Source organism: Dermacentor andersoni, chromosome 1, assembly GCF_023375885.2.
Source record: "Dermacentor andersoni chromosome 1, qqDerAnde1_hic_scaffold, whole genome shotgun sequence".
NCBI lineage: Eukaryota > Metazoa > Arthropoda > Arachnida > Ixodida > Ixodidae > Dermacentor > Dermacentor andersoni.
In genome coordinates, this window is record NC_092814.1 from 194,837,197 (window position 1) to 194,890,038 (window position 52,842).

Sequence of the window (52,842 nt, forward strand, 5' to 3'; positions counted from 1 at the left end):
AGGCGGTAACTTCTCGTTCATATCTTTTAGGGTCTTGATTCTGGAGGCAAGCTGTCTCTATCGCCGTTCAGAATTTCTTTCTAGAATCCTTCTGCACGCATCAAGGCCTACGACCTCATCGTTGTCGCTGTGGTTAGAAGTGATTAATCAGGAGTGGGGAGGTATAGGCTGGTGAAATATCTCAGTGTCCTGTGTGTACGGCGAGAAGACCGCCCCGGTGCACCGTCATCCCTATATTTATTGAAGACGGTGAGGGTAGTGGCGGCCATTGGCGGCACAGCGTCCTCGCCCCGCCGGTGATCAGAGCCCGTTCTCTTCTTGGCTCGCGACTAGTGCTATCCGAGGTCAGCAGCGGTCAGCAGCGGTAACATCGTGGTAGGGAGATGGGTGGCGATGAAGATTGTTGTTCATTCCTTTTCAACGTTGCGCATTCCCAATGACAGGATTGGTTACAAAAATGAGAAAATAAATGAGTATCCATATAGATGACGGCACAATACTGTGGGATTGGCTGGCAGGGATGGTCCTCAGAAGTCGACGTAGCAGGGGTATTAGGCAGGTGCGCGATGTTGGGCGTGATACAACGGGTTCTTAACTTGTTCGAAGCGGTGACATTCTGTAATAATGGCGTCAATAGTTGAAACGTTGCCGAAAACCAGCCAGTTTAAGGCGTCGTCTGCTATATACCTTCTAATATGTGGGCCGCTTTGCATGTTTCAGACATCTTGTCATCAGCTTTGCAGCAAAGAGCCAAGACGTCTTGTATGTATGAGACGTACTGACTCTGTAGGGCTCTGAGCACGCGTCGTTAGGGCTTTCTTTTGCTGCGACCGTGCGCCCGAAGGAGCCGCTGAACATTCCGCTAAGTTTTTCTTTGAATATGTTCTAGCTCGTTAATTAATCTTCGTGGGTTCGATACCACACGCGAGGCGTACCGGTCACGTAAAAGGCGACGTTAGGGAGCGTGATCGTTGAATTCCACCTGTTAATAGTGCTGACGCGTTCATAGAGATTGATCCACTCGTCGACGTCAGCGCCGTCCAAGCCGAAGAACAGACCAGGGTCGCGAGCGTGGGCAAGCGTCACGTGACTGGAGCAGTCTGACGAGTCGCAGCCGACAATGATGGGGTCTTATCTCCGGGAGGCACGGTAGTGAGCTCGATGTAGTGACCGCTACGGAGCTCCGTGGCAAGGACGGGGATCGCAAACCTCCACCAAAATATAACGAAGAAGAAGAAAAGCCGTTTTTGTAGCAATCTAATTCTCTTCTTTCTTAAAGATGTGTGAATACATGCTACTATATATCTAGGAACACCACGGGATGTTAGCCTTTTTATCAATACAGTGTGCTCCATGGTATCGTATGGTTTAGCAGTATCGAGGGTCATTAAGGCAGCGCATTGCTTATGACGTCGAGCGAGTTGTATTCGGTTTTTTGAGTCGATGTGGGCATGCCAGATGGAGCAGCCGGTCCTGAAACCAATCTGACAGGGACTAAGAATTTAATTGTCATTAACAAATTTCATGATACTAAGGTGAAGGAGCCTCTCAATTAGTTTTACTACGTTTGACGTAAGCGCAACGGGCCTAATGTCCTCCAATCCACACCCTTCCTCTTGTTTCTTAAGCATCATTATTACTTTGGCAAGCTCCCATTGAAACGGTATCCAAGCATATTTAATTGAATAATTTACCAGGTCTAAAAGAACGTTATGCGATTCCTGTAACAATATTTTTAACGTTGCATTTGGGACTCCATCAGGACCAGGGGCTGTATTCGGCAAGCATAGTGCAGTCTGATTTAGCTCAGATAGTGAAATTGATGTGAAGCCACCCGAAGAGTATATTGCAAAACGAATAGCCAGAAGCCAGGCTGGAAATCGCTTTTCTAAACCTCTGGCAATCTCTTCTACGGAGGCGCTCATTTCTTGCAGGGTCAAAACGATCGAGTCTAATGTTAAGGGCGTTGGTAACACCTTCCTAGCACGAAGAAATGCGAATAGAGCACGCTTGCTTTTTTGTTTTGATTTTATTTTGATAATTAATCGTAATGCCTAATATCATATTCATCTTTGGCTCGATTAACAGTATGCCTAAATACACCAGCGTGAAACCGATAATTTTTCCGATTTGTCGGGCATTGATTATGGAGAAGCATTTTACAAAAATCTTTTCTTTTTTTTATAGTCAAGCGTACGATCATCATTCCACCGACAAGCGGTGCCTTTAGCCGAAGGGATTACAAATTCAGCTTGCTTCCGGGAACCCTCTAGAAGCGAACAAATTGTTGAAGCGATTTCTTTATCGTTTGCATTGGCTAGTTTCGAATTCGGCTGAACGCAAGGAAGTATTAAATTTATTGTGGCTAACAAATGTGCATGCCCGGTATTCTAAAGATGTTATTGGACAAACGACTTCGAATGACACAGTAAGATCATCACTGTTGGTTGCTGAGTGAACCGCTAACCACGACGAGACATTGATGCCAGCGCCACAATATGTTAAATCTAACAGCGAACGAAAGTGACCTCTAGCAAATGCTACATGTCCTGTGCTCTGACAACAAAGGTGAATTTCAAAGCCCACTCCCATAGTCGCTTGCCACACAAATGTGCTTTTAGCCCCCACGACACGTGGTGCGAATGAAAGTCCCCTGCAAACACAATATATTTTCTACAAGCAGCCATAGCCCTATCGGTTGACGCGTACTTTGCATACCGGTGGGGAAATAAGCATTTATCATTGAGAATGGATGATATCCTGGGAGACATAAATCTATTACCAAGATTCCACAGTCGGATTACATGATATGAAAAGAAAATGTTTGCCATGTGGCACATTTTACTGGAAACAAGTATCAATATCCTCCACTTCGCGAGTGCAGATCTTAATCGGAAAGACCGAGAACCTTTCAAATGAAATTTTTTCCCTGGTGAAGGCCAAGTTTCTTGGAGAAGTATGACATGTGGGTTAAGTTAATTAGATAGGTAAGATAATTCTGTTAAAGCTGAGAATATAGAGCGACAGTTCCACTGCAGTACTTTCACCTGGTCAATTGCGTTGATGGCACAGCAGAAGCCGCATTTAAATACTTTCTTTAATCATAGGCGATGGTTGACTCTTCTTTAATTTTGTTTTCATAATCTGAGAAATTGGGGATCCCATGCGTTTGCGAGCTCGAGAGTGAAGTTCCGCATCTGTGACATTAACGGTGTCTGAATAAGAGGACTCATCCTCGCCTGGTTGGACTAGCGGAGTAGTGTCGGTCGACTGATCTATAGATGTAGAAGGCGTCACTACCTCGTTCCTAGGCATTCGAGGTGTGGTGTTAAATGCTGATGACTGCATCGGTGCTTTACTGGTCTGCATTATTTGTATAATCTGACTTGAAATGATTTGCGCCAAGCATTCTGATAGGCTGGATATCAAATTATCTATAGCTTTAGCCATTGCGTTTTCTTCAGCAGAGTCAATTGCTTTCGAGAAATTAAGATCCATGCTTGGAGTGTTGCGCCCTGTAACACATCTCTGTCTTTAACAAATTCAGTTGCATCTCTTCGAGAGCAGCGACGGCGGTCGATTATTTCAAGAATTTGTATTTCTTGAGCCCGGGCTGAGCAGTTCGAATAGTTTGCTGGGTGTGTTCCCCCACAGAGACAGCGCTATTGAGATTGTGCGGAGCATTCACTTGAGGGATGACCATCTCCACAGGTGCGGCAACGCAAGCTCGACTTACATCCCCCCCTGCTCTGTGTCCAAATCTCCCACAATTCTGACATTGAATTGGACGTGACGCGAGTGCTACTACGCGGAATACAAGAGGCCGCACCTTTATTTCTGACGGACATGATGTGCCCGCAAACGGGGCAATTACTGATTCAATCGGAATCCTCTCGTTATTTAGAAGGCGATTGCAGCAGTAAATAACAATGACGTCTGCTGCGGAGAGCTTGTCCAGAGTTTCAGTTAGACTTAAGCGGGAGTCTAAGCCCCGCACGAGGCCATTGGTGCACGCTAGGGGAGGCGGGATAAAAGCACTCACCGGGGGGGGGGGGGGGGGTGGAAGCGAATGAAGTGCATTTCAATAGGTCTTCAACACAGGTCCGGTCTGGTGACCAACACACTATATCTCGCCATCCGAACGCTCGCACCTCACTGATGGTCTGGAAGTGGTTGGACATGGTAAGAGTGATAGAACCTCCATTGGTATACGCACGAGCACAACAGGCATGTTGCTGATGCCGCTGCGAAAAAGTAAATCTAGAGGCAGTTCATTAAGTGGCAGGGACGCTGACCAGGCGCGCCTGGCCAGGAGAATCGGTCGACATCCAACCAAGACGCCTGATGCAAGTAAATCAGGGACTAGAGTAAGGTTAGTGAGAAACCTGAAATCACCCGATACTTAGCCAAAACACCACTGCAGGTCAACGAAGCTCAAGAGGCACCGAACGAGAGGAAGCAGCCTGTTGGAAGAACCGCTGTCTGCAGCCCACCGCCATTGATCGTTTTTAGCATTGTTGTTGCCTCATAGCATGGCTCGTACACACGAGGGGGATTAGCCACACTGGATTGAATGAAACGTATACCCAACAGCATAGCAAAAGTGGTAAAGGCGAACATTCAGAACGAAGCATTGGCAACTAACCGATAGCACAGATTTTGAGAGGACCTGTATATAAATTAAATAAATAAATAAATAATAAAAATAAACTAAAAAACTATTAAAAAATGTCTCACTGTCGGTACCCTAGCAGCGTAACCTTCCGGATGCTTCAATGAACTTGTGCAGAGCGGTAATCATCGAACCATGGCTTGTGCCTAACTGACAGGCACCAAAAGACAAAATGTTTGGTGTTGTAAATGCTAAACCCAGTCTACTAGTTGGAAATATGAGGAACATTCTGCGGAGTGAGGAGAAGCGGCGGCAAAAAAATAAAGAAATGGTCAATAGTTTCTGGTTCATTACACAAGGAGTAGAGTTCAGTTACGGATAAACCAGATATATGAAGGTAAAAATTTAGGCGGGGAACAATAAAGCAGAAGCTTGATAACGTCATCTCCCATTGGCGTGAAAGGCATTTGCTCGTGTTCCACCGAAATTTTAGATGTCGAAAATCATATGCGGAAAGTATGGATGATTCATTACAATTCATCGATAAAAGGCGTTTATATCTAGCTCCTCTTATAAAAGAGAAACCAGGAAGAACATTTAAGATCTGGCGATTTAGCAATGACGATGCGAGCGAGTCAGCTGGTTCATTAAAAAAAAATTCCATTATGTCTGGGGACCGAGACAAAGCGGACTTCAGACACATTGTCTGAGACAAGAGTCAGAAATATACTCAACAGGTGTGACCTATTATTAAAGGTTAAATTTGTACAGACCGAAACCGCGTCTGTAACAACTATTACTTTAGATTTCTGTGAACCCAATTTTCGGATGGCCAGAATAATTGCCAGAAATTCAGCAAGGAGTGTTGGAGTGTAATCAGCACGACGGAGAACAAAAGCTCAGTTAAGCTGATTTGAAAAGATGCCAACACCGGCCTTCTCTAAATTTTGTGTTGTGTCCATAGAAATAACCTAGTGAGACAGAAATTGACCAAGATGATCGGGAACGAAATCTTCAGGTATGCGCGCAGGAAGAAGTTTTGCGTACTTTGGAAGAATGTCAGGAAAATCAGTTTTACCTTGAACGAATTAGATTTTGGAGAAATCAGGCTCGGTAGACGAACTTGAAGTTTTGATAACAGCCCCTGAACAAAAACAACTTGTGGCTGTCGCTAACGCCGCCAACCTATTCTGAAATATGATTCGGGAGGATTGATGAAAACGTCGAAGCTCTGCGCGTGTTGTCGCTTATTTTCTTCTTCCTTTTTCGCACCTGTGCCGGTTATCAGGGGCAGATACCCACTATGAGAATCAACAAAATCGCGCGGTATATGCAGACATGTTCCTCGTTTTATTGCAATCCCACATCTACATTCTTGTTTTCTCACAGGCACAACCCGCTCCTCCCTCCCCCAACACACGCTTCTTTATTTGTATCTGCCGTTTCTTCCGTATTTTTCTCTTTCTCTTCGCCCGCGTGCCGTTTCTTCTTTGTCTTCAGCGCCTTTGCACGTGCAGATCGCCGGTAACGATCGACCGCTCGCGTCTGTCTCGCGTGCTGCGCTAAGCCACCGGTCAGCTCAGCCCGTTCGTCACCCCTATGCGCCGTCTGTAGCAAAGGGCAAGCGTAGGGCTCAGCGGCTTGTGAGGCCGCACCCTCAGCACCTCTCACGGCGGCCGTTACGGTCATCGAGAGCTTCGTGTGCCACCTGCGTCGGCTGCCACTGCTGCTGTGCGCCGCCGACATGACGACGGAACGAGCAGGAGGAACGGTAAATTTCGAACGTTTTGCTATGCCCTAGGCACTTTTCGTATAAGCAAATGTGGTCGTCCTGCTGATGATCGTCTCACGTGCAGTGTGGTCCACTGGCTATTAAAAGGCATTCTAATCTGTGGCTGTCAATGTGCTGGCGCTCTAGCTTCAAGCTGCGGCTGAAGCTGTGTCAATGCACTGGTGATGTGTGTAGAAAGGCGCCGGCGCAACAAATCAGAAGTCATCTGCTAGAAAGCCAGGCGACAGTGCACTTATAAGACAGAAAAATTCGCACGTACGTGCTTTGTGCTGATGTGTTTCATTTAACAGTGGATCTCACTGTACATGTATTCAGATTCGGGTGTCGGCTACCCACAATGCGGTAGTGTGTAATTGCCGAAGCACTACAGCAATCACTGACAAATATATTGCGGCAGAACCCGTCTTGCGATGACCGTCGATGGTAATGCATGGATTAGCATTGAATCAATATAGCAACACATCTTATATAGCGACACAGCCTAAACGAGTTATGTGCGAGGCGTGTACTGCAGCGGGATTTCTTTTTCACGTTTCCTTAATAGGGTGCCTCGATTGCAGCGCCGCCTTGGTATTGAGGCGCCCTATTCCCTATGAAAATTCGCCCCCATTCAGCGCCACCGCCGCGAATCCTGCGCGTGGCCTCCGAAGTGCATGGCGAGAAACGCGTCATGCGGCAACCGGGCTCCTCTCTCGCGCTTTTTTCTTAGCACGTTGCGCCATCTAGTGGCGCTGCCGAGAAGTCCGCGCATGGTTTCCGAAACGACAAGCGTGGCGCGCCGGTGCCTGCGAACGCTGAAAATCGTCTTTCTTTTTTTTTTTTTTCACGGCGCGACGGCGCATGCGTCCTGCCCTAGCGGATTAGTCGCGAAACGTTTTGGAAAGGATGCGCGCGCGGCTGCGCTGCCTGATATCGGGATAAAGACCCCCGAAAAAAATAAGCGCACTGACGCGCACTGCAGCATACACTCGTGCTGTGTACCGCGTTGGTACTCCACTGGTATATAGCTCTACATTGGTGCGGCGCCGAAAATGTGCGTAGCGCAAGACTGCAACTCCACTTGAAAACAGGAACCGGCCAGGGCTTCTTTCGGACTGCACAGTGAACCCCGTAGTTGCCGCCCTGCATTGATGGCTAGCAATATTTATACATAAACCCCTGCATTACACTTGGGTGACACTTCAAATACATCACGTTGCTGACGACGCCTTCTTGCAGCGTCGGCCCTCTCTTGCTGGTGGTGGCTGCGCGTACACTGGGTCGATGCGAGATCGACAAGGCGCTAACGCCAACGATTGGCCGACAGGACAGTGTGTTGCTGAAACAACTTTATCATAATAGGCCGACAATGACGCAATTGAAGGGAGTGAGTTGTCGTAGCGCGACTGGTTTTCTTGTCGACAGCACTGACAAAGTCAATGTGCCGCGACCATGAGGCGTTCGACCGAACCCGACGTGATCGGCCGTCGGACGGACAACGCGATAGCGGCAGCGCCTTCGCTTGTATATATAATATATCGCGCTCAAAATGAGTCGAAACATGCCTTCGTTGTTGAAATGCACAAGCTTTAGTCCTCTCAAGACGCGTGCACATGAGGTTTGAGGCAATGTAGATCCTGTTTAGCAAAGGTTGGTTTAGGCCTGGCCCCGTCAAGTTCGTGCAGCTGCTACTGGTGGGCCTGAACTTAAAAATAAGCAGTTACGATTTAAACTGCTCTTATAGTTCAGTTGTGGCCATATGGTAATTTGTATCAACTGTATACCTTCAATTCGCACGGCGCGTACACAATAAGCGGTAAGCAGTGACACAGCGCTGTGGCAGCATCTTCAGGTACGTCACTGTTCCCGGGGGCTGCCGGTCGCATTCGCTACGTATATGGATGATTCTGTACGTGTTATTATGCTGACACATTTCTAGAAGCACTGTTTACCTCTGCATCAAACGGTAAACAAGAGACAGTGATTCAGTACAGCAGCGTAAACAATTAACCGCCTCGCTCAGTTACCAACGGTAACAGCGACGGCATCCGCGTTCTTATGCCGAGCACAGTTTTTAGGCTTGAGCGTCGGCGTCCCTCGGCGTAGCCGCGCGAACGCGCTCGTGCCACTGCATGCGCGTTCGTCGTCGTCTTCTGTACCACACCTGGCTCGTCGGCGTAATCGCGCGAACGCGCTCGTGCCATTACTCGCGCGCTCGTCCTCTTCTTCCACAGCTAGCTCCGATACCGCTCATCATGCCAGGGTTCCCATACTGCCCCTCCCTCTGCGAAGACGCTGACAGCACTGGCCCACTGCCAGTCGGTGCGGTGATTTCGGTCTCAAATTATTTGCCTCAATATATCGCGAAATGAAAACGCGTATCGAGCTGCGCTCAAATTTCGTATTATTGAGTATCGTAGTCGTCGTTAAAGGTCCCTGATACCTCTTGGCATTTAGCGTTGTTCCATCCAGCTATTTTCTTTTGACGGGTTTCGGTGTTAACTTCAACTGAACTAAAAAGTAACTCTTTACGAAAAAGGGGCCTGTATACCACAGCTATAAAGTTTTTTCTCTAATAATACTTTATGGCACGCGCAAACTGTAAGTATGATGAACTTAAAGAAAAGCGAGAATGGCAATAACAGCCCTGAATATATGTCTAGATCACAGTTGCCGTTGTTTAAGTGGCTGGATCGCTCATATTGATTCGTCTCAGCGAGGAACAACGCGGCTCATATGCACAGATATGTATGTTTTGCTACGTTTTGACATCTCATATCAGGGATGCGCCATTTCCATAATATCCGAAGCTAACAACGATCTGTGGCTTTATATGTAGGTGTAAACAAATGCACCGCTTTGGCAAATCCGACGCAAAAGGCTGCGCTTGAAGACTTCTTCTTGAATATGCAAAATGTCTAATGAATGTGTAAAATGAATACAAAAAGCGAGGTGAAAGAGCAGACATCAGCGACAACAAGCTCGATCCAAGGCAGCCGCGTCGGCAGACGGAACTCGGCGTGCTTTTACCGGCCGCACTGTTACACTGTTAGCACAACAGCGCTCACTCAGTAGTCGTTGAGTGCTACATGACTTCCAGGAACGACATGCTGTCACGATCCATGAAACGCACAACTGGCGCATAAACAACATGGACGCAGGTGCACAAATCAACCGGCGAAAGCCCCGGCACCCTTCCAAAACGTTTTCAGCGGCGTGCGGCAGACAGCACAGGAACGCGAAAAAAAAAAAAAAAAAATCCCTTCCTCGTACACTCGGTGGCACATATACTCGGTGACCCAAGTTGGCGAGATGTTTATTGAACAGCGGCACTTAACCAGTGCATTCATGGCGCAGCTCGCTAAAGCGTTGGCGTTAAAGGCGATCATGGAAAAGCGGCACATGCGCCGCGTATTTGTGACGCGGCCTGCTGAAGGATCCGGTTGCTGTCCTTGCGGAAGCCTTGTGACGTGGGTTCGATCCCACTCAACGTCGGCTAAATTTAAAGTATCTTTCTCGTCATAGTAGAGCGGCACATTCCCAGTGGCACATGCCTATAGTTAAGTTCGCGTCAAAGGCGTTCGTTGAAGAGCGGCACACACCTACTGGCACATACGCAGTGGTTCACGTTGGCATGAAAGAGTTCCATTGAAGACCAGTACAGACAGAGTGACACATACCCAGTGCTCCAACTCGGCGTCCCACACCTGCAGTGACGGTGTGAAAGAGGTTCGTTGTAGAGCAGCACGTATACGCGCACACAGCCACATATACTGAGGGACACGAGTTTGTCCAACGGTTGGTTTCGAATCCCGTTCCTCCAGAAAAGCAGCCCAATGCGCTGCCCGTTCGACCACGGACTACCCAGTGAGCCAAGTTGTCGGGAAAGCGGTTAGATACAAACATACGTGGATAGAAACATACAAACATAATACATAGCCCCCGAAAGTGCGTGAAGTACCCTAAGAATGCTAACGCATTAAAGAAAATGTGGCATAAACCATCGAAGCTGATCGTTAATGACAGCGACAGCTCTCTTGTACGACCTGCCGCATATCCCCTTGCAATCCGTAAATCACGAGACCTTATGTGCACATCAGCAGATACATGAAGTAGCAGTCTCACTATCAACCAAAATGCCAAATGATATATAAATATATATTCAGTTGTCATCACAGCACCCCTGTTGAAACTCTATAGCAACCCTCGCAATCCATATATGTCGTCTGGAACTTCGATGCAATGGCTCTACCTCAAGTGACATTTTAAAGATTTACGCAATCTTTAAAGATCGCCTATTGCAGATAACTTAATCCTAGTCCTCGCGCTGGATTTATTCAATGAAGCGGACATTACTTGCACGAGAAATTGAAACACATATTTAACTACCCAAAATTCACTAATTGACTTCTTAATTGGTTACTTTGCGGCACATATGACAATTAACTAATTGTATCACGTGAGTTTGCAAGGCGTATCCACTTGGAATGTATTTCCAGAATAGGACACCAGTTTGGAGATACGCGCCATCAAACTCGCCTTAAAAATGCACTGTTGTTACACTTGTTCAAGAAAAGGCTGTTTTATGCATTGAAGCACAAAAGTAACTAGAACGCCCATGTATTTCTTCCCGCACTTTGAGAAATAATCTCTCGAAACTGGTGTAATCCTTGAAATTCATCTCAAATGAATACGTCTTGCAAACTCAGCGGCTACAATTCGTAGATTGCAATATGTGCCGTAAAGTAATTAATCAGGAAATTAATTAGTGAATTTTAGGTAATTGGTTGAATATGCGTTTCGATTACTCATGCTAGTAATGTCCGCATCTTCAAATAATGCAGCTCAAGGACAATAATTATATGCAATCAGCCTCGGGCGATTTTTAAAAAGTTACGTAAAACCAGATTCCTTCGTGTTTACCATGTTTATCGGGACTCCGGTAAAACTTAAAAATGATCACCCTCTATTTAAGGCTATACATACCCATTGCGTCACCTGGGCACATCTATTCAGGGGTATTGGCAAAGAATGGACTTGTACCAATATCACATACGCAGTGCTGAAGTACATGCCCAGTTACCCACGTTGTCTGCTATATATAGGCCAGCCAGCAGCAAGTTGTCCATTCGGGCACATACCCTTGTCTGCTCGGCAAGACAGCAGCCACCGCATAGCTAGTAGCCTAAGTTGACTCTACTCCCCTCATAAATTGGCAGACGCATACAAACCGCAAAGTGGGGGGTAGAGCCAAAGAAAGCTATCGCTTTAAAATTTTCAGAAAAGTTGGGAGGAGTCCTTGTACATCTGTCGATCGTATATGGACAATGCGATACGCGCTTAATAGAAAAAAGGGGTCATTGCTTACGTCATTTACTTTGAAGACCGATTTCCTCGCGACCATCGACGTAATTTTACTGATACGGACTTTAAAATACTTGGATGCAATATAGAAAGTCAAGGGTAAAGGAAAACATAACCGCCTTTCGCACCAGCTCCGCCACATGGGCCCCGTTTGTGCGGACCAAGGAGTTTAAAGAAAAACTTTAACCTTCTTTAACCTTCTTGGTGCGGACATAGCGCCAATGTATGTCGGTCTTAGTAGAATATAGCAGCTGGCCCGTAACCGCTCTTGCCCTGTTTAAATGATTACATCTGGGGGCTCAGCAGCTTATTGCGGCGCGAGTATACTACATGACGGTGCTCTCTCCGTTCTTTGCAGCGGCTGTCGGCGCACAGGAGACGCTCGAAGTTCAGCCCGCGGATCCGGTCATCGGGTGCCGCCACGGTGCACGAGTGCCGGCACTGTCGGCAGCGCTTCCGCTGCGCCAGCCGGCTCATGGCGCACGAGGTGTACGCGCACAGCTACGCGGGTGCGGCTAGGGGCAGCAAGCTGCCTTGCCCCATCTGTTCGAGGCTGTGCCGGTCGCAGGCCACCATGTCTGCGCACCTCGGCACCCACCTGGGCGAGCTCATGTGCAGAAAGTGCGGCGCGGAGTTTGCCAGCGTCGGCGCAGCCGTGTTGCACGACATGCGCCACTCGCACTCGGACAGCCTGATGTGCGGCCTTTGCAGGCAGATGTTCCGAGGGAAGGCCGAGCTCAAAGAACACAGGCAGTCGGCGCACACCGTGGTGCTTCGGGCGAATCCGCCGCCCGAGTCGGTCACCGGGTAGTTCGAAAGGAAAGGCTGGGCAGTGAACCAGTTGGCCTACAGGACGCACGGCCAGGAGCCGTATTTGCGCGCCACATTTTATTTCAACGATTCGTTTTAGGAGCACACAAAAAATTGTCGACGTGGTGCCGTGCTTCGTAAGCCAGTACATGGCGTAAAGCCGAAAGACCCAAGCCCGAAAGTGGAAACATAGCGTATTGCGTTGGGTGACTTCATGTACCGAAAACATAAAGAATGGCTAATGAGAACATTTGTCTTTCTCTCTCTATCTCTGCTGACTATGCTATAATGCAGACTTCGTGAAAGCTCGAAGCCTATTAGTAATTTTATCCAAGAGATGTGGCCAGATGCAGTTGAAGATTTACCTAAAGCGTAAAACACATAGGCGACAATTTCAAGCGAAGGTATTCTTTTACAAACCAACAAGCCCGGCTAGCCACTATTCTGAAGCGAAGATAGTTGAGCCTAGATATGAAGCTATAACATGCATAAAAGGGTGACGAATGTAACGGCCACTCTGGGTGTCAACCTGGCGATTAGCTGACGGGCACCTCGGCAAAGCTTGAAAACTTATACAAAATCGGAACATTGAGCACGCGCAATGATCCTATGATGCGCCTAAAGGAGCAGCCGAGTTTAATGCTGCTAGTGTTCCTGTACGCGGCACCGAGAGGTCTAGCCACTGTCAGTAAATGGTACACTCTTTATGGCTCTGACCACTGTATCATTGTAGCGCCATCCGACCAGGTCGAGGAATGGTCCAGATCAAACTGCACGTGAAGGTGACGAAAACAGACGGCGGGTTCGTAGTGTGCGCACGAGCAGAACACGGCTATAGCACATCGCTTTCAGAAAACCGAAAGAGTCGAGAGTTTCGTTCTGGTTTTGCTACAGCGTCTCGGAGATGGCGCCAGAGCGAAGGGAGTTGTGATTTGGGCACCTCTGGACTCCTTGAAGCCCTTGGGTTCAGCGAGAGCTATGGGAAAGTAAACATGCCCACAGTAGAGATTAGTAAGAGTCGATTGGAATATTGATGGAAGGAAAGTAGGGAAACGACAAACAACGGAGGCGTACAAAAACAAAGTTCACAATAGGGGTTCAGAAAGTTTGAATATGGGAATACATCGTGTTTTTTTTTTTAACAATGTACATTAGGCAACATAATAAGAGCTTGGTAAGCCACTAAAGGCTTATGCCTTAAAATAAGATTTGGTTGCAGTTGCCCGAATGGCTTTTGTGTGCGCTGACTTGATCCCGCGGCATTAGCAGACACCGCCGACGCGGCTGAAGGAGCCAGCCGTTGCCGATCATGTACTCCATTACACGTGTCTACCTTCGAGATCAAACCAGCGCAGGCAAAAAATAACTTGTGCCCTTAACTAGATGGACACGGCCCGAAGATTGACTGTAGGTAATGCAGAAAGTTCGGCTAGTTGGAAACGATATTAGCGTATATGTGGGATTACAGTTGATACTATGGACCATTCTAATCATACGTCGCGCCGAGTGGCCGATCCCGGCGTTAACGGAAGGCGACAGCCTCTGTGGACACGTCGAGTTCGGCATCGTGTCAGTTTTTATTGGCTCACAGAACTGCTACAGCCTCTGATTGGCTCAAAACATCAACAAGGCGGAATTCAACAATTGAATTCTAGGGTTTTAGGTGCCAAAACCACGATTTGATTATGAGGCACGCCGCCGACTCAGGATTAATTTTGACCACTAGGTGACCTTTACCGGGCCCTCGATGCACGGGACACGGGCGTTTTTTTTTTCATTTTGTCACCATCGAAATGCTGCCGCCGCGGCCGGGGTTCGATCCCGCGACATCGGGCTTAGCAGCGCAACACCATAGCCGCAAAGCAATCGCGGTGGGTTCGCGGAATTGAACAATATGATGGAATTAAGTGTGAGCCATTGACAAAGTATGACAAAGATTGAAGATGAAATGTAATGGTATTAGTTCTGGTTAGGGCCAAAAGCCTTGACTGCGCTCATATGTGTAGCGGAAGAAGTAGGGGAAATAACTGTTAAGAGAGCGCATTCAGAATGCAGGGGATGAAGTCTCCTTCCCGCAGAAAGTGCAAGAGCGAAAATGAAATGGTTCGTTAGAAAATATGGCCCCAGCGTGCCTCCTGTCCTATTTCACTCTTTTTCTTTTTATAAACGCTGGGAATAAAACCAGAGGTTGGCGTTTTGGCATCACACGCAGAACATTGGCCGATCAGCGCCGGTGGTTATTATTAGACGATACTATACTGACAAAGATGATAAATGGGTACAGCTGTTAGTACTGTGCATTTCTGTATGTGTTGTCCCCTCTTGTACCGTCATTTCACCGGGAATACTACCGGCTCCACGCTGGAGAGTTGTTAGCATATTTGAGCTCGACAGAGGCTCTTACGTTTACAAGAATGTAAGACCAACATGCTTTGGTTCAACTAAAGCGGGAAGTTTAGGTATAAACAGTATAGTATCCTCCTCCACTGTGATTGGTGACTTGCAAGTCTTGCGGACCGTCCATTTGCAAGTGCCGACTCACTTTTACTTCAATCAATTAATCTGGACGCCTCGTCGTGAGGATTTCACCTTGGCAAGATCGTCCATTGCAGTGGTCCTGATTATTATTATTATTATTATTTTAAATGCGAAAGTGTCAAACGGCCCATTGAGCGAAACAGCCGGTGCCTGTCGTCTGTGGCAGTGAGACAGCAGGCAAATTCCCGTTGGCTGCGACGCCACCTCACGAGCGCGCCTCGACGGAGCAGAGCGGGCGAAAGGGAACGCCTGCTATCGCAATAGTGCGCCAGGTGTTGAGTGAAGGGAGAGGGTATCGCCGCGACGCCACGTCACCCTCGCTCTCGGAAGCCTGTGTTTTCCGCGCGTTCCTTGTCCGTGCAAACTCTTGTCTGTGTTCTAACTGCGTCTCGGTAAGGCCAAATCAAAACGTGCCAAGCATCTCAACGTGCTCGCTTGCTCGCGAGGAGTTCATAACTCGAAGGACCGCTCAGCAGCGTTCGATGAAATTTGAAATTGACGTTCAATCAGCTGCCTGCTGCGGTTCCGAGCTCCTGCTGTTGCAGCGCACTGGCTGCCCGCTGCTGGGTGGGCACCCGGAGGACGTCGCCTCGAGGGGCGCGGCTTTGCGCTCGCTGCAGCCTCCCTGTTTCGGTTTCGCGCGCTCTGATAGCCGAATTTCGTCGTGCCACAGTTCCTCGGGCAATCTCATTTTTTTCAGACCCAATAGTTGAGATGGCTTGTATGGAGAGCTCGCCTAAGTTTGCCAATTACGATGAGCCCGCTTAAACTATAAGTTTAAAAGTTAATTATTGTATTTTTTAAAAATTAGCGCCTAATTACCACTTGTCGTCCGTCACCCCGAGGTCCGCACCGCTGACCAGCTGTCGCCGGAGGAGTCGTTCTTTTATTTCAAAGCGGCTATATTTAAGTAGTACTTAAAGCCTTCGCAGAAATACCAAGAATACATATAAGACGATGAGCAAAACGAGAACGAGGTGAAAGCAGGAGCCAACGTTTCGACAAGTGGACTTGTCTTCTTCAAGGCGACGTATGTTTTCCTCGCCACACTATATATAGGTGGGGTTCTTCTAAAGGGAAAAGGGTGTAAGGCGGGTGGGTGCGGCAACGAGGGAAGGTGTGGTAGCGTGTCGAATTGAGAATAAAGGAATGCTGTGCACAAGGCCAGCCCCCCGTCTGTCAACCACGTGTCAACGCACGCGTGTTAGCCAGCGTGTCAACGGCGTCTGAAACGCCTGCTGAAAAAAAAAAAAAAAAGGATACGCCAAGGAACCAAACTAAGTGTTGTTGCCTATAGCTTGAAATTTAGTATAGTGAATAGATTCTAAAGCTCCCTTTGAAACGTTTATGCCTATTGGTTACATATACGTGCACGTATGGTCGTTCTCAAAAACTAGTCGTGTAGTTTCGTGCTCATTGTATTTTGGGATGCAGCGTTCCCCTTCATTGTTTGTTCCTTTCTGTACAGTGTAGTTAGCCGCAGCTGAATAGTCCTCGCAAGCATTAATCTTACATACCATTATTTGATTTGCAATGCGGTTCTGTTTTTTAAAACCTAATTATGCTTTTAGAATAGAAGCGACTTTATTATTTGTTGGCTATGGAAAGGCCGCTGGTAAACTAAACCCCAATAACTATTTTTGGGGGGTGGTAAATGTCACTACCGGTGCCAGTACTACCAATTACTGAGATCTTAGTAAACCGTTACTACATGCGCTAGTCTTATGTATGACCTTCTTTGAGTAATTAATGTTACTACCCAAAGCGAATATTAGCTTTTGGTTAGCAACTGACGCAAGGTTTTCTTTTCCAGGACCATTGCGTAACGCCGTAATTAACCGACATGTGCACATTAAACATTGCACGCACGTCAAAAATAACTACCTGACACCCCCCCCCCCCCCCTTCATCTTTAGGAAACATGAAGTCGCTGCCACTCTCACATTTTTCCGAAGACAACGGGCAAACACTCTATGGGCTTCGTATATATGAAGAAAACTAGTATTTAGTAATTATTTTGAAAGCTCATAATTCAGCCGAAAATGTTAAGCTTTCACCACAAATTACCCATAACATGCACCTTCATTTCCACCAAGTGTGACCTCAGTGCCACGTCCAAAAGTATGATTCTTCAAAAAAAAAAAAAAAGAAAGAAAGAAAGAAAGCTGAGGACTCCAGTTCAGACTTGGAATTGCAAACATCGCATCGCATTCGTCAATTTCAGGTTGTCAGTCTGAGTTGCCAAAAAATTCGCTTTTTTTCGCACGACCTCTTGTCCCCATACTTTTCATCACGAGTATACAGTTCCACATTGGGAATGATAATAGATAAAGGTCGTATAACGTTTTCGAGTACTTACTTAATTTTTTTTTTGTAAAGGCCGTAATTTAGTCACGTGCGTTTAACTCCGCATGCACATCAGCCACAATTTTGTACCCACTTTCTCCAAATTTAATCCCGGTGGCAGTTATAGCCCTACCAGGACAGAGGAGTAATTTCTACACGATTCGTAAAACACACTTACAGCGCTCTAGAATGCTCGTATAAGTAATTTAGTGCAAAGGCCTCAATTAAACCACACAAAAAGCAAACGAGGTGCTATCATGGTAGCACCGAGACATGAAAATGGGGAGAAAAGAAGTATTTATGATTATTTGCAAAGCTCACGATTAAGTCAGATGCGCTAAAATTTCGCCCCACCATTACCCGTAATTAAACTTTCGGTTCACATAGAGAAATTTGAAGACCTGAGCAATGGCAACTAATTTCTTCTTAAGATAGACGCAGTGAGGGCTCCACGAGAGGTTGCTGTCAATGATGACGCCCAGAAAGCGATGCGTTTCAACATAGGATACAGCTTGACCGTTGATTGAAACAGGATACAGTGACACTTGTTTGCGCGTAAAGCCAACCAATGCGCACTTTTCGGTAGACACACCGAGATCTTGTTTTCGGAGATAAGACGCCGTCATGGTTGCCGACCGCTGAAACCTGGCACGTACCTGAGGGCGAGTCACCGCAGAGGCCCAGATGCAAATGTCGTCGGCGTATATTGAGACATGAACTGTCCGGGGTAAGTACTCCGCTAGTCCTACCAGGACGAGGTTGAACAAAATAGGGCTCAACACTTCCCCCTGCGGCACACCACGGCAGATGTAATATTCTGAAGTTGGGCCGTCTTCGGTCTGTAAGAAAAAGCACCTCTCAGTCAACTAGTCCCGAATCCATCGATACATCCGGCCACCCAAGTCCCACAGCCTCAAGTAAGTTCAGTATGGCCTCATGGGCGACGTTGTCGTAAGCTCCTTTTATATCTAGGAAAAGTGCCACTGATAGGCGCTTGAGGCTTTTTTGATTTTGGACCCAGGTTGCGATGTCAATGACGTCGTCAATGGACGAGCGACCTCGACCAAAGCCCTTCATGGCGTTCGGATAGATGTTGAATCGCTCTAGGTACCATTCCAAGCGAGCAAGAATCATTCTTTCCATCACTTTGCCGACGCAGCTCGAAAGCGCAGTCGGACGATATGATGAGAGCTCAAGCGGAGACTTTCCAGGTTTCAGCATGGGGATCAAGCGGCTCGATTTCCATTGTTTAGGAATGGCGCCGTTCTGCCAAGACGCATTGTAGCAGTTGAGCAGCTGGTCACGTGCGTCATGTCCAAGTTGGCATAGGGCAGCATACGTGATGCCATCAGATCCTTCTGACGAAGAACGCCTGCAGGTCGCCAACGCAGCATCGAGCTCTTCGAGTGAAAATAATACGTTCATTTCTGGTACACGCGCCTCAGGGATGTCATTCAGCGCCGCGTCAGTAATGTTGGCCATGGACCCAGCAACCCGTGCACACGGCGCTTAGCCTCAAGCGTCCAATGGTTTACAGACATAGAAACACATGGAAGCGACCATATACCGACATACACAAAGATTAGAGGAGTTCAGCAATCAACTGTACGAAAGACAGTAGACGAGCGTTGCTTCAGCCACTTGAAGTTCCGAGCGGAGTTGGTAGAGGGCCAGAGCAGCAAAGGGCTTCCTTTGATGCGGAGATGAGCGAAGATTTCTAACCGTTCTCCATATGTGCGAGAGCGATTTTCGGGGATCAAACGTCTTACAGAAAGTTTTTCATCGCTTATCTTCCAATTTATCCATACGACGCTGGACTCTCTTTTGTATGCGTCGTGAAGCCCTCAGATCAAAGACGGACTTCGTGCGCCGATACCCCCTCTCCGCCTGTCAGCGTGCCGCACGTAGCCTCTCCAGTTCCATGTCCAAGTATGTTCGCCTTGCTCACCTTGTAAGAGAGCAGATGGATGTTTTCAATGTTTCTGCGATTGCATCTTCGATAGTGTGTGAAAAGCCTTCCCGACATGCGCCATCTATATCTTTCTTAAACTTTGACCAATCAACTGTGCGAAAGACAGTAGAGGAGCGTTGCTGAACTCCTCTAATCTTTATGTATGTTGGAATATGGTCGCTTCCATGTGTTTCTATGTCTGTAAACCATTGGACGCTCGAGGCTAAGCGCCGTGACACCAAAGTTAAGTCCAAGCAGCTACTATAGGTCGTGCCTCGCAGAAATGTAGGACTGCCGTCATTCACACAGCACAAATCATGGTCCGCAGCAAAGGAGGCAAGACTCCTGCCTCTGGAGTCAATTTTCGTGCTTCCCCATAGCTGGTGATGCGCGTTAAAGTCACCTGTGATAACCCAGGGGCCATTGTTCATAAGTAATATTTTCGTAAGTCGTTCGCCGTCAAAGTGACCCGCTGGGGATATGTAGGCTCCAATTAGTGTAAATGACACATCCTTCTTTTGGGCATTCAGGAAGACATATTGGTTGTCGTCATGAGGCTCTACCGCGTTAGCGACATATGTAAGGTCCATGCGGATGTAGATGTATACTTTCGTGCTCGCACCGCATGTGGACGAGGCGAAAGATTCTTAACCGGGCAGTCTGAGTGGAGTTGATGTATTTGGTTCGCAAATGACCAGTATGGGGAAGCGATTTCTAAAAATGAATTGGCGAAAGTCTGCTATACGGGTCCTTAGAGTCCTGGCATTCCACTGAAAGATCGACGCACTTTTAACTTCAGTGCAGAAGGGGACTATTGGTCGAGCCATGATGCTTAAACGATGCTAGCAAGCACTGTATTTAGTGCATCCAGCATTTGCAGAGCACTTCGAGCTGCTGGTGTTTGCAGCGTGTTCAGTATGATGGGCATTGTATTAATTAGTGATTGCAGCATATCAGCCACCTGCCTGTCTTGGTCGCACAAATCACCGATAGTAGACGTCGGGGGTTGCCAGCAAATATTTGCTGTGATTCTGTTGGGGAAGGCTGTCGTTTCGGTAGAGCCGGCCAAGATTCGGCAGATGTGGTCTTCTCAGTGGCCTCGTTCTTCGCGGTCCTTTCCACAGTGTCTGGCCTGGGCGGTAGAGGAGGAGGTGGTGTTGTAGGAAGTGGCATGCGCGTCGCAGAGGCAACAGCCTTCCTTGAGGAGCGCCGGCGCCGGGAACGTCGCTTCCTGATTTTATCTACGGCTTCGCGATGAGATGGATGATATCTAGCCATCTCTTCCAAGATGGCCATTTCCTTCTTAAGGTGTGGGCATTTCTTCGATGAAGCTTCATGTGACCCTCCGCAGTTTGAACACTTCATTACAGTCCCGCCACGTTCATATGCAGCATGGGGCTCGGCGCAGCGGGGGGCATGCTGCCTGATTTTCGCAGATGCTGCGCACGTGTCCCAGCTTAATGTATTTGCGGCACTGAAAAGGTTTCGCAATGAAAGACCGCCCACGAAGATATGCACACGCGTCCAACACCTTTGGCGAGGTCGGATGCTGCCAGGGAACTTCGCCTACTAGCACGCAAAAAGTCACAAGATCTCTGGAGTTCAAGTGCCTTCAATTGCCGATTACATAAACTGGACCCCACACTACGGCTACAACAGCCATCTAGCCTTTCTCGCGGTAAAACAACCTTGTTGTGCCGCTTGTGGATGGGAGTGGCGTTCACGAACGCATACTCCTATCGTTTGGGAATGGCCGAGAGCCCTGTAAGGTCGCTCTGATTGTTCGTGTGCTTAAGTGTCACGAATCGGGCCACGTGCGGTGTGTATAGAGAGGGGGTTCACTCCCCCCCCCCCATGTCAGCGGGGCAACCGTTTCTGTATTATGTGGGGTCACGGACCGCGCGGTTTTCGGTGACGCGTCGCGGCAGAGGCCAGGCGGGCGAGTGCCGATTCCGGGAAGTCGGTATTGTGCGCAAGGGGTTGGCAGTCTGCCGACGGTCGCACGAGTCTGCACAGTCCTGCCTGGAAAGAGACCGCTGTACGCGGTATCGTGGGTCTGCCGCCCGAGTGCCTGACTAATTGGAGGCGCCGGCGAGGTTAAGAAGGGCTTAACAAACTTGACCCCGTGCCGCATATACGGAGAAGGAATCTATTCTTCTACGCGTCCGGAACGAAATCGCCAGCCGTGTTGTTGGGTGCGACTGCCTGTGGGGTGTCGAAGGTCAGCTTACAGTGCACGCTGTAGGGGTGCGGTGTACACGTGAAGAGTGCATTCGGACGGCGGCGTCTTGTAAACACGCACTCGGAGAACTTTGTCTTGTAGACAATAAGTTTGAAGGACAAGGAGGGCCATCCGTCTCCCACACGACCAAACTTTGAGTACAGCGGCACTACGTGGTGTCGATGCCCCTGCTTCCGAGACATTTGCGGCCTAGACGCCGTTGGGATTTGAGGCGGTCTAGCGATAACTTGTTCGGGCCTGGCGTGTTTTGCTGAGCCCGTCACTAACTACGTAGAAACGAGAGGGCAACGGAGTTTTGGGGAAAAAGGAAAAGAGCTTTGTTTTCCAATATGTTTATTTTTAAGAGTAAGCCCATCCCTCTGGGTTGTGGCTTAACAAACGGTTGACTCTGATTGGCAACTGAACCTGTGGGACGGGCCAACGGCCCTACCGCCTTTTTTTTCTTTGTATATTTGGGCTATAAAAATCGGGACGACATGCTGTCCCTCAGACTTGGCTGAAATCAGGATTGCTGATAGATCAGTGAGCCTCCGTACTATGTACGTTAAAACGAGTCTGGGCTCTAACAGTCGTTGAGACAGTCGATGAGTGAGACTTTGTTTCTCAATTGTTCATGTTTGTAATGTATTTGTTTTACCTGCCATGTATATAGAAAAGTTCAACTATAAATATTTCTTGTACATCTGATCTGCATCGTTTCCTGCCTGCGTTTGATCAACAACTGCCGATCATCGTCCGAGAAGCATCAAGTTCCAGCGGTGAAGCGAGGACAGAGAACGAACGAAACATTACTGGCGCAGCGCGACAGGATCGGCAAGCCCCACAACGAGCAACGAGCAGCGAGCCAGGCGCAAGGCATCGGAAGGCCACCAGCCAATTCCGCAAGGGTTGCAATTCATCTGGACGAGGACGTCAGGCGGCGCCCCCAGCAGCAACGGGTGAGCGGGATTCCTTGCGTTTTGTCTAGGTTGGCATGGCTGTTGTTCAGTGAGGTTAATGGTGTTCACGCGCAGAACAGCAAATTTGATTGAGGCTGACGTAAACATTGATACGGCATCTGAACAAAGAGAGGGTCAGAGACGGCAGGAACTACAACGCGCCGGAGAGACCGAGTCTGAGACGTCGGATACTGAAATGGATAGTGAGACGCAAGGCGCTTCGCAGGCTCCGAGCACGACAGATCCAGAGGCCATGGCGGTGAGACGCCTGGAGCTGGAGCTAGAAAAGGTGCGCCTACAGCTAGAGTGCGAGCGCATTGCTCTACGGAGAGTGGAGCTTGAGCAGTCGGGCAGGCCGCCTTCGGTGTCGGAAGGAAGTGATCTCCGCCGTGCCAGCACCGATGGAATATCACAATGTGCTAAAGTGCTTAAGGCATACCGGTTGCCGTGTGACGCTGACGTTCCGATATGGTTTGATGAGGTTGAAAAGTTGTTTTTATCTTTTCAAGTACCGGAACACAGCCGTGTACATTTGATCATGCCTGCGCTGGCCGAGCGGGTCCGTTATCTGTTGCGTGGCCTCAATGACGAGGAATGTACAGATTATGAGACTGTAAAGAAGGCGGTATTAGATGAACTTAAGCTCACGCCAGCTAAATACTTGGAGAGGTTTGAAAAGGCATCTAAACGAAAGGAGGAAACTTGGGCTCAGTTCGCGTCCCGCACTAGAACCTACTTGGCCTATTACCTTCAATCTCGAAATGCAAACACAAAAGAAGCTATGACGGAGCTTATGGTCGCTGACCGTATGAAAGCCAGTATAGGCTCAGAAGCCCTTGAATATGTTCTTTTGCGGGAGGGCGAAGATTGGTTTAAGCCAGTGGAGGTGGCGAAAGTGCTCGAGACTTTCGAGCAAGCTAAAGGGAAAGGACGAGCAACTAAGCCAGCCGCAACAGCCTCATTGCCGCAGCACGCAAAACTAGCTGGCCCGCAGAGGACAAATTTAAAATGCCACGTGTGTCATATACAGGGTCACCTAGCCAGAGACTGCCCAAAAGCTTCAGATAAAGAACCGCAGGGGAAGGCGCCGACTGTGCAAAAACAAAGGGTACAGAAGGTTGCTGTTGTAAGTGAAGAACCTCCACCAGAGCAAGAAAGGGTGCTAAGTGCTAGAGTACAAGTCTTAGCTCAAAATGCTAGTTCAGGGAGATCAAAGCTGGACATTATCCCTATCATGTGCGGGGATATAGCAACGGAAGCTGTGTTGGACACAGGTAGTGAGATAACGGTCGTCCGTAAAAGTATGTTGCCCGTCGTTTTACAGGAGTCATCAAGAACAATAAGACTCGAGTCGGCATTCGGAAACAGCGTTCGAGCTAACCTAGCTACGCTGCCCGTAGGCATGCATCGCCTGGGGGCTTCGATACAACCGCAGAGCATCGATCTGGTGTGCGCGGTTACAGACGAACTTGCAGAGGGGGTTGACTGCCTGCTGTCAAAGGAAGATTGGGAACTACTACAGGCGCAGGAAAAAGAGGAGTTTGGACGAGAAAATATTCCGCGGGTAGCCAATTCCGTTGGGGTCCGATCAGTCGAAATGGTCGATAACACTGAACCAGACTGCGGTCTAAGTTGCGAAGAAACGACAGATGAAATCCCTAAATTGCAAGAGAATAGTTTCATACCAGATGTCACTGGGGTGCCCAGTCAGCGGGAGGAATTTCGAGCGGCTCAGCTTGCCGACGAAAGCCTAAAAAGGGCCTGGAATGATGCGGGAAACGACAAAGCTGGCATGTTCGTGTCAGACAGACTTTTGTACCATTGGGATTCTCCAGCAGGAGTCAAAGTCAGACAACTGGTCCTACCAGAAGAAAGACGCAATGAGGTAGTCACGCTCCGATCCCTGACAGCGAGGGACACATGCGAGGCTTTACTGGAAATTTTCAGTCGTACTGGAGTGCCGGAAACGATCTGTTCAGACCAAGGTACTAACATTAAATCGCAACTGACACGGTTAATGTTAGAAAAACTGGGCTGTTCACCCAGGTTCTCCACTGCCGAACACCCTGAGAGTAACGGAGTAGTTGAGAGATGGAACAGAGTCCTCAAAAATATGCTGTATCATGTAATGGAGCGGGACCGAAGAAACTGGGACAAGCTCATCCCATTTGTTCTTTGGGCGTATCGCTTGCAAATAAATGACAGAAAGATTTCGGTAGTGGACGCTTACCGACTCAGGCCGTACTACGCTAGAGGGAATCATGCGAGGGTAGTGTTCGAGGAAGACGGAGAATTTGGCCAGGTGGAATACGCGCCGCAAGCTGTATGCACTTCAGCGAGCGAGCACGCAATAACTGAAGACAAGCTAGCTCATTTGGTGTCTGATGCGCGCACGGAAATCGAGGCGGTATTTGAGAAACATCGCTGCGTCTTTGACGGAAAGCCTGGGAGGGTGCAAGTAGGGCGGCACCGCATCGAGCTGGAGGAAGGATGTAAACCAAAGAGGACGTCTCCTTACAGAGTTCCTCAACTATTAAAGGAAGAGTTGCGAAGTCTGTTGAGGCTTTCCGGGTATTATCGGGACTATGTCTCAAACTACGCTGACGTGGCGAGCCCGCTTACAGCTTTGACAAGGCGAAGGGTTTCTAATTCAATTCCAGGGTCGGAAGATGCGCAGTGTGCGTTCGAAAGTCAAAAATTAGCTCTCTGTCAGGCTGTCGCCATGAACACTCCTGAGCCTCATCAGCCGTACTGGCTATTCACTGATGCGTCTGCGACGGCGGCCGGTGCCTGTTTAGCTCAAATGTCAGCGGACGGAAAAGAAAAGCCAATCGCTTTTGCTAGCCATCGCTTTAACCCGACACAGGCGCGCTGGTCGACTATAGAGAGAGAAGCCTTTGTTATTATTTGGGCACTCAAGAAATTCGACTACTGGCTTTTCGGAGCAGTGGTGAATGTTGTCTCTGATCATAACCCATTGTCATATTTGACAACCAGCACCCCGCAGGGGGCCAAGTTAGCAAGATGGGCGCTTTCACTACAGCGCTACAATGTAACGGTGCGTCACCGGAAAGGAACATATAACGCCAATGCTGATGCATTATCAAGGCTCTCGAATCGTTAATGGGAGCCAATCGAGTAAAGAGCAGAAAAGAAAGGATAGACAAAAACAGCCATGCCAGCTGGGACAGGCGTGAATGTTCCCGTTCACCCGAAGGACGTGTGCGCGGGACAGTTCAGCCTTGATGGAACTTTTTGTGGTTGTTGTCGTCCATGTGTGTGAGGGTTATAAGACTGTGGACATACTATATATGTATATAACCTGCATATGTCACTTTTCTGCTGTTGTGCCGTGCAGTGCGTTGGAGTGTTACTATACATACATGAGTATTTCTTTTGCATGCTCACTGCCATGAATGTGTTGATCTTTCGCCCTTTTCTTTTATCGCTGTGAGAAATTTGTTTTTTTTTTTCGGTCCTTTCAGTTCATTTTCCTGTTCCTTATGGACTCCGCAGCACCCGTGTTGGGCAGCATATGTCAAATCTCTTTGACGGAACTTTCAGAGCCTAAATTCTAGGATACAGCGCCCTTTGGTTCTTGTAGTATAGCTGGGAACATTGTGAGCCCAGTATACTCTTTAGGAGGGACGTGTAAGGTCGCTCTGATTGTTCGTGTGCTTAAGTGTCACGAATCGGGCCACGTGCGGTGTGTATAGAGAGGGGGTTCACTCCCCCCCCCCATGTCAGCGGGGCAACCGTTTCTGTATTATGTGGGGTCACGGACCGCGCGGTTTTCGGTGACGCGTCGCGGCAGAGGCCAGGCGGGCGAGTGCCGATTCCGGGAAGTCGGTATTGTGCGCAAGGGGTTGGCAGTCTGCCGACGGTCGCACGAGTCTGCACAGTCCTGCCTGGAAAGAGACCGCTGTACGCGGTATCGTGGGTCTGCCGCCCGAGTGCCTGACTAATTGGAGGCGCCGGCGAGGTTAAGAAGGGCTTAACAAACTTGACCCCGTGCCGCATATACGGAGAAGGAATCTATTCTTCTACGCGTCCGGAACGAAATCGCCAGCCGTGTTGTTGGGTGCGACTGCCTGTGGGGTGTCGAAGGTCAGCTTACAGTGCACGCTGTAGGGGTGCGGTGTACACGTGAAGAGTGCATTCGGACGGCGGCGTCTTGTAAACACGCACTCGGAGAACTTTGTCTTGTAGACAATAAGTTTGAAGGACAAGGAGGGCCATCCGTCTCCCACACGACCAAACTTTGAGTACAGCGGCACTACGTGGTGTCGATGCCCCTGCTTCCGAGACATTTGCGGCCTAGACGCCGTTGGGATTTGAGGCGGTCTAGCGATAACTTGTTCGGGCCTGGCGTGTTTTGCTGAGCCCGTCACTAACTACGTAGAAACGAGAGGGCAACGGAGTTTTGGGGAAAAAGGAAAAGAGCTTTGTTTTCCAATATGTTTATTTTTAAGAGTAAGCCCATCCCTCTGGGTTGTGGCTTAACAAACGGTTGACTCTGATTGGCAACTGAACCTGTGGGACGGGCCAACGGCCCTACCGCCTTTTTTTTCTTTGTATATTTGGGCTATAAAAATCGGGACGACATGCTGTCCCTCAGACTTGGCTGAAATCAGGATTGCTGATAGATCAGTGAGCCTCCGTACTATGTACGTTAAAACGAGTCTGGGCTCTAACAGTCGTTGAGACAGTCGATGAGTGAGACTTTGTTTCTCAATTGTTCATGTTTGTAATGTATTTGTTTTACCTGCCATGTATATAGAAAAGTTCAACTATAAATATTTCTTGTACATCTGATCTGCATCGTTTCCTGCCTGCGTTTGATCAACAACTGCCGATCATCGTCCGAGAAGCTTCAAGTTCCAGCGGTGAAGCGAGGACAGAGAACGAACGAAACTTTACTAGCCCGATGTGCGGCTCCTGTGGGTGCGAGGAAACCATCGAGCACCTATTGTGTACCTGCCCTCGCTACGATGTACAACGCCTCTCTCTGCGGGCAGCTTTACGCTGACTCGACTCAAGACCGTTCACCGAGTCAAAGATACTTGGACCGTAGCCCCACCCGTCACTGGCACTAGTACAATACTTGAAGTGCACCGCCTTAAGAGACCGTTTATAGTGTCTCTTTGTATAGTGTCCTTCCCACACGCACTTAGTGCTTACTCTCTCCCTTTTTCCTCTTTCTATTCCCTATTCCCCCGCCACCAGTGTAGGGTAGCAAACCGGGTGCTCTTCTGGTTGACCTCCCTGCCTTTCCTGTCCTTGCTTTCTCTCTCTCTCTCTCAGTTCACATAGTTGCCATTCTCTCCAACTATAACATTGCTGCCACCTTTGGTTCTCCAAGGGTAACGGAAAAACTTCGTAATACTTTTATATAACTTCTTTAAACAAGTTGAAAACGAACGTTTAGCAATGTTAATTTAGTATCTTATTGAACCACACGCGCACACTTCAAAATATTACTACACATCACCCCTAACATGGCCCCTATTTTCTCTAAACATAAGCTGGGTGTATAATCCAGTTCTCCCACGACACCGGGAAAACACGCACATAACTTTTTCGAACGCTTCTAGTCGCACTAACAGCTTGGCTGCTAGGAGAGTGAAGCATAATGTTTAAATTTTAGTAGTACTTAATAGGGTTTGCTCTCTTCGTTTGAGGCGTGAGGAAGCACCTAGCGCACTTGTGCGAGCTGTGCAGCCTAACCTTGCTATTCAAGGGTACCTTCAAATGAGTGCCGACTAAAAAGTTATTCATTAACACGATAGCGTTAAGGGCCCCGTGTAGCAGAAAATCCGGCGTCGGCGCCCCGCGTCGGCGTCCAGCGTCCAGCATCGTATATCGTTTCGGGAAAAAGATTTTCGAACCACCCATACCCAGGCCCTCCATGTGGCGCAAGGAAGTTACTGAACTAATTGAATTTATCAAGCTAAAATACGTAGAAGAATCGCAAGGTACGACTTACAACGTACAGACATGATAGCGTCGGATTGTAATTTGAATATACGAGAAAACAATTCTGTTACTCGAAAACTCAAACCCTTCTTCCAGCGTTTCTACTACATAGGCCGGCCACGGTGTCCGCCATTTGCGCGCGCCGGCGCGCGAATATCTCAGAAGCCACGGAGCGGCGCGCCCGTTTCCTTGAAACACTTCCAGATGGCGCTCGTCGCCACCGCATCGCAGTCCACGAAAGAGGCGGCGTTTCTACCACAAAGCCCGCCTTCGTGCACAGCGTTCGCCGCGAGCGTTTCCAGGTAAACATTACGGTTATACATACGCTGCAGTTGCCGGGAGGCGTGAGAAGCAGTTAGGGATCTTTGAATGCCATCGCGTTCCACTCTTAAGAGGAAGCTTTAGCTCGGGCCCAACTCCGACGCGGCCTATTCAAATACATGTAAAACGCAAAAACGTTTTTATGAGATAACCCCTGGAGCGATTTTGATGAAATTTGTTGCATTTGAAAGAGAAAGTTAAATTCTAGTGACTGTTGGAAGCGGAATTTCGATTTAGGGCTTGAATTTTCTTAAAACGATTTTCAAATATTTGACCGTCTGAATAAAATAGAAGCACGAAGTTTACAAATTCATAGCTCTGCATCAAGAACTGATATCGCGGTTCTGTAAACGGCATCCATTAGGTCATTCAAAGCGGACAAATTCAATATGTAATTCTACATCTTACGTGAATTTGTTACGTTGGTTACAACGGTATTGCAAAAGTTGTATTTCCCTATGATTAAATTTTTTATATTCATGTGTAACATATCAATTTTGTACGCTTTAGATGTACTATTAGATGCAATTCACAGAATTGTATTATCATTTTTAGTGGTTGAGTTACAGAGTTGTAAACTTGATAGTTTCGTTTTTTGAAAATTTTCGATTTTTGCCAATTTTTAATAAAAAATTGACAACCTAACTCAAAAATTCGAAACCAGCAGTCACTAGATTTTAAGTTTGTCTTTTAAATGCAACAAACCTCGTCAAATTTGGTGCAGTGGTTGCCGAGAAAAACGAATTCTCTTTTTACATGTATTTAGATAGGAGCACTCGAGCTAAAGCTTCCTCTTAAGAGGAAGCTTTAGCTCGGGCCCAACTCCGACGTGTCCTATTCAAATACATATATGTAAAACGCAAAAACGTTTTTCTGAGATAACCCCTGGGCCGATTTTAATGAAATTTGTTGCATTTGAGAGAGAAAGTCAAGTTCTAGTGACTGTTGGAAGCGGAATTGAGATTTAGATCCTGAATCTTGTTAAAAAGTTTTTTCAAAAATTCGCTAGTTTGAAAAAAATAGAAGCACAAAGTTTACCGATTCATAGCTCTTCATCAAGAACCTATATCACGGTTCTGTAAAAGGCATCCATTAGACCATTGAAAGTGTACAATTTCGATGTCTCATTTTATATCTTACTTGAATTTGTTGCGTTCTTTACAAGGATTCTGCAAAAGCTGTATTTCCATATTACTAAATTTTTTTTAGATTCATGTGTAACATATAAATTTTGTTCGCTTTAGATGTACTATGAGGTGCAATTCACAGAATTGTATTATCATTTTTCGTTGCTGATTTACAGAGTTGTAAACTTGATAGTTTCGTTTTTTGAAAATTTTTGATTTTGGCCAATTTTTAATAAAAAATTCACGACCGAAATAAAATAATCCGAAACCAAAAGTCACTAGATCTTAAGTTTTTCTTTTGAATGCAACAAACCTCGTCAAATTTGGTCCAGTGGTTGCCGAGAAAAATGAATTGTCCTATTATATGTATTTAGATAGGAGCACCCGAGCTAAACCTTCCTCTTAAGAGGAAGCTTTAGCTCGGTAACTCCCTTTAGTAACTCCTTTAGTAACTTCCTTTAGCGATTGTGCGATTCTTCGTTTACGTCTCGTCCTTGCGTGCGCTGTACGTCGAAGATCATGCATCAGCAACTCGACCAAGCCCGTCACCCTAGTGTATAAACGCCACCTATAAGCTTATGAAACGGGTCCTAAGCGTGTCGAACGACCTGCTGTGCCGCTCAGACCAGTTCTTTTCTGCGTCCCTCAGAGCATCTGTATACACGGGCACATTCGATTAAGAATGCTTGTTCGAATGTGCCCATGTGTACAGATAAATTGAACGATACAGGTATTTAAAACTTTAATTTTCAAGACAGCAACACTTCAACGACAACCTTGTCCGTGATGGTTTCGTACTTTAAAAACGCTTGCCCGTTTTGTGATTCCTATGTCTTTCGTTACCTTCTCCTTCCTATCCTCTCTCCCCTTTGAGATACTGGCAGGTGTTGTGCCTCTTCCGGAGGCAGCTGCTGCAGCCTGTCTCTGACTTATTCACGCTTTAAAACCGTTACAATGTAATGCTAACCATTGTTATAGCAATGCTTTTTTTAGGAGCGATATCAGAAGTGATGCATAATGATGATGATGATGATGATGATAATAATAATAATAATAATAATAATAATAATAATAAGTTTCGTCCAAAAGGCGAAGAAGTGAAAGCGATAACTGGGGCAGTACAACGCGTAACCGTGCAACAGCCGCAAATTTGCATCTGGCAGGTGAACCTAGCACTAACAGAGCTGCGCTACTGATTGTAGTTCTTTTTTTTTTTAAGCGAATAACATTCTTTGGATTTTTCGCGGGTTTTAGTAGTTGGTGTTAGGTAGTTGATGGTCGGACTTTCACCGCCAGTAAGAAGACGCTGATGCAAAGAGCGCGTACTGTTGGAGTTCGTCGCCGAGCGCTAACGGTAAATATTTTAGATTAATAAACCTTATGTGACAACGTAGCTCTTACAGGCTTACGATTTCTCGATATGGAATTTGCAATGGGGAAATAAGTATTTGGTCAAATTTTATTAAACATCCAGGGCTTTTGCGGAGGTGAGGAAAGTAAGCGATGGGCACCAATGCGAATGCATAACTCGATTTCGCTGTAGACATGCCGTCGTATCTGTTGAACGTCACAGAGTTGTGCGTGCGAGCGAATAGGCTGGGCCTACCGGCACGTGCTGTCGCGAAAGAGCGATCGGGGCGCCTAAAGGTTTACATGCTGTGGCGGAGCGCTCGGGTATATAGGACAGCTCCCTTCTTCTACCGTCTAAATACGCACGTAGACATTTAGATTCCTGGATTTGCGTGAAAGTAAACGTTTATTTATGCACTCTTACCTAAGCAATTGATTGAAATTGAGTAACTGGTACTTACCAGTGCTGTGCAAATCTGTGCGGCATCGCACAAGCTGATACTTGACCTAGCTTGCTCACTGAAAATAATTCAGTCCCTTGAATTTTTGAAAGCCTTAGAGTATTAGGACATCATCAGCTGGGTCTTGCGTGAGACTGGTTTTTGTGGCTTAGACAGTGTCCTTACCTGCCTGCAAAGGCACATCAAGGCCCTCCATAATTATTGTTGCCCTGGCGTCAGGCATTTCCGTGTCATCACCGACGCTGGCATTTATGTCCACAGAAATATCGTTTGATTGTCGTATAGCAAGCAGCGTTGCCTGCTTCATGTCTGCCGATCCGGGCTTCTATCTCCGAGTCAAGGAGTGGCCTTGTGTGGAGGCTGCGGAAGTTGGGTTTAACCGGATTGCCGGTTATAGTTAAGCGGATTATTTTCGTATTGAGCCAATAGGAAACCAAACAAACGATCACAGATTAGTCCTGATAACCCAAAATTCGGCCTAACTGGGTTTGTCTCAATGGGAGCCTGTACTGTAAGTAACACTCTGGTTTTTCAAAAGTAGGTGATTGCCCGAAAATCCATCCTCCGGCGTGACACGCGTTCCCCCATCCCCCCGTGTGTCTGCTTCCTCCCCCACAATATTTCTCGGGTGGAAGAAGTCTCCCTAAGGAGCCAGCGGGCCGAGTCATCACTTGTGCTTGGGGCCAACCCTCGCGCTCTGTTCCTTCATCTGGCCGGCTCGGCTTGTTTCTTCCTTTCTATGTTGCGCTGTGCCAGTTTTAGAATGCAACACCAATTCGCCCAATCCTTAACCCTAGTGAACCTACGAAGACATTGTCCAGTGTCCAAAGTGCTCCGCTCCGCTGCGTCTGCAGAGGATGCCCGCCATCTGCTTTGGACGTGCCCTGGGACAAAGAGAATTCGTCATAAGGTACTTCGAGTGTGAAATTGAACAGTGATCAAGCTGAAGACTGAGCTATCGATAACACATTCTATAAGTCACTGTTGCAGTATATACATGAAACGGACCGGCATGCTTATATTTAACTGCATACTGACGTTATGCCGCATGGCAACCCAAGCGAATAAAAAAAAAAAAGAAAAAAGAAAGTTCGCGTGATATTTGTAACCGGTTGTTTCGTCAATAAGAACATCCGCACTAATTCCTTAATTATCCCAAGCAGTATAGAAGTGCACAGTCGATACTGGTGTTATACCTGAACGTAGGTTGCGCTATACACAGTTTCAATTAATGAAGCTCTGATACAATACGAAACGATGATATGATTAAAAGGCACGCCTCGTTGGTTAATTTTGACGACCTGAGGTTCGTTAACCTGCACCCAATGTACGGCACAGGAGCGTTTTCGCGTTACGCTCCCATCAAAATGCGGCTACCGCCACTGGAAATCGAACAAGCGACCTCGTGCTTAGCAGTCCAACACTATAGGCGCTAAGCCACTGCGGCGGGTTACACACAGGTTACAATAAAGCAACACGGATGAATGACGTGTTCTCTCTCGTTCTGTCTTTCATTCGTCATGGTTCCTTGTAACCTGTGCAGCGCAACCTTCACTCACACAGCCAAGACCTGCTAGCCCTTCTACAAGTCTTATTAGCTATTAATAAGGTCTATCTCTGTTTTTATTAACGCTTTATTTTTTACATAATTACAGCGGTGTCGCGACGTGCATATGGTCTGACGAAAGCCGACCTCGTCGAGCCAGTTCTCTCCAGAAGGCGCCTTAACCGCGAAAAAACACCAAGATGCCAAAGCGCGGCGCCTCCATAGAACGTGCGTAAGCGTATGATGATAGCACAGTGTCGGGCGAGTACAAAGCTTCGATCGACCGAGTAACAGTGGCAACAGTACATGACTGCGCATTAATCAGTCACAGCAATCATTTCCACGATGTTTTGAACGCATTGTAGACGACATGAAGAAGAGTTCACCGCATGGTGCTGCCATTCGCGTCCGGTAGCACGTCATCAACACCGACGCCCCTTTGTGATATCGTGCTTGTTAACTATTGGGCATACCTCTTCACGCTTCGCAAGGCGACTGTGAACGCGTGTGCTTAGCTTTTAGCGTGTTTTAGTTGCGCAGCGTAGCTTTTTGGGCTTGTTGGTGCATGATTTGAACACCAAGGAATAGCGCGCAGAGGACGAGACAGTAAATAGCAGACACAAACTGTAATGTGGATCAAACGAATGCGACCGCCGGCCATAGCAGCCTGGGCACAAGATGATGGCTCCAGGCAAAATCTAATCTGTTACAACGTCAATAACAACGCGAAGCATATTTGGCTGGCCTAAGCACCCGGAAGAGGAAAAAAAAATGGAGGACGCTTTAGCTTCGCTTTTAAGAGTGGAACGCGATATCATTCAAAGATCCTCGACTGCTTCTTACGCTTCCCGGCAACTGCAGCTTATGTAACCGTAATGTTTACCGGGAAACGCTGGCGGCGAAGCGACGACGAGCTTACTGGTAGGAACGCGGCCTCTTGCGTGAGCCGTTCCCGGAACTGGGGCACAGCCGTGCCAAAAAAAAAATAATCATATTCAGGTTTTTGTTATTGTATCGCACGCATTTAATATTTCAGTCTAAGAAGATTTCTAAGAAGTCTAAGAAACGAAACAAAAAAACAAAAGCAAACGAACATACAAGGCGTTCGTCTGTACCATATACCATGCACTCTGAGGGACACGTACGAGTGAGTCAATCTCAACATCGCCTGAGTGACCGACCCTACCGGTGGAAGCATTCGCACGAAAATGTCCGGAAGTATGATCTTCCCAATCTCTCGCTCAAATCTTAATGCCTTAATTTACGCTCCTACTTTTGTGTATAGGCTTTTCGCTTTTACCGGCACCGACAGTTTAAAACTGTCACCACGTGTTCCCCGACTGCGTCAAAGTTCATTCGTAAATATTTCGATTAGTTTCACTTCTGACGGGGCCCAATCGTCCCGTTCCAGCGTCCTAACTCATTAGCCCTTTGAAGTTTGTTTAATCGTTGCTGGCGCGTACAGCCGCTACCGGCGCCACTACGAAAGGCGCGCCGCCGCCGCCGCCCACGCTTCCAGCCGCGGAGGAAGGAAAAAGCATGCTTATAGCCGACGCTAAGCCGACGCGCCGCGCCGTTGCCCTCTGGCGGCCGCCCCGCCAATTCCGCAGCGAAGCCCGAGCCTCGCTTTTTCGCCGCGGCTGGCTCGCGCGTCTCGTTTGATCCCACGGTCGCACTCTCCTTGACGCCCAGCTGCAGGACGGCAGCCGGTCACCGGCTGCGGGCACGCGTACAACTCGGCTCGGCGCACCAAGGCAGCGGGACCCGCGCTAACTTCGCATTGCCACTCGCAGGTATGTGATCCCCGCTGCTGCTCAGCGGTTCTCGCCCAAGTCAACCAGTGCGCGCACACGCGCGCCCGATTCGAAGCGGGATGGTGCCCGCGTTTGTTGCAGTTATATCGACTCTTCGGGCCGCTTTCGCCCTTCGCGCGCTTTTCTCTTTCCTTCTGCGGCTCGATCCAGCTGCCGGAGAGCGGGCACGCCCCCCTTCCTTGTGTACCTTTCTCTGCTAAGCTTACGTGCACGTCGCCCCCAGAGGGTGCTTATGCGATTGTGCGCGCGTGTGGAAACGATCGACGGGAGGAAACATTTGGCCAAGTAAGATTAATTTAATAAAAAGAGGGAAAAAGAAAAGACACGTGCGCTGCCTCCTCGGGAAAGGAACGCTTTGCTAGCTTATTGCCCTGAATAAAAACAGAGAGAGAGAGAAAAAAAGAAGATATGGGATTGAATTTTTGTATAACACCGCGCGCATAAACTAGCTGTGTCGGTGACGGATAGCAGTCTTCATGTACGCAAAATTCAATCACGACAGGCTAGTGTGGCCAGCTCGGGGATTCTTTTTCTCAGAATGGGGGGCTCAGTCACTGTTCTTTTTCATATCTGTAATGGGTGAAATATAAAGGTGCACATGAATATATTCATGTAGTGGACACCTCTAACGCGTATTTTACATTCATTGAACGTGCAAGCTCGACTTCGTCGGAACATTACAGTACTCAAGTAAAATTAAAAAAAAAAATTCGTGACATGGTGTGTTAGCGATACTTGGAACTGAAGGTAGCCCAAAGAATACGCATTCGCAAGGGAGGGTACGTAGGATAAGTGAAAATGTACTAATTATAGTATACTCTTCAGTACATGTATCTTCTAGCATAGTTTCATTTTCCGGTACATGTTTTGTTCCCCTGTGATGTTCGAATAACAACTGCAAGCTCTTCCCCAGAAAGGTTACCGTGAAGAGAGACACACTGTATTTACTCGAATCGAAGTACCCGTTCTTTTTTATGCCCTTGTCAACCAAGTTGAGGGCGCGGTAGGTAAATTTACTCTGAAACTGTTCAAAAGAACCTAAGATTTCATGGCAAGAATTTTCATTTCAACGCAAAATTAAACGAGTCAGTTAATTTAAACGTAAGATACAATTATGGCTAGGAAGGCAAATTACTGCTCGCCATAGCCACACTCATTTGCACTCGCTGTCTCTGGTGTGAGTTGATACGCGTGGCGCTGCTGTAGCATCACACAATTGTCGCACTAAAGCCTTCATTTGGGCCAGTTGATTTTTACCTGAAGAAGATGCAAAAGGAACACTCACGACGGCGCCTGTCTTGTCGTACGTGTTCCTTGTGTGACTTCATCTTTTGCGATGTATCGACGATGCCAGCCAAATATAAATTGACCTTCTGTTCTGCCGAGCCTATTTATGAAAAGATTTCACTTCGACATTGATTCAAAGGCCCACAGCTCAAGTCAAGAAAGAAAGGCGGCCAGTTACATTCGCGCACATCTTTTCCCAGCTACTCCTTTTTTGAGAAAAGTAGCGCGAATCGAACTGAGGAGTGCTTTTCACACCTGTAGGTGTGAGAAGCTGCATTAATTACGCACGACTTTCGAAATTTTTGCAGCTTCATTGTCCTCGCAATTAATAGGCGCGTTTTAATGAGCACTTTTAGATCCTGACGGAAAATCGAAATAGTTTTTTTGTAAAATAGTTCTTAAAATATAAATAGTTAAATAAAATAGTTTTTGTTAAAAGCATCATTTTAAAGGCGCGCTTTACAAAGTACGTTTGCAAGCCGATGCCTTTAGGCTCCAAATTTTGTATTTGCTATCGGTAGCATAAAACCGCGTTGTGTTTCGTCTTTGGCCGTGGTGCACATGATTAACTAACTGATCCATTCACGGGGTTTAACATCCATAAGCAAAACTGGAGGTATAAGAGACGCTGTAGTGAAGTGCTCCGTAATATTGCTTACCGCCTTCAATGTGCACATAAATCACCCAATGTGCACCTAAATTACACGAGCCTATTTGCACTTCGCCACATCGCATTAGGTTTAAAGTGCGAACAATGTTGCAATGTGCAGTTGGACTGTAAGCAGCTTGCGGCAAACTTAATTTTTACTGAAGCAGGATGGCCAGTTGGACTAGTGGTTAAGGTTAACTTTAAATTATTCAAAACAACTCCATCAAAACATAGAAGAGGCACTATATATACAGCTTTGCGTCACAGCAGTTCGAAGTCAGCGCTATAGTGTATCTTTTCTGGTGTCTCTACAGAACCTCACAAGTCCCTGTTGCAGTATCTGCATGAAACGAGCCTCCGTGCTTATTTATAATTTTACTTACAAATTATGCCGCGTGGCAACCAATGCGAATAAAAAAAAAGTGTCGCGCTTGTGTGTCATTTCTGTCCGAATTGCTGTTTGAAGTAAATTACAGCAACAGCTGTTATGGGCTCACTCCCTAGTCATTTTGATGTCTTGACAGTGCACGCCGCTGGAATCACCGGGTGGTTTGCCAGAATTTATAAATAAAGAAAAGTCGCAATGCCGCGCGAGGATTCGAACACTTGGCCCACAAGACTTACGGTTCATAATATTGCACCAGCCATCGCGTCACAGCTTCGCATTATAGGTGAAAGTGAATTTTTTTCTTTCTTTTTACTGTCTCTCAGTTCCAAATGCTTCGGAACGGAAGTGTTCCGCGCCAGTGAACATCATATGGGAGGTATCTAAGCGTCAGTTACAATCGCTTACGGCAAACTTAAGATAAAAAGCAAAAGTACCACGTAATTTGGATAAAAAGCACAACTGAAGGATTACACAACAAAAGCTCTTTCTGCGCGCAAGTATACTATACACAGCCACGCCTGCGTTGCGCCTGTAGTTCGCTGCCGAGCGTACTTTGTGACGCCTTTTGCATCCCGTAATAAGTGTACCCACGTTCCGAAAGAGACTTTCCATTTCTTCAACGTGGAAGGCAGCGCAGTCTTACTCAGTTGTTGCGTGTTCAGCTCGCTCATCGCCGAGAATGCTGAGCGACGTTGGCAGTCGAGTCACAAAAGGCCAGTGTGATGTCCAAGTTTTAGACAGGTTCTGACTATATAGGTCTACTTCCAACCAAGAAGAGCCCATTTAGGGGCCAATCTTCGTCGCACTACTTGTTGAATACGGAGACACTCGCTCGAAGCGGTCCACCTATTCCTCCACACGTTCCCCCACGCGGTCAGAGAAACGCACGAGGACCCACGGCTTCGAAACAAGCTTGTTTCATCCATCGGGTTCTTCCCAGGAATGCATTGTACTCAGGGCCATGCGTTGATCCTCAGCGGCTTTTTCTCTGTGTCTCTTCGACCTCGCCTCCTGGGAGCGCGGCTTGAGCTCCTGTGGGCGCTTTCAGGGGATGTCACGAGGGCACATATTTCACCCAGGACCTCCGCCAGATGCCGGACGCATTCGATGACGGAACGATAGGCAGGCAGACAGGCGAAGGTGCCATGAACTCGGAGGGAAGTCCTTTATAGGGCAAACTTGTGCCGTCTGACTGGGATACATTTGTGGGGTGGCGATAACGGTGAGCACCGTCGTCGGGTCGAATGACTCATTTCATGCATTGGGGGAGAGGTTTTGTAACGGTTCTTTTCCTTTCTCCATTCTTCGCACCACTCGTCATTGGCTCGTGCGCGGCACGCCGCCGTTATCGCTGGGATTGGCCACTTACTGCGACGAACGATAAGAAAGAAAAAAAAAAGGTACACTTTGCAAGACCAACAAGATAGTCTCCCCATGCGTAACAGCAAGACAACGAAGTATCCTTCACCGTGACGGCACTAGCAGCCATCGCGCTAAATCTTAGGTGCATTGCGGTGCATGCCTTATACACGTAACCTATCCCAGCCTGCAAGCGTCTGTACCACTGACAATGTACGCGTCCTATGTACTCACGGAATGAAATGCGTCAGGAAAGTTTTATAGCAGAACACCGAATAAGCACAATTATAATAGTCACGCCGCTACGCATCTGGTCGCTAAAGTTGGTAAGAATTCTGATCTAAGCTTATAAGAGCCAAAGTTACGCCGATATAACCAGAAAAAATAAGTACACTCACCAGTTAACTCTAAAGGGATGCGTTTCATTCCGTGAGTACAGTACTTCTTTGTCATAGGTTAGGCGTACTAACAGACCGCGATGCACTTAACTTTTACCACGATGGGACGATCTCTTCGGTGGCCTCGAGGTGGTAAGAAATGAAGGGCAGTCTTGGCATGCAGTGCGCGGTATGTGCGCGCAATGACTGCGCCTGCTTCGTGCTAAGCGCAGTCAGTTCGGAATGCGTTAAAGAAACCGCGCAAAGGGAGCCGAGGTGAGGAAGGAAAGATGAGTAGCCATTGTTGCAGCAAATTTGAGTACGAATTTCTCCACAAATAAATGTATATCCGTCGCGGAAGGAATTTTCGATGCCCAGAAAAACAGATTTGAACGCTCCGAAAAACAGAACTGAAGAAGGCGAATTCCTTATTTACAAGATGTCAACATGTGTTCCAGGCCAAGTGAGGGTGATCGCAATTATTGGTACTCAATGGTAATCGCATCACGCAAGTCGCGCATTTGGGTACGACGGGCCCAAGTTTTGCCTGAAGCGGATGCGAAGTAAATATGAGACTGCGAGTGCGTCGCGCAAAAGAGCTTCATGCAGCCAAGAACAGTTGACACAAAGTAGACGGGGCAATCCCCTTTTGCTTTTGCCGTGCGCTCAGTGTTATCGTGTTGCCGCTATCGCGCAATTCACCCTTGCAGTATTATATTATCTCGCCCTCTTCAAGCGAAACGCGTCATGTCGGACACGCGATGCTTGTTGCAAATCGAATTGTCGCGATTAAGGTTCGTTAATCAAAGCTCGCTTTGCACGAAACATTTTTACCCGCGGGCTAATTTAACTTTGTTGACAAAGTGCTTCGCGCAAGTTCCAAGCAAGTTACCGTGCAGTAAGTTGACGAACGACGGAGTGAGGCGTGATAAATTTGTTAATTACCGTTTTTTGGACAACTTACTATATGCAGCTGCACAATTATTGACACTTACGTAATGTAATTTACTCTCAGGTAAACTTACACGCGATTAAGATGCTTCCTGTATGCGGCTGTTCGAATTAGTGTTGGCGTCTTAGAAATAGGAGCCCAGCTCTGAGCTGCGTCATTTGACAACCACGCTTGCCGATTTTGTTGCTGCCGATTTGTACAATTCTATACATCGTTCCTTAGAGTAACTAAATAGCAATATTATAAGACAAACCTAATTGGTAGAGAGATACAAGAAAAAGATACGTTAAAAACAGGGATGTTAGCCAGGACTGAGCTCGGTTTGCTAAACGCTGCATTAGTGGAAGAAAATACTAAGAGGAGGAGACAAAGTCGAGAGGTGATGTACACAGGAGTCACCGAAGCTGTAGAACTATCAGCGCTTTGTCACAGATGGTCCGAATAATACAAAAATCTCAGCAGCGCCCTTGTCGGCTTCTGCAACTGGCATATGCGAGACCACTATTCCGAAGATATTGTTAAATGACAAAGGTATAATATAGCTAGTTCACAGCGGCGCGGAGGGCGAGCCTTCCATCTTCAAATGAAGATTTATAGATTGGCACCTTTAAACTTCTGGAATGCCAAATGAGTAGGTTTTACCGTGAGCGCAGTCTTGGTAAATCAGAAAAGACGCAGAAGTGAAATACGGGCTTCTCGTGCTATAGCTCCTCCCGTCATCATGAGATTTAGACGGCATCTGATGGAGTCTGTACTAGTTAATAGTTTATATCTATAAATAACGATTGCATTACGATATACCTTCAAACTCTCCTGATGGGTTCGGGAGAGTTTCCCGAATTCAGACCAATCCTCCCGATTGTACGGAACCCCACTGCGAAGGTAACATAAATAAAAAAAGTAATGCAGCATAGCCGAATCGAAATTGCCGTTATGCGCTAGGTATCTAGCCGAAGTAACATTTAATGCAAGCCATTTGTGTTGTAGGTCTAACTCAGTTCACTTAAAATCGAAACATACATTGAGGAGTGCACGTAAGGGAAAGGTTTAATATTTGTTGTATAATGGCAAGTTGTTGCTGTATAGTTGCGTTATGTGGCGAAACATTAAAAGTGGAACGTGTTCACTTTCATAGGACATAGTACGTGTATTTTATTTATACACGCGCGCACGCGCCATCTACGGTAACAATACAAGCGCCGAGATGACGAAGTACTGTGCTGGCAGTCATTTGGAGCTCTTTCTGACATTGCTGTGGCGCACAAAAAAAAGTGCGGTTTTGTTCTCGTATTTACTCGCCCCCCTCCCCTCTCGCTCGGTGGCTGTCCCAAATTTCGAGATTCCCTGGTCGACAGATATGCATTACATTCTTCACGAACCAAAAACTCAGCCTAATGTCGTTCGAGAACTTTTTCTGAAGAAAAGAGATTCAAACGTGCTGTATATTGCTTTGGAATCGGTGACATAATACTAAAGTACTGGTATGCGGAGGCAGACTAAAGCATATCCAAATATATTGCTTTTCATTTCTCTGCTAATAATCGCTCCCTTAATTTCCGCCAAATAAATGCGAATCCAGTCCGAAAAAATTATTTCACCCTGCAGGCTAAGTGTTCCTCTTTAGATTCCCTTTAAAGGTGGATTACTACGACGGACGGAATCGCTTACTTATTCCATGAACCAAGCCTGACGTGGCTTAATTAAGCAGAGTCGAACCATACCGCTATGTATAGTGTGGTTTACGGCGCCTTTGTGCGCTATGGGATTCGGTTCCTTTCAGCCATGTCACGTTTGATTTGCGACCTGAATTCTCCATTTCGCCGATTGCGTAAATCTGCCTACAAGTTGCACAAGTTTACGTAGTAAACAGACTGCCTTTATGTAGAAATTAAATTAAGTTTATAGTACTCTTGATAGACTTCTGGTATACCGTCACTTTACCCTTTTATAGACGTCTTCCGACTACACAAAGTTGCTTTACTGTCAACATAATAGACAAAAAAAAGTTTCTAGCAATTCTAGTTCTTTTGGTCTATTGTGATCCATAGACTTATGTGTACGATCGGGATGTTTGCAGAGAGCCTGTATAGACATTAGTGAACAAAACCGTAAAGTCACCAGCCGACATGCTGTGAAGTGAACCTTGTTCAATCTGTACTTTAAAGCAGTACATAGGCAATGTATAGGTAGACCTCAGATTAAAGCAACCACTATAACTATAGAAATATCTTCTATAGACCATCTAAATGAATTTTTGTGAGAGTGCTTCCGCGTTCGCTCGCCTTGTTTGACTATCCGCTTGGCTGCCTATCGTCACATTCAAACCACACCATTCTTTCGCTCTTTTCGCAACCCGATCTTACATGCGGTGACGTTATCCTTCCTGGGGCTACTAAATTCTGTGATCGATAAGCATGCTATATGGCCTAGGAACGAGGCTTCTACGCACTCTTTTTCTCGGCACTCTTCTAGGCGTATGCATTTTTTCAACGTGGCTAAAAATTGGGAGCACACAAAGGAAGCGCTATAGGGAAGGAAGCCGGAAGCCCAGTAAAGCATGATGTAAGTGGCACGACATCCTACGCTGTGTTCTGTGGTCCCGTGGGGTATTTCCACATTTTTCTTTCGTTTATTTTTTTCCCCCGTTCATAACCGTGACACGCATATAGTTGAGGTCACGCATAACCCCATTTATTTTTCAGCCTCAAAAGTATATCTAAACGAGGGGCACGATGAGTCAACGGTGCAGTCGCGTCGGGTCGCCGACTATGGGAAGACGCGCAGTGAGAAATACAAGGCGCCCCGCACATTTGTTTTGTGCCGTGCCCCACAGTATACTACAACATACACAAAACAAATGCTGGACGCGCACCCTTCCGTGGGTGTGCCACTGGTCTGGCCGCGCGCCAGCAGCAGCCCAGCATTGAAGTCTGGGTGCTGCGGCAATAGCGATCCCCTCGCGAGCTGACTCGCCTGGTGCTCGGAAAGAAGAGGGGAAGCTGAAGGAGATCGCCGCTTAGGCAAGTAACGTGTATTAGTATACGCAGGGACGTTCTCTATGCTACATCGGTTTCATTGCTTTCTCGATGGTGGCAGAATTAGGTGCACGAGCAAGAAAGGACCCCAGGTGGTCAAAATTAACCCGGAGCCTGGGGCTCCCCGTGACCCATTGTGCAGTTTGGGACGCTGAGCCCCATAATTCAATGTTCTTTCTGTTTTCTTTTTTTATCTTTGTTTATTTTGGCTTGCGTGCAGTGCCTGCTCCACCTTCGTTATGCATTTCGTCGTTCGGGGGACCGGTACGTCGAACTTTTGCGGCTCTGTTTGGATCGTCCGCGAGGCCTTGCGCTTGCTAGCGACGATCGCGTAAGTCGTGTTGATTGCAATCGCGTGCCCAACGCAAATGGCACCGCGGGAAGAAAACTACCGCGCGAAGTCTGCGTAAAATCCAACCGGATTTTACGTCTTCTACAGTCGTTACGAAAGTCACGAATACAAACTTCGAGATGCACCGTAGAATAAGCTTGCCTCTCCTTTTTCTTTCATTCATTCCTACAAGCTAGCACTTTGGCAAGCGAATTTAGGCACAATATGAGATGCGCGCCGCTCACGAATGCAAATTCGTGCGTTTAATATATGCGAATGGGCGCGTAGTACTTGACTTGCGCAAATGGCCATAAAGCGACGAGGCTTAATGCAGCTTTCTCTGTTTACTCAAATTGAAAAGCTGCCCTTAATGATTATTCAGCTATGAAAACAAATTATTATTATTATTATTATTATTATTATTATTATTATTATTATTATTATTATTATTATTATTATTATTATCATCTCACGCTTGCGTTAATGCATGCGGCCGGCGAGCGCTAGTATTCACGTGGAAGCAAGCGACCAAACAAAGAGAAGGCAGTGTGATACACATTTGTCCAGCAGTCGACTGCATGCTGTTGCCCCTCTTTTCCACCCACCCCCCGCTCTCCGTGAACATCATTTGTCACATCGCCCTCTCTAAATCTCTCCTATTGTACTCCCCTGTAGTACTTTCGTTTTTGAGTGCGTGTGTGTAGCAGGAGGTTCGCGTGCCTCCTCATTACGCTTCTCCGAATTGCGGTACATCGGTACGTGTAGCGCGGACGTTAATTTCGCTAATGTGAGAGACACGCAGGGCGACGTTCGCTTTGTGTACCCCGCGCTTTGCTCGTGGTGTGTGGTATGGAGGGCAAGAAGCACACCCGCACATGTGTCCCTATACATGCCGCCAGCACTGCAAAATTAATCGTGATAAGACCTTTATTTGCGATTCCCGGTGTACGTGTTCGCGCTGTTTATTTCTTTCTCTTGTTTTTGTTCGATGTTTAATATAGCCAAGGGCAGATGATCAAGCACCTGGCCTTACACCGTTCTTGATCCGGCCCATCAAGGAGTTCACTTTCTTTAGTTTTTTATTTCTTTTCTTTTGACACAAGAGGTGGGGGCAGCAAGTGATTTTGCACGTTTACAGAGCGGGATTCGTACGACTATAGCCACGCATTTCATGATTCGCTGCGGACGTAGATTTAACGGGCGAACCTAATAACGAATGCTGCTACAATAAACGCTGGTTTGTTGCAACATTTGATTTTCATTTATTCCCCATATGTCGTGCGGCAACTACTCCCGAAAAAAGAAAAGGAAACCTGTTGCATGTGTCCTGATTCACCCGCGGTAATGTTTGCGGGGCTATTCAGAAAACCTATCTAGTCCTCAGTGCGATTTGTTGACATACTTTTTATGCTGATATGATTGGTGTATGTATTTTAATTCTTTGAAATAAACGTCTTTTGCCAAAACACGGGCACTATAACGAAGGATATGCTACAGGGCGTGAGCCATACATTAGAAGTAACAGTGGAATTGTTGAAGACTACGTTAAACGCAAGAACTGAATTTTTATTCGGTGGTTTGTAGTCTAGCCAATGGTTACACAAAATCGTGGCCATTCCCTGTCGCAAGGACGTGACAATATGGTATTTACTTGTATCGCAGCCGATGCGCACACATTAGGAGGTCGAAAACTGTCCGAAACTAAGAGTTGACTAGAACCAAGGATTCTGCTAGAACGTAAGCCCCGACCGGCAGAAGAAAAAAAATCTATTAAGAGAGAGAGAGAGAGAGAGAAACAACTTCATTTAGTCGCCTTCATTTAATCGCGGTCGGTCGCCCTGAGGGGCAACGTTCCGTCGGTTTCGCTCGGCCTTTGTCTTTCAAGAGCCGCCGAGACCTGCTGGACGGCGCAGGTTTGGTTTTCGTGGTCGTAGCATTCCGCCGCAGCCGCGAGTCGCGGCGTAATCGTTGTACTTGTCGAAGCTTCGTAGGGGAACTTGGTGCAATCCCATAGGATGTGCGTCAGGGTGGCCCTCTCCCGCTGGCACACGCGGCACACATCACTCACATATAATTTAGGGTACAGATGATTAATTAACACTGGGGTGGGTAAGGAACCAGTTTGCAATAGTCTGAACAGCCCCGGGTGCGGGGGTGGGAAAGTCATTCAAGCCAGGCGGTGGAACTGTGTAAGTTCGTTGAACGTCGTCATGCGGTCCTTGGCACTACACCACGTTGGACGGTCGGTTGCAGCGGCGCGGTTGGTTAGCGCTCGCGCCACTGCGTGTGCCGTCTCGTTGTGGTTATCGTGCTTCTCCGACGCATCGTTGCCGGCGTGCGCCGGGAAGAGAAATGCTTTGTCATTTACCACATAGTCACAAATTCAGGATTATTATTATTATTATTATTATTATTATTATTATTATTATTATTATTATTATTATTATTATTCAGCACTTTTATTATGGCGCGACGCAGCAAAAGCTCATTCTAGGCGTCATATGATCATTGATAGTCCATAATAATATTACGAATTTCCTGCCGTGCACAGTGAACTGCCCTCAGTTCCGGGTACACCACGCGCTTGAAATGCTGCATCTTCTTAAAGCGGTGCCAGATTAACTTATTTCAGGGATAGAGCAACCTATCGGGCTGTGCTGGTTCTCTTCCTTGGTCAGCAATTCTCGTGCCATGTCGTCATATCCAGCCTTGAGGCCTGTTTTATTAATGACATCAAGGAGCTACAAGTCACTTTAGACTGTTCTAACAGCATTCTAGTGTAGGCCGATTCCCGTGGTTTGTCGGCGATATTTGGTAGATAAGTATCTTCTTAGGTTTAGGCATATGCGGTTGTCTTAAAAAAAATTAAAGCTACTGTATCTGTGGAGAACTCGAATGTATCGCGATGAATAAAGAGCACAATGCCGAGGTAGTATCGAAGTAATCGCTTTATTTATTTATTTATTTATTTATTTATTTATTTATTTATTTATTTATTTGACTTGAACAACTTTTCTTCTCGACAACCAGCTGTCCTTGAGGAAAAATATTTCAGAACCTGCTGACAGTCCCGTCGTTTCCGTTTCGACCGTCTTCTAAACGAGCAGCACATTGCCATTTCGTCTGCCTGACGACCCGAAGTGAAAGCTTTTACGCTGAAAACATCATTTCCGCGGCTTATTGATGGTGCTGTGTACGTAATCTATAGGCGAATATTCTGTGCAGCGACACGCACATAACCTTCTAGATGGAATCAATATATAGTGCGACATAGCTATGCACCGCGTGAGTCACAAAGCCGTTTGTAGGCAAGACTGATTCGTAAAGAGCCTCTCAGCCGTGTTCAGTGAATGAAAGATAAAGAGCGAAAACGTCGCCAAGTAGCAAATGGATCTTGCGACCGAAAAGCTTTGTTAATCTTGCCCATATAAGGCGCAATGAAGGGAATCCTTGCGCTTGTTTTACCGATGTGGCTCACGGCGTTACCCGATACACCACAGCGGGCGATTTCACTTATCTGCAGAGCAGCATAATCTTCCCTTCGTCACCGTCGAAAAAAGTACGCATACATCGATTTGTGCAGCAGCCGATCAGAGGTTAATCCGAGATTCATCTTTTTGGGATGCTTTCAGCCATACTGTCAACTGGTAATATGTCTTTGGAGGGCGCACTACTCCCGTACGGCCGATGGAACAAGAATCCCTCGCGTATACCGAGAGAGAGAGAGAGAGAGAGAGAGAGAGAGAGAGTAGGGAAGAAGGAAAGGCAGGGAGGTTAACCAGACTGAGTCTAGTTTGCTACCTTACACGTGGGGAGGGGAATGGGGAGTGAAAGAGAGAGAGAGGGAGAACTTATGTGTAGGATGTCTATAGTCGGGCACTCAAGTCTGTTGCCTTCAGGTAGTGAAAAAGCGCTCGAACTGCTTTCTGGGCTAATGAACTGTGAGGCCAGGCTCCCAAGAATATACGGAGAGAATCCATTGCGCGATTGGGCAGTTTACTCGCTCAGTAAACGGGGACAGGCCAAAGTAACACTTACAAGACTGAAAAAGGTAGGATAACATACGGGCGGCAGCAACTTGCCACGTCAAGGACTATTCACCAAATCTGTCGACTGTCATCGTGTTTCCATCGTCGTCACGTGTCGTGTGTCGAGATTTATACCTCGAACGTGCTTTCAGAGAGAGAGAGAGAGAATCAACTTTATGCAAGAGCTGTAGGTAGCTCCTACGCTCTGCAGTGGGTGGTCTTCTCATTTCAGAGGTCCAGCGGCCTTAGTGCCTTCTCGTTCGGTCGACCAGCTCGAGCTGGTCCGTCGAGTCGGAGCTGGACAGCGTTGGCTCCCATTTGCCGTGTGGTTGGATGTGCTATAGGTGCGATTTCTGGCGTGCTTGCGCATGCCTATACCATGTCGTAGAGCGTCGCACGTTCATCGCAGTGTGGGCATTTATACGAATACAGCGCAGGGTGCATGGCGTGGTGACGACCTCTGACCTCGTATAGCTAATTTCACGGGATTAACAGTCGGTCACGGACGTGGTTAGCAGAGCGTTTGCTCCAGTTCACCGCGGTAAGCCGCGGCTTCAGCTTCCAGGCGGATGCACAAAAGTGCTACCACCGAGTGCCAGACGGAGACAAAAGGCGCAGCCGGAGAGAAACGAGAGCGCGGCGGCGCATCGTTCGTGCCCGAAGTGAAAGCATCCTCCGCAGCGCGGAGCTTGGCCTCCTCGCCGTCTATTTTCAGCGCTGCTTGCTGTGCAACTATAATAGTCGCGGGTTTCGTGAGGAGAGTGCCTGTTTAAGCTCACGTACGCAGGCCGACGGCTTGGAATCACTCCTGGCACCTTCTCGTTTGTTACGGCGCTCGGCTCTGTGACCGGTGTAGTGAATATACCGTCGCGGCTCCCTCGCCTGGCCGCGACCGCCGGCCGTGTAGCGATGGTCTCGAGATGATTGTGAAACAGCTGCCGCGTCTTTTCCTGTCGTGTTATGGCTCCAGCCGTGATATGCATTATGCCGGATCAGCTCTCGACTGCGGTCAACAGTACGCGCAATGCTGCAGTGCTGGTGTTCCGAAGACGTCCTTGGCGATTCTGCGGAAGCAGTGTATCGCAGTTGCGTAACAGCTAATCACTAGGATACGCCATGCCTCTCTAGCATTTACAGTCTCGAGAAGTAGTCCACTGCTGCTACACGTCGCGTGTTTTAAACGAGATACTATAGCGCTCTATGTAAGAACCCATTCTTCAGCACGTTCTTCTTCCTTTCTTTCTCTCTTGTGAGAACTATTGCGTAATATGGGCTGCCTGGCGTCCTCATGCTAACTTGCTGGTTTCAATATAGTATGCTGCAACGGCCCCTTGTGACACTAAATAAAATAATTCAGTGGTGTTACGATCGGCCAGCGGAGGTAGTGACCTTCTAGCCTCTCCTTCAACACTACGACGAATCGCTTCGTGAACCTGACAACGCGTACCCCTCGGACAGCCCTGCGGTGCCAGCAAGGCGAGATACGTTTAGCGGATCGAGTGTTATTTGTTGGTTCACTGTTGCCGTCACGGACCAATGGGAGCAAGAAACTCCTGGAAAAGGGTGTTCTACGGCATTTTCTCGCCGACTCCGGTAACCGCCACGGTCGTTTGACAGACGCTCCAGCTAACTGCTGTGTCATCCCAGGAACCAAGACGCACCAGTTTGAGTCAAGCGTGACAACCCATTTCTACGAGGCCCCACTTCTTTCTGTGCGTTCAGTGAACAAAGGTGCGGGAGTGACTGTTTGAACCCTCGCCCTTAACGCGCGTCCTTCGACGACTTCGGACGCTCCGAATGGACAAAGGTGGAACAGCAAATTTTCCTGGCCTAGGGATCTAAGGAGGACAAATTGGGGTTCAAGCAGACTTTTTCGGCTCCTTACTGTGCTTCAGTTCAGTCATGCTAGACTGATGAGATATAACGTTCTACACTCTTCATGTGGATATTGTAAATAAGCCCAGTACTCCTCGTTCTCGATGAGAACACGTTCCTCCCGTCAACAACGTCCTTAGCGTGGATGAGTCTGACGACGGCATGGGCCAGCTACCCTTTTTAACATGCCCGACCCCAACTCCTACAATGGCAATATTGCGGTAAGTGCGAGATAAATGCGTTAACACTACGTCGCACCTCCTTGTGGTCCCAGATCTATGATTTTAAAACCGCATTCACCACATTGCAGAGTGTTGTTAGGGAGCTCACTCGACATTGGAACGAAGTGCAACTGACACCCATCCGGAGCAGAGCACCCTCAGTTGCACTATATATATATATATATATATATATATATATATATATATATAATATTGTTACGTGTGGAAAGACACAGACGAAAGAAGCTATTTACAGCGGAGCCAGAGAGCCAGACAGGCACTCGCTCGTGCCATGGGCACAGACCCACTTCGTCGTTCTCGCGGCGGCTCGTCTCTTGGGCATCTTGCGGATAATATCGTAATACTGCCACCCCGGCAGCAAAAGCGCCGTCACGGTGCTGTTAAATATCCAAGGCGCGTGGAGAGGTGTAGGGCTTGAGTCGGGCGACGTGGACAATGTCACTGGTTGTCACAGCGGAGGACGTAGTGGGCGTGGGTAGAACGATTTCATAGGCGACGTCGGTCACTTGGCGGATCACGCGATATGGGCCTGTGTAACAGGAAAGCAGTTTTTCACAAAGGCCAACTTTACGCGATGGTGACCAAAGCAACACGAGGGTGCCGGGCGCAAAATGGACATCACGGTGACGGAAGTCGTAGCGTTGCTTTTGTTTGTCTTGAGACACTTGTAGACGAGCGTGCGCAAGTGGGCGAGCATGGTCAGCATGGGCTATTGCATCGCGGGCATAACCGCTAGTTGAAGATGTGGTGGACGGAAGCACAGTGTCCAGTGGTAGCGTCGGTTCTCGGCCATACAAAAGGTAAACCGGGGAAAAGCCAGCAGTTTCGAGACGGGAAGAGTAGTACGCAAAGGTAATGTAAGGTAGAGCCAGGTCCCAGTCACGATGATCGTCTGAAACGTATTTGGATAGCATGTCTGTAAGGGTGCGGTTGAAACGCTCAGTGAGGCCGGTCGTTTGAGGGTGGTAGGAGGTGGTAAATTTATTCGGTATTGAGCAGGCACGCATGATGTCGTCAATGACTTTGGCCAAAAACGTACGGCCACGGTCTGTTAGCAATTGACGCGGAGCACCATGCATCAAAATGATATCATGTAGGAGGAAGTCCGCAACATCAGTTGCGCAGCTGGTCGGAAGAGCGCGGGTCATGGCGTAGCGAGTCGCGTAGTCCGCCGCGACTGCAACCCACTTGTTTCCTTATGTAGATTCCGGAAGTGGGCCGAGAATGTCCAAGCCGACACGATGGAAGGGCTCGGCAGGGATGTCGAGCGGCTGGAGGTAACCAGCGGGGAGCTGGGAAGGCTTCTTGCGTCGTTGGAAAAGTTCACAAGCGGCGACGTAACGTCGTACGGAACGGGCAAGGCCCGGCCAGAAAGAACGGCGACGTACACGGTCATAAGTTCGAGATATGCCGAGGTGGCCTGCCGTTGGTGCGTCGTGAAGTGTTGCCACGAGCAAAAGCAACACTTCTGTGCCGTCTGTGGCTCGGCGTGGCATTCACGAACTCCTATTCCTTCCGCATTGGAATGGCCGACAGCCCTGCTTGCGACACCTGCGGCTGCGCAGAGACGATCGCGCACCTCCTCTGTGACTGTCCACGTTACAATGTGCAAAGAAAAATGCTCGTGACCGCGCTCTAAAAACTGGACAATCACCCCTTTACAAAAGAGAAAGTTCTAGGACACTGGTCCAGACGGGTTTCGGCACTTAAGGCCTTAAGGGCTTTGCTCAAGTTCTTAAGGACATGTGAATTGTGCGACCGCCTTTGACTATTGTTGCGCGTAACATCGCGTTACTGGGTGCATTTTTCTTGTTTTTTTTTTCTCACTTCCTTCTCCTTTTATTCCCTTTACCCCTTTCCCCAGCACAGGGTAGCCAGACGGTATTTACACTGGCTAACCTCCCTGTCTTTCCTTCCCTTTGGTCTCTCTCTCTCTCTTCTAGAACGGTGGAGCGGAGGTGTTTAGGTATTACAAGTAGGAACTCAGAGCCGTCCGGATAAAGGTTACGACGGTACAGAGTACCGTCGCGGAGGACGAAGAGGTGTAGAGTAGCATCGGCCGGAGAGTGTTCAAAACGGTCGATAAGTGCTCTGATGTAGGCGTCACAACTTTGCTCGTCTGCGAAATGAAGCAGCTGTGATACAGAGAATACGCAAGCAGCACTGGTAATATTGAAGGAGTCAGAGTCAACAGGGTAACGCGACAAGCTGTCAGCGTCTTGGTGCAGGCGACCAGACTTGTACACCACGGAATATGAAAATTCTTGTAGCTTCACTGCCCATCGACCAAGCCGGCCTGTAGTATCTTTTAGCGATGAGAGCCAGCAGAGAGCAGTGAGCAAAAAGGGCGACCGTAAAGGTAAGGACGGAACTTGGCAACCGCGCATAGAACAGCAAGGCATTCTCGTTCCGTAATTGAATAGTTGCGCTCCGAAGGTGCTAGGAGGCGGCTCGCATAAGCAATAACGCGATCTTGGCTACGCTGACGCTGGGCTAAGACGGCACCTACACCATGACCGCTGGCATCTGTACGCAATTCTGTAGGGGCATCAGGGTCGAAGTGGTCGAGAATGGGCGGCGAGGTGAGAAGAGTGACGAGACGAGAGAAGGTGGCGTCTTTTGAAGTACCCCACGAGAATTTGACGCCTTTCTTCAAAAGATTAGTGAGGGGTCTAGCAATTGCCGCAAAATCTTGAACAAAACGACGGAAGTACGAGCATAGTTCCACAAAACTTCGAACGTCTGCGGCTGTCTTCGGAACCGGAAAGTCTCGGACAGCGCGAGTTTTGTCGGGATCAGGCTGTACTCCGGAAGCGTCAACAAGATGGCCCAGAAGAGTAATTTGGCGGTGGCCAAAACGACATTTGGACGAGTTAAGTTGCAGCTTCGCCTTTCGAAATACATCAAGTATAGCTGTTAGACGCTCAAGGTGAGTGTCGAACGTTGGCGAGAAGACAATGACGTCGTCGAGGTAGCAGAGGCACGTGGACCACTGGAAACCTTGGAGCAAGGAGTCTATCATGCGCTCGAAAGTGGCAGGAGCGTTGCATAATCCAAACGGCATTACTTTAAATTGGTATAGGCCATCAGGTGTGATGAACGCGGTTTTTCTCTGTCCATATTGTCAACAGCAAATATCTAGAACGAAGATC

The 52,842-nt window shown here is 47.7% G+C and overlaps 2 protein-coding genes across 2 annotated transcripts; both read left to right on the top strand.

The window, feature by feature from the left end:
- Positions 1-6,130: 6,130 nt before the first annotated feature.
- LOC126546964 (uncharacterized) lies at positions 6,131-12,805 on the top strand. Its single transcript, XM_050194692.2, has 2 exons — positions 6,131-6,383; positions 12,106-12,805. Exons 1-2 carry the CDS (start codon positions 6,357-6,359, stop codon positions 12,556-12,558), a joined length of 480 nt encoding a protein of 159 aa, XP_050050649.1. The 5' UTR covers positions 6,131-6,356; the 3' UTR covers positions 12,559-12,805.
- Positions 12,806-13,169: 364 nt separating this feature from the next.
- Positions 13,170-35,126, top strand: LOC126546898 (uncharacterized). The gene is made up of 4 exons (XM_072288068.1): positions 13,170-13,245; positions 22,378-22,482; positions 22,821-24,418; positions 35,046-35,126. Exons 1-4 carry the CDS (start codon positions 13,170-13,172, stop codon positions 35,124-35,126), a joined length of 1,860 nt encoding a protein of 619 aa, XP_072144169.1.
- Positions 35,127-52,842: the final 17,716 nt, after the last annotated feature.

Excerpts from the sequence above, each read along its gene's own strand:
- LOC126546964 (XM_050194692.2), top strand. The coding sequence starts at position 6,357 with ATGACGACGGAACGAGCAGGAGGAACG. Across the intron at positions 6,384-12,105 it reads CGGAACGAGCAGGAGGAACG|CGGCTGTCGGCGCACAGGAG; the intron begins GTAAATTTCGAA and ends CGTTCTTTGCAG.
- LOC126546898 (XM_072288068.1), top strand. The coding sequence starts at position 13,170 with ATGCGCCTAAAGGAGCAGCCGAGTTTAATGCTGCTAGTGTTCCTGTAC. Across the intron at positions 22,483-22,820 it reads AGCAACGAGCAGCGAGCCAG|AGGCCATGGCGGTGAGACGC; the intron begins GCGCAAGGCATC and ends CGACAGATCCAG. Across the intron at positions 24,419-35,045 it reads ATTCTCCAGCAGGAGTCAAA|CTGCAGGACGGCAGCCGGTC; the intron begins GTCAGACAACTG and ends CTTGACGCCCAG.